The 72089-nt window shown below is 38.7% G+C and overlaps 1 protein-coding gene across 1 annotated transcript; it reads left to right on the top strand.

Moving 5' to 3' along the window:
* Positions 1-18019: 18019 nt before the first annotated feature.
* LOC100020912 (arylacetamide deacetylase) lies at positions 18020-40167 on the top strand. Its single transcript, XM_007502367.3, has 6 exons — positions 18020-18223; positions 18362-18650; positions 28764-28971; positions 36956-37025; positions 37896-38067; positions 39130-40167. Exons 2-6 carry the CDS (start codon positions 18513-18515, stop codon positions 39736-39738), a joined length of 1197 nt encoding a protein of 398 aa, XP_007502429.1. The 5' UTR covers positions 18020-18223; positions 18362-18512; the 3' UTR covers positions 39739-40167.
* Positions 40168-72089: the final 31922 nt, after the last annotated feature.

Raw genomic sequence — 72089 nt, forward strand, 5'->3', positions numbered from 1 at the left:
CCCTTCTCTCTTCTCCAAAGCTCTCATCTCCTCCCCAGATTTCTCCTTTTCTCATCTTATTTCCTGTCATTTCTTCTGTGCATTCCATGACTTCACAACTTCAAAATGCTCTGGTTGATATCAAAGACTGCTGAAATACATTGGTCACCCCAAGACTCATTTCCCAAGAAAAATTAACAGCACTTCCTATGTTCCAGTCACCACCATGAATATAAAACACTGCCCTCCTCAGAGTAGATGATTTCTGCTTTGGCACAAAAGCACAGACTGGAAATCATTGAACAGGAAATCTGGCACTGTGCCATTTTCATCAGAGGTTGATGGTACTTAAAGGGCTTCCATGAATACAAACTGATTATAATGCAGTATTTCCAAAAGTAATGCCTATCATCCAGTAAACACAATGTAAAGTACTGTTATAAACTTCATGTCTGTGCAGGAATCTGCATCCCTATAATGTGTTATGCTTTATCCACTGAGGTACCAATGTACCCCCACAGATCATCAACAATAGGTTGTATCATAGAACTTTCATGTATTCATAGGGCTTCAGATACTTTCTCTCATCTGGCCCTCACAATGATTCTGGGTGGTGGGTGCTATTATGGCTCACCATTTAATATATAAAGAAACTGAGACTCATTGAAGTTCTGTGACCAACCTGGGGGATACACAGTAGGACTTTAGCTAGACAGTTGGATTTGCCTTTGAGGCCCCAGAGAGGTTATACTTATTTCAGACAAATGATTTGCCAAAATAGAACCAAAGACAGGCATGATGACACCAGGGCTGCTTGATATTCAGGCGACCAGCATCAACTAATTGCAATAATTTTTTGACCAGAATAAAAAATGATGGAAGCTCATCTGGGTCCTTAGACATCTTCTACTGTGAGATTCTCTCCCATATATCGATTTGTATGTATCTCTTCTGTATCTAGTGGCTTACCTCTAGTCCCCATCATTGGAATGGAGGAAATCATAAGGATAGGAACTTTTTAAACCTGTCCTTATATCCTCAGGACTTAGCAAAACACCTGGAACATAGTATGTACTTCATTAATGAAAATTTATGGATGATTTATTATCTGACGTTGACCTTCTGGAAGTGCCATGATTGAACTTATATTTGTCTTGTAGTTTCTAGGACTAACAAGGTCCTTGGGATTGTTTGCCTCAATTCTCTACCTGAGCTTAGTATTGATCCCCAAACCTAAAATAATTATAGAGTTTGTACTGCACACACACACACACACACACACATACACACAAACACATATATATATAGCTCATCCCACGATAGAATTCCCACTGAATGTAAGAATTTCCTTTTAGCCTCTGTGGAATTTCCATGACCAAAATTCAACTTCCATCCACCTATTTCCACTTTTCTCCAGCTAATTAAATCACTTCACCTACAGGTCATGTCTAACCATGCTCAAGAACTATTTCATCCTTTGAAAAGAAGTAGAGATACAGAAATAGACCATTGCCTTTGGCTTGTTCCTATGTTCTGTATACTGGTCCTCTAAGTGAGTCCAACCTGATGACATAGCTTACAATTCAATTCAAGAAATAATTATTTTATTTTATGTTTTTATAATTAATTAATTAATTTAGAATATTTTCCCATGGTTACATGATTCCTGATTTTTCCCACCCCTCCCAGAGCTGACAAGCAATTCCACTGGATATTCATGTATCATTGTTCAAAACCTATTTCTATGTTATTCATATTTGCAGTAGTGATCTTTTAACACCAAAATCCTAATCATATCATCATCAAACCACATGAATTAATCCAACTATTATGGAGGGCAATTTGGAATTATGCCCAAATGGTTTTAAAAGACTGCCTGCCCTTTGATCCAGCCATGCCATTGCTGAATTTGTACCAAAGAGATAATAAGAAAAAATACTTGTAAAAAATATTCGTAACCATGCTCTTTGTGATGGCAAAAATTCGGAAAATAAGGGGATATCCCTAGATTGGGGATTGGCTGAACAAACTGTGGTATCTCGTGGTAATGGAATACTCTTGTGCTGAAAGGAATGATGAACTGGAGGAATTCCATGTGAACTGGAAAGATCTCCAAGAACTGATGCAGAGCAAAAGGAGCAGGACCAGGAGAACATCATATAAAAAGACTGATACTTTGTAGCACAATCAAATGTAACTGACTTTGCTACTAGCAGCAATGCAATGACCCAGGACAACACCAAGGAACTTATGAGAAAGAATGTCTACATCCAGAGAAAGAACTGTGGGAGCAGAAATGCTTTAGAAAAATATATGCTCAATTACATAGTGCAATAGGGGTGTGATTGGGGTTTTGATGTTAAAGGATCACTCTACTGCACATATGAATAACATGGAAATAGGTTTTGAACAATGACATGTGGATAACCCAGTAGAACTACTTGTCAGCTTTAGGAGGGGGGAGGAGAAAGCAAGGGGTGGGGTATGAGTGGGATCATGAATCATGGAACCATGGAAAAAATATTCTAAAAAAAAAAAGAATTGCTCAATTACCCTAAGGCTATCCTGCCCACTCTCTTCCATCTAAATTGGAGGCACAACTCATTTGCCTTTGCCCCATCTATCCCCACTCTGTAAAAAAGAAAAGGCAACACAGAATAGCATACATGTCAGACTTTTGGGAAGGGAAAGATTTAAAAACAAGCAAGACTTAGAAAGAGTCATCAAATGCAAAATAAATAATTTTGAATACATCAAATTAAAAAGGTTTTGTACAAACAAAACCAATATAACTAAAATCAGAAGGCAAGCAACAAATTGGGAAACAATCTTCATAAAAACCTCTGATAAAGGTTTTATTACTCAAATTTACAAAGAGCTAAATCAATTATTGTACATAAAATCAAGCCATTCTCCAGTTGATAAATGGGCAAAGGACATGAACAGGCAGTTCTCAGCCAAAGAAATCAAAACTATTAATAAGCACATGAAAAAGTGTTCTATATCTCTTATAATCAGAGAGATGCAAATCAAAACAACTCTGAGGTATCACCTCATACCTAGCAGATTGGCTAACATGACAGCTATGGAAAGTAATGAATGCTGGAGGGGATGTGGCAAAGTAGGGACACTAATTCATTGCTTGTGGAGTTGTGAATTGATCCAACCATTCTGGAGGGCAATTTGGAACTATGCCCAAAGGGCGATAAAAGACTGTCTGCCCTTTGATCCAGCCATAGCACTGCTGGGTTCGTACCCCAAAGAGATAATAAGGAAAAAACATGTACAAGAATATTCATAGCTGTGCTCTTTGTGGTGGCCGAAAATTGGAAAATGAGGGGATGCCCTTCAATTGGGGAATGGCTGAACAAATTGTGGTATATGTTGGTGATGCAATACTATTGTGCTAAAAGGAATAATGAACTGGAGGAATTCCATGGAGACTGGAACAACCTCCAGGAAGTGATGCAGAGCGAGAGGAGCAGAACCAGGAGAACATTGTACACAGAGACGGATACATTGTAGCACGATCAAATGTAATGAACGTCTCCATTAGTGTCAATGCAATGTCCCTGAACAATCTGCAGGGATCTAAAAAACACTATCCACAAGCAGAAGATAAACTGTGGGAGTAAAAACAACGAGGGAAAGCAACTGCTTGAGTACAGGGGTGGAGGGGACATGACTGAGGAGAGACTCTAAATGAACACTCTAATGCAAGTACCAACAACATGGAAATGGGTTCGAATCAAGAACACATGTGATAACCAGTGGAATCGTGCATTGGCTATGGGAGAGGTGGGGGGGGGAAGGAAAAGAAAATGATCTTTGTTTCCAATGAACAATGTTTGGAAATGACCAAATAAAATAACGTTTAATAATAAAAAAAAAAAGAAAAGGCTTTGTACACGTTCAAATAATCTGTCAGTATGAGTTCTTATTCCAACATGACAAGAAAAAGAGGAATTCTGGGCAATTCATCTTTTATGTTTATTTGTACATGCATGGCACTCTTACCAAGAATGACATTAACAATAAAACAGATTTTTAGTGGAAAAAAAAAGTATTCCCTACAGGATTGAATTGAACACCTATTCTGGGAGCATTCAAAGTAAGTCTATATTAAGCAAATTTGGTTTACAATTATTTTTGTGCAATCTGGTTGGAATGAAACACAAAACTGATGGATGATTTTGTTGAAGACAGATATGTATAATGAAGACAGAAGAGTGTCCTTCCACTAAAAAAAAATTTCAAAGTATCTCAGATCTATGACTTTATTTGCTCCAAACAAAAACATTGAGAAGACATGGCACTATTATGATCCTCATTTTACAAATGAAGAAAACAGAAGCAAATAGAGCTACAGTGACTTGCCCAGGACCACGCAGCTAGGAAGTGTCTGAGGCCAAGTTTGAAGTCAGGCCTTCTTGACTCCAGAAATATGTTCTGTAAAAACGATAATAATAGGGTAACTAGGTAGTGCAGAGTGTTTAGCACTGGTATGGGACCCTGGTTTCCTTGGACACCTCAAAAGCCAGCAGTTTTTCAGGTTAAATGGAAAACAGGAAATTTCTTTCCTTCCTTGCATTGTTAATGCTGAAGAAAAGGTGACTCTGGACATTAAAGACTCATGATAAGGCAAGACCCCTGAGAGAGATATTCTCCTTGGACACTCCCCTAGATTTTGAGGTGGACACAGATATACATCATCTGGTTATGCCCTGATATCTGGTTATAATCTAGAACATCTACTTCTCCCTAAACTATGACCAGCCAAACCCTGTGTCTTGGGGACACAAAATACCACTCTAGTGATGAAAACACCATTCAGGTGACCAATACCTCCCCCCTTTTTGCCTAAACTCATACCATCACAGTCTCTTCTCTAGTCACGTAGCCAAAGGGCATAAGAAGGCCAGAAAGAATCCCCCCAGGAGGCAGTATCCCATCATGCTGTCCTTCCCGCCACTTCAACATGAGTTCCAAATGAATACATTTTTGGAATCTTACACTCTTCAAAGGGTACCTGTCCCAAACCCAGAGGTTCACCTTAAGCCCCCCACAACAGCACCACACTTGGAATCAGGAAGACTCATCTTCCTTATTTCAAATCCAGCCTCAACACTTCATAGGAGGAGGACCCTGGGCAAGACAGTCATTTACCACTGTTCACCTCCAGTTTTGATCTGTAAAATAAACTGTAAGATAAGACAAAAAATCCAGGGACTTCTCCATAAAAACTCCAAAAGGGGCTGAGAAGAGTCAGACATGATTGAAATGACTGAACAACAAAAAACTATAATTTCACATGAATAGATTATGTAAATATAAACATATATGTAAATTATATGTTGTATTTAAATGACATTCATAAAGTATTTTTTGATTTGTAAAATCCAAATCAAACATTTACCTCATTTGATCCTTTCTATTGAGTGAGGTGATGCATGCATTATGAGCTCCATTTTCCAGTAGCGATGAGAATCAGAGACAATAAATCTTTTACTCATGGTCATATATGGAGTAGGTATTATGGGAAGGGTTCAAGCACAGGCTGTTCCTCAGTCCTACCCCATCAGGTAGTAGTAGTCTCTCGGTAACCGAGGATGACGATTGTCTTTGTGCATTTTCATCTATGATAGATGAGTGTGTACAAAGACACTTGTGCGTGAAGGAGATTTAAGTGGAAAAGTCGATGCACAGAGACAGTCCCACACTCTCAGCATTGGAAGCCTGGGTCCAGTGGCATGAAAAGTCGTTACACCTGGAGACTTCCTCAGCTGCATTGGATGGCCGTGTTGTCCTTTGTGCTCCAACACGCCCTAAGCACTCATCAGTGCTTTGCTGCATCACCATCTCAGCTGTTGAACCTTCTTGTTGGTTTCTTCCGCCTGTTCCGCCGAAGCAGTCTTCACATGCTGGGTGAGCAAAGCCCTGGTTCACCAGGGGTCCACGATGACCTGATGGCTACCCTCACAAGGTTTGGCTGGCCTGTGGAAGCCATTGCCCGGGGTGTGGCCACTGCCGAATGCTAGCAGCTACTGGGAGCCACAAGTGAGAGCTGGGTGTCAGGTGAGGGTCAGAGGCTGGAGAGCTGCCCTAGGAGGGCACGACAAGCCCTCCATACCAGAGATACTACCCCTCCCGGAGCACCCCATACACCCCAACCCCATCAGGTATTTCATTTATAAAAATCAGCCTTTGCAATGCCTTTCCCAAGTCAGGCTAAAACACTGTTTCAAAATCTTTGGGTGATCTTCCATTTCATCCATGTGGGCACTTGCCCGATTGGATTCTGTTGCAATCTAGTCTAGGTTTGTCATTCCTTGGAACCTTGACATCTAACCTCTGTGTATGTCATTGGGTGACTGACTTGGATTCCAGTCATGAACCACAGAGGACAAAGCTTGGCTGTTCAAGGGACTATTAGTGTTTTTAAGTCAAAAGCTAGACCCCTAAGGAAGAAGAACTCTGTGAGCCAGTCACTGAATGTCCTAAGAAGAGGGGCCAAGAGATGATAGCAACAAGGAACAAGCCAGGGTTAGATAGATTGCAACAGTGAGACTCAAAGGACAGAAGGCTGAAGAGTGTGGGATGCAGGGAGAGGATCTGCAGATGTCAGTGGGGAGCAAAGGGCACCCAACACCCAATTTTGACTCAATGTGTGAAGGAGCAACCCACGCTAAAGAGAGGAGCCAGGGACAAAGCATATCTATGATCCAGAGAGAGCAAGGTGATACAAACAAAAGGCCACAGGAGCTCCAAGGAAGAATTCTTGACTGGGAATCTGGGAAGACCTAAAGGTGGAGTAGAGGAAACACTGACCTGATTCTTTCTAAAGAGGAGACTCTCAGGGCTTCCAAGAGAGATGGGAGGAATGGAGGCTTCCAAGGATCACAGACAGTGGGAGAGGATCAGTTGAGTTTGGGATGAAGGAAGTAGCAGAGTTTGTCTGGAATCCATGCAAGGGATTCAGACAGGACTGGAAAAGTGGTTAGTTCTGGTCAAATATCAGAAGGCCTTGAATGTTAGGTTCAGGACCTGAGGTTTGATTCATTAGGAAACAGGAAGCTAGCTAAAGGTTTTTGAACAGGAGTGAATTGGCCAAGGCAATTAGAAGCACTTCTCTAGCAGCTATGGAGAATGGATTGAGAGGTCAGAAAAGGGCACTGAGTTAGAAGAACCTGTCATAATCCTGGCAAGAAAATATGCATTTAGGGGCAGATAGGTAGCACAGTGGATAGAGTTCCAGACCTGGTGTCATGAGGACCTGGGTTCAAATGAAGCTGCAGAAACATTCTAGCTGTATGACCCTGGGTAAGTCACTTCACCTCAATTGCCTAGACCTTGCCCCAATGCTGTCTTATAACTGATACTTAGAGTAAAGGTATGCTTTTAAAAAAATAAAATAAACATTTCTACAGCATCTACTTTGTGCCAGGCATTATGTTAAGAACTTCTTAATTTCATGAATCCTCACAACAGCCTTGGGCCATAGGTGCTATTGTTACTCCCATCTGACAATTGAGGATTCTCTGGAAGAGTCAGGTTAAGCAACTTACCCAGGGTCACACAGCTGCTAAGTATCTGGGGTTGGATTTAAACCCAAATCTTTCTGAGTGCTAAAAACTTAGTGTTCTATCCCCTCAGAGCCACCAACTACTCACCAAAAGGATTTGAATTAAAGATTATTTCTCATTCTATTGCAGGCTTCCATGGATAGATTTCAAGATGTCCATGGACTTGTTCTGGATAAATAAGTTGATCCTCAGATCCTGTTATCAATGGCTTCCTTTGTAATCCCATGTATGATATTTTAAGCATTAAGTAAAAGAGGAGCATAGCTTTCCCCAGATTTCCTGATAAAAGAGTCCACCAAAAAAGGAGGAAAATTCCTGAACCAGAGACAAGTGGTATAGCAGAGCACTGAACTGGAACTTATAAAACTTGGGTTCAAATTCTGGTTCCCAACCTCATGTGAGACACTCAGTTCCTCTAAGTTTCACTACCAAGAAGGAACTGGTGTCTTAGTGGATGGGTCTCTAACCTGGAGTCAGGAAGTTCTGAGTTCCAATGTAATCTCAGACACTTAACCAGCTATGTGACACTGAGCAAGTCACTTAACTTCTGTTTTGCTCAGTTTCCTCAATTGTTAAATTTAGATAACAAAAGCACCTACTTCCCTGGGTTGTTTTAAGGATCTACTGAGATCACATATGTAAAGTAGATTGTAGGTACTTTATCAATGTTTTTCTCCTTTTCTTCCTATATCATCTCTAATCTTCCTTTCATCTCCAAATTCTTCTAGCATTATGGCAAATGAGCTGGTCTATAAAGCTCCCTTTGATAACCTAGACCAGTGATGGTGAACCTTTTAGAGACTAAGTGCCCCAACTGTAACCCTCATGCCATATGTGCTCCCCACTGCCTTACCCTGAACAGAGGAGGGAGGAAGAGCTCCCATTGAGCAGAGGGGCAAGTAATCTGAAAAATGTCTTTAGGGGTGCACGAAGAGGGGGAAGGGAGTATCCCCCTCAGGCACACATGACATAGTTTTTCCAACATGGGCCTAGAGTCTATATCAATCAGAATAGTAGGAATTTTCATAAACTTGGCACCATTCTAGCTCAAATACCAACTCAGACTCCAGTGTCTCAGCTCTGGAGAGGACTCCCCTGGTCAGTCCAATACATATCCTTTTAAAAATTAATTTTTTATATGTCATATTCAAATTGCTAGATACTTCCCTCCCTCCCTCCCATTGTTCTTCCCCATACTTGAGAAAGTATCACGTGACCAAAAGAATTGTGTGATATCTGTAACATTACATCTTGCTCATTTCTATTTATCAGTTCTCTCTCTGGATGTAGACATATACAAATCATTTTTCAAATATTTCTGTTACTATACCTAATGTTCCCCTTTCATTCATGCTGTTCTTCATAATTTCCTGTAAGTCTTTACATGTTTTTCCAAAATTTAACCTGTTCATCATTTCTTGTAACACAGTCATATTCCATCACAATCATATGCCACAACTTGGTTAGCCATTCTCCAATTGTTGGACATCTCCTTAGTTTCCAGTTCTTTGCCACCAGAAAGAGAGCTGTTATAAATATATTAGAACATTTATGTTCTTTACCTTTTTTCCTGAAATCTCAGAAATAAACCTAATAATGGTATTTCTAGGTCTAAGGTCATACACAGTTTTATAACTTTTTGTGCATAATTCTAGATTGCTCTTTAGAATGGTTGGATCAGCTCATAGCTATTGTTGTTCAGTTGTGCCTAATTCTTCTTGGCCCCATTGTAGTTTTCTTGACAAAGATACCAGAATGATTTGACAGTTCTTTCCTCAGCTCATTTTACAGAGGAGGAAACTGTGTCAAACAGGGTTAAGTGACTTGCCCAGTGACATACAGCTGGTAAGTATCTGAGGCTGGGTTTGAACTCAGGTGTTCCTTCCTAGAGGCCCAATGCTCTACCCACCTGCATTGCCACAAACATTTTCTCCCACAATAGAGACATGATTTCATCAGGTGCTAAATAGCTGGCCCACTTCAAATGGTTAGTTTGCAACAAGAATACTGGAACTGAGGTCAACCAGACTCCAAGGTCATCCTTCTATCTGCTCCATCATTCTTATCATCATTCCAACCCTCTTTGCACGATGGTGTTATGATCATTACAATTATAGAAAAATGATACACAAATGTCAGTGTGACTCCTTCCCTAAGGGTACTGGACTAAGTTCCAGGGTCCCCTACTGCTGTTGCCTGCCTGTGTGATTCTAAGGAATTCCTTCTCTGTGGCCCTGGTCACACAAACTATTAGAACTTCAACCTATAGTCCTTCCTCTTTATTGATGGAAGGGTGAGATTAAAGAAGGAAGTGAGAAAGGTGAGTGAAAGAAAGTTGTCTTGAAAAGGACAAGCCTGGAATTCCAGCCTCCATAAGCAGGAACATTTCCCATTTCCATGGAGAGTGACAGTGACCACTTGCTCTTTAAATGAGGCCTAGAAGCTCTTAGAGAAACTTTCCTTCAAAGGCTCAAGTGCCAAGCTCTAGAGATTTGAAGCACACCCCATTGCCTGGAATGAGGCAGCTCTTGTTCCTATCCCTCCCAAAGGCCTTGCCTCTTCCAAGTATGGTTCTTCCAAGTCCTTTGCAACAATATACCAGAGGCTTGAAGAGCTAGCTTGGGGGGGGGGGTGTTGTGTTCATTAACTCAGAGCCCCCAGATACAATCCAGTCAAGACAAAGCCAATGTATTTCATTCCTACCATGGGTCAGGCCTTGTGATAAGAAAATACAAAAAAAGGCAAATCAGTCCTGATCCTTAAGGAGTCTCTGTCCTAATGAGGAAGACAATGTGTCAGCTCTGTGTACAAACAAGCTATATAAAGGATCGATTGGAGATAATGTCTGAAGGGAGGCACCAGCAAGCATTAGAAGACATGTATAATGAAAAAGGATATCTACCATCATAGAAGGATCAAAGTCCACATGCCATTGGTTGAAACATGCCATTCTTCACTCCATTTCTTCTATGACTTTATCTTTAGTATAAGCAATATGTGTCACATTGGGATGTCACAAATAGGGAAACAAGTATGATATAATAATATATGTATAGCCTGTATCGCATTACCTGCCTTCTTGGGAAGAGAGGAAGGATGGAACAATTGTTTCTACATGCAATTAAAAAGATAAAAATTGGTTTAAAGAAAGTTTGGGAATGATCCCTTGCCAGTGGGATATTAATTGACATTTGAAGGAAGGAAGGGAAGTCAGAGAAGCCTGGCGTGTCATTGCAAACCTTGTGCTTAAGGTTGTTGTACATTAATTTTAATTTTTACACAGGGAAGTCAGGAAGTAAAGTCAAGGAGGGAGAATATTCCAGGTACCAAAGAGGGCCAATGAAACTACATGGAAATGGAGATGAAATGGCATGGGCGAGAAATAGCAAGGAATCTCACATTGTGGAGACTGATGGTGCTAGGTCACAGAGTACATGGAGAAAGATATATTGTAACAAAATTGGAATGCTGGGAAGGATTTATATTATGCATTGCTTTAAAGGTTAAAAAAAGGATTCTCTATTTGGAGAATGGAAAAGATAGGGAGTCATTAGAGTTTATTGAACAAAAGAGTAAAAAGGGTAAGCCATTTTTTCCCCATTGCAAAGTAGTTTCCCAGAGATACGAATACTCAGCCACAGTTTCTAGAAACATACACAGTGGCCACAGCTATACTCTCAATCCTCTCTTCATGTTGCCTGGCCCTGCCTCAAAGCATGTAAACTTTCATGCAATGGTGGCTATGACTGCTCATTAGAAGTCAGCATGGATTAAAAACAACTAACCCAAGTTTACTCATTTCCTTCTTAGACAGGGATACCGGATTGGCAGAAGAGAAAATGTATTGGAACCATGGCCAGCATTCTTCACTCGTCTTGTTTTGTTTTCTCGTTAGATGATCCTGGTAAAGCCACTGGACCCCTTCTCAGAATCATGTTTCATTGCCCACATTCACAATTGGAGGAGAGACTAAATTTCACCTAGAGGTTATTAGAAATAAAGATGCCTCTGGACCCACGTAAGGGCATTGTCCCTCTGAACTAGGACACTGTTAGTTAGTAAATACACTTGGCAAAGAATTCCTCCAATAGGCATTTGGAGATACAGTAGTGTAAGTCAGGAGAGAGAAGGATGGCTATATGTACCGGACTATATAGTTACCTGCAGAGAGATGACAATTAAACCTATGGGAATAGATAAGAACAGAGAGGCAAGAGTACTGAGGACATAATCTGAAAGGGGTAGAAAATAGATGATGATTTAGAATTCAGCAGGAAAGGGATATGGGTAGTATTCAAAGCTGTGGAGAATTCAACAACAATGAAGCCTAGAAGAAAGTCAACACATTTAAATATCTGAGGTTCTTGGTAGCCTTTGAGAGTGTACCTTAAGTAGATTGGTGAGGCTGAACACCCGTCTGAAAGGGACTGATATATAACAAGCACAAGAGGAAATGACTGAGGAAATATAGGTCTGATTTTCATTTCAATTTATTAAGCAATGCAAGCCAATTGTCTAACTAATTGAAATCAGGACCTTCCTCAACTTAGAGCCGGACCCCATATGAAGGGTGAAAGGGATTCATATGTTAAAAACAATCAAATAAGACCAATGAATTAAAAGGAAATAACAGAACATCAAGCAATCTTATTTCTAATTGGAGGAAAGATGGGGAACTTTCCATATTGGAAGGGAGAGAGTCAATGTGTACAATGCCCTGAATTTGGGAAAGGAAGGGTCCCATTTCTCTCCAAGTAACTCTAAACCATCACAGGAACATGAAAATGATAACTGATTAATCAGTATGTAGCCAATTTTCAGATAAGGCATATAAGTTGCTTGAGATGTACAATTATGGCATAATTTCTCACATCAGCATTAGGCTCTGACTGCATTTCTGGTCAACATAACCGAAGTCCTTTATTAAAGATCACTAATAGCAGATACGGGGTTCCATCTTCCAGCCAAACAAGGTTAGTTCAAACAATGCAAGAAAGTTTTTACCCAGTTCCTACAATTGAATGACTTTTCTCACAAGGAGGAATTTGGGCTAGACATATAATTGAATAGAAAGGGAACTAAGCTTGTTCCAGAATTGAGTCATAAGATGGAGTCAGTATGATTAAGACAATTCCCACAATTAACTACTTGCTATTATAATTCCCTTGATTTCTCCTCTTGATTTTGGGGATATTTACTCCCTTCATGGATAATTTATCTGCAAGCTTTTTTTTCATATTCTTATATGTCAGGTTGCAGATCAAACTACTTATAGGTCTCACAATGGAATAATAAAACCCCCCACAACTTTCCAATATTTTTGCCAAAAAAATTCTAAATGTGATCACCAAGAGTCAGACATAAGCAGTGTAGAGTAAGGAGGAGAGACTCTAAGTTTGAGAAGTCAGGCTGATTGACAGATTCAGCCTGAAGAGCAGTGGAGGAGGGGTGAAGAGAATGCTGACCGTCCTGAGGGGTGTATAGAACTTTTGAAGCCAACTGACAGGTCTACTTCCAGCCTGGGAAGTGAAGGAGGAAGGTGGATTTTCTGGAAGCTGAGAAAGAGCCCATCCAATTGGGACCTGTCTTTTTTCTGGGACCCGAAAATATGTCCACTAAGACTCTTCAACAACAGTTACCCGAATTCTCAAGAAGGATTTAGTTTGGATTCTCTCTGGCCAAAGCCAACCAGATCCTTCCCTGAGATCTCTCTCTCCACAACCTGTTCCTTGATATGTACCTTAGGATTTTAGTTAGCTTTAAGAGTAGGATCAAGAAGCAGTTGGCAAAAAGAGAGGCCAGGGCCCTGGAGCCTTCTGTCCTCCAGACTCTGAAGGCAAATCTCCAGGAGGGGTAACACTTAGGGCTTCCCTTCACCCACTTCTCTTTTTCCTCACACCTCACTTAACCCCAAGGAAATCATTTAGACATTTTTGGACTTTGGGTGTAGGCCTGTCTTGGATAATCAAACAAGGGAACTGAGTTAAAATAGTTTGAGAGAGGGTTTCCAACTGAAATCTTGTCCTTATCTCTGACAACCAAAAATTAGGGCTTGTCATATTTCTCACAAGGAGGAGGTTGATTCCAAACCCCTGTGACTCAGTATCTCTGACCAAGGAAACTGCCATTCTTTCCTCAACAGTTGGCCATACCTAAAACCCTGGGGGCTGACAGTTGATGTCCCCTGGGAAGGTGGAAATTACAAGGGATCATCTTGCCTCACAGAGACAGATTTGAGCTCAGGGACCCCAAGCTTCTCTGAGGGAGGCATAGTGCCACCTCATTAAATAAATCCTTCTCCAGTCTCCTGTCCTCCATTTCTCAGGACAACATCTCATTGGAATTACATTCTTTCCAAGAAGACAGTACTTGGCTTACCTCTCCCCATAAGTAATGGAGGAGAGAAACAAATCCCTTTACTCTCTCTCCCCCTCTTTCCCTCCTTCCTTTATCTTCTCCATTACCCCAGAATGGAACAACAAAGATGGCAACTGTGAACAAATCCAGCCATTCTGGAGAGCAATCTAGATTTATGCCCAAAGAGTTATCAAATTGTGTATACTTTTGGACCCAGAAATGTCACCATTAGGTTTGTTTCCTAAACTGATCAGAGAAAAAGGAAAAGCATGCATTTTAGAGTTATGGTTAGGTATTTTAAAATACTTATAAGAGCTCTCTTTGTGGTGACTAAGAATTAGAAATTGAAGGGATGCCCATCAATGGGCATATCGAATAGCCAATAGAAAATGGCTGAATAACTTGTGGTATATGAATGTGATGGAATACTAAGAAATGAGGAGCAGACTAATTTTGGACAAACATGAAATTATGAGAACAGAAACAAGAAAACATTGTATACAGCAACAGAAATATTGTTTGAAGAATGTCTTGTGTCTGTCCACCTCCAGAGAAAGACATTCTAAAGAGTAATTGTATAGCTACATATATCTTTTTGTCAAATGATGCCTTCTCCAGTGCATGGAGGAAGGAAGAGAGGACATTAATTGAGTATTTAAATGTAGCCAAAAAATAATTATTTTAAAAAGGAAACATGTTTGGCTGACCAGGGCACTCTCAGAGGTGAGTCCTTGGAGAGTGGGTTGGTGTTTGAACACCTAGAGTGGTATCAAGTTTGTGAAAATCCCCACTATCCTGATTGATGCAGACTCCAGACCAGGGAGCTTTATCACCCCAGCTCATTGTCATAATGCTAGAAGAATTTGGAGATGAACGGGAGTTCAGAGATCATATAAGAAGAAAGGAAACAAGCATTTAATAAGCATCTATTGTGTACTTTACAAATATGATCTCAATGACACTGAGAAGATAGGTGATTTTGATATAGACATTTTACAGTTGAGGAACTGAGATAACAGTGGTGTAATGACTTGCTCAGGTTCACACAGCCAGTCAGTATCTGAGATTAGATTGGAACTGTAAGAGAGAACTTCCTGACTCCAGGTTAGAAACCCATCCACTAAGACTCCAGCCTCTTCTTGGCAGTGAAACTTAGAGGAGCTGAGTGTCTCACATGAGGTTGGGAACCAGAATTTGAACCCAAGTTGTCTAACTTCTAGTCCAATGTTCTCCTACACCACTTGTTTCTGGTTCAGGAACTTTTCAGCTTTTTTGGTGGACTCTTTTATCAGGAAATCTGGGAAAAGCTATGCTCCTCTTTTACTTAATGCTTAAAATATCATACATGGGATTACAAAGGAAGCCATTGATAACAGGATCTGAGGATCAACTTATTTATCCAGAACAAGTCCATGGACATCTTGAAATCTATCCATGGAAACCTGCAATGGAACAAGGAGGAATCTCTAATTCAAAGACTTTTGTGAGTAGCTGCTGGCTCTGAGGGGATAGAGCACTAAGTTTTTAGGACTCAAAGATTTGAGTTTAAATCCAACCCCAGATACTTAGCAGCTGTGTGACCCTGGGTAAGTTGCTTAACCTGACTCTTCCAGAGAATCCTCAATTGTCAGATGGGAGTAACAATAGCACCTATGGCCCAAGGCTGTTGTGTGGATCCATGAGATAAAGCACTTCTAAGAATTTCTTAACATAATGCCTGGCACAAAGTAGATGCTGTAGAAATGTTTATTTTATTTTATAAAACTGTACCTTTACTCTAAGTATCAGTTATAAGACAGAATTGGGGCAAGGTCTAGGCAATTGAGGTGAAGTGACTTACACAGGGCTATACAGCTAGGAAGTTTCCATAGATAGATTTGAACCCAGGTCCTCCTGATGCCAGGTCTGGAACTCTATCCACTGTGCTACCTATCTGCCCCTAAATGCATATTTTCTTGCCAGGATTTTGACAGTGTTCTTCTAACTCAGTGCTCTTTTCTGACCTCTCAATCCATTCTACATAGCTGCTAGAGAAGTGCTTCTAATTGCCTTGGCCAATTCACTCCTGTTCAAAAACCTTTAGCTAGCTTCCTGTTTCCTAATGAATCAAACCTCAGGTCCTGAACCTAACATTCAAGGCCTTCTGATATTTGACCAGAACTAACCACTTTTTCAGTCCTGTCTGAATCCCTTGCATGGATTCCAGACAAACTCTGCTACTTCCTTCACCCCAAACTCAACTGATCCTCTCCCACTGTCTGTGATCCTTGGAAGCCTCCATTCCTCCCATCTCTCTTGGAAGCCCTGAGAGTCTCCTCTCCAGAAAGAATCAGGTCAGTGTTTCCTCTACTCCACCTTTAGGTCTTCCCAGATTCCCAGTTAAGGATTCTTCCTTGGAGCTCCTGTGGCCTTTTGTTTGTATCACCTTGCTCTCTCTGGATCATAGATATGCTTTGTCCCTGGCTCCTCTCTTTAGCGTGGGTTGCTCCTTCACACATTGAGTCAAAATTGGGTGTTGGGTGCCCTTTGCTCCCCACTGACATCTGCAGATCCTCTCCCTGCATCCCACACTCTTCAGCCTTCTGTCCTTTGAGTCTCACTGTTGCAATCTATCTAACCCTGGCTCGTTCCTTGTTGCCATCATCTCTTGGCCCCTCTTCTTAGGACATTCAGTGACTGGCTCACAGAGTTCTTCTCCCTTAGGTGTCTAAATCTTGACTTAAAAACACTCATGTCTCCTTGACCACCCAGGCTTTGGCCTCTGCAGCTTATGATCTCAGAGTTCAAGGTGGTCTCCTAGGGCCATAAGGAAAACTTAGGTCTCAATGTCACAAAGAATCATAAATTACAGAATGGTTCCTCCAGCAAAAAGATGTGTGTGTTGTAAGACAGTAATTTGGACCAGATGTGGTTAGTTGAGCCTTGAATCTGTTTAGCTGCTCCTCCCTGGTCTCAGGGCAAGAAGGATACTGTAGCATCCCAAGCGTATTCACATCTATGAAATATAAATGACTGTATGGCTACTGTGTCTCCAAGCATAAGGTTATACCAATGAGGTTTGTGAATGTAACCTTGAACTGGCCATGTGGCCCTTGGCTAAGACAAACTCATTAGCATGCTCGGACTCAATTCCCAGGGAAAGCGCGGTTATTTCCTACACGCCCAAAAGGTGTTCCCTCCACTGTACCACCCAATCACGATTGTCTAAGATATGTGATGTAATTGTTACGTGATTAGAGGCATCTCTCTGCCTCCTCATCAATAAAAGCAAGGCAACCCCTGGAATTTTCTCTTTTTTAGGAAGGTTCTTTACCTAGCTAGGATCACCATTTCTCTCTCTCTTTCTCCTCCAAGTCCTTTCCTTCCCCGAGGCTGTGACCATCTCGGCCTGCATTCTCTATCTTAATCTCCTCCACCACCTTGTATTCCATTATCCTCATTTTCCGCCTTAAGGAAAATCATAGGGGTTGCCTGCCCTATCCAATCACTGATTTGTCGGTGTCTTTCATTTCCACCCTGGTTCTCGGGTTCCTACCTCTACTCGGGTCCCATCACAAAGGTGAGCCCCTTCCCTTGTGGGACCCTGCTGGTCAGGGAGATCCATTAAGAAAAACCCCACAGATACCCTCAGCCTGGAGTTCACTGACAAAGGAGATCTGACTTTCTTCTTCAATAAAACTTGACAATTTGAAGTTTGGGAAGGCTGGTGGGCTAGAAAGATCCGTAATCTTTTCCCAGTTTCTCTGTCAGAGTTCCCTCTGATCCTCGAGGATCTCTTCAGTGTCCAACACTGTTGGGCCTACTAACATTTATATACTTTCTAAGATTTGCAAAGCAGAAGAATGAAATGAATAGAACCAAAAGAACATGCTATACAGCTACAGATTAAATGTTTGAAGAATAATCTGTGAGTGTTCACCTTCAGAGAATGAAAAGAGAAGTGGAACCATGAAAGGTATTATACTCACACATACACACTGAAAGGAACTTGGGCAAAATGTGAAGGGCCAGAGATGAGGACACAAGAGTGTGCTGGATGCAGAAAATAGGATGGAAGAGGCAGCTTGGAATTCTCAGTGAGAGGGTTCTGAGAGCCTAGATTGGCAGTTGGGGAGAGTGAGGAGTTTGTGGAGAAGGACACAGCTCTTTAACTTAATTCTCTCTAAATTGAGTGGGAAAATCTACCTGAATTTCTTACTTTGGTTCCATTTGGTCCTGACTGATCCCAGACATCCCATTGACATCTATTGACTCCCAAGAAGACATGAACAGTGAAACTGACTTGGCTGTTTATTGGTCTACAGGTAGCCGGGGGATCAGTATTAGTGCCATTTGAATTCTGGTTAGCTGTGCTTTCAAAAGGAATTCTCTGCTGGGTGTCTAGATTGATACTTGATTTCTCTTTTTGTTCATCTTACTCTGAACCCTGGACTCCGATTTAGGGGAACTCAGGCTTGGAGCCAGTGGTGCTTTGTTGGGAGACTCCCAGGTGCTGGTGGTGGCAACAGCAACAGAAATAGCAGCAGCAGCAGGAGCAGGAGCAGCAGCAGCAGCAGCAGCAGCAGCAGCAGCAGCAACAACAACAACAACAACATGTGGAAGAAATCTCTTTGTCTCCTGATTCCTTGTGTCCTTATTGCCTACTATTGCTACGCTCCTATTCCACATGAAATTGAACAACATTGGGAACTGATGATGATCTGGAGTTTCATGAGGATCCAGATGCATATAGTAAGTGGAGAGTTTGGTTGACTGTGTGGGGTGTTAAAATGAGATGCTGCCAAGAGGGAAGATGGACACTCTTTTGTGGGGTTCTGGGGCTACTGTGTTGGCCAATGAGATCGTATTTTCTGTTTTCTAAAAGAAGATTTCAGAGTGATCTTACTTTTGATTCCAATGTGAGACAGACAGTTTAGATAGGTGTTTGTGTGTGAGGGGAGTTCTTCCTTTTCTTGGTTTTCTTCTCTTGTCCAGAATGAAGCCTCCACCTCTCTACCTGGCTACCAACTCCCATCATGCTGCCAAGCATACATACTTCTCTCTTCTTTCTAGCTTTCCTTTTTTTCAGCTACCATTTTTATGTTTTCTTTCCTCATTAGAATGGTAAGTTCCTTGAGGGCAAGAATGGTCTCCATTGCTTTTATCTGTATTTCTAGTGCTTAGCACAAGCCCTAGCACATAGTAAGCTTTAAATAAATTATCTGTCTTTCCACCTAATGCACTGCCCCCAAGTGATTTATCTTCATTTCTTCCTTTTATCTTTCATCTGTCTTTCTGTTTATCTGATGGTCTATTTGCCTGATAGCTTGTCTGTCTAGCGATCTATCTTCCTTCTGTCTGTCTGCAAGCTTGTATATCCATCTTCCTATCTATCTTTCTATCTGTAGGCTAGCTTGCCTAGATATGTATGTATCTATCTTTATATTAATGTATCTCTCTCTTTATCTCTCCCCGTCCATTTGTCTGTCCATCTGTTCATTTCTCTCTCTCTCTCTCTCTCTCTCTCTCTCTCTCTCTCTCTCTCTCTCTCTCTCTCTCTCTCTCTCTGCAATCTGTCTATCCAACTGTCAGTCATTCAGTCTCTGTATTTTAGCTTATTTATCTCTCCTCTAACTGGAGGAGAAGTTTCATGGTTTTCTCAATTGCTTGAGCTCTTTCCCTCCTCACACTATCATGTATAGACTTCCCTCTGTATATACTGTATCCTCCTGAATAATTCTGATGGACTGCCATGAGAAACAATGATATCAGCAAAGCTGGATTAGAGATTGTGTGAAGGGAAGTAACATGCAAGGAGACTGGAGAGGATGTAGGAGCCAGGTTGCAAAGAGTTATACATGTCTAAGACCTTTCTATTTTATCCTGGAGTTAGGGAAAATTGTTGAACAGGAGAGATGACATGGTCAGGAAATTATGTACTTGGGAAGTCTGTTTAATTATGAAAATTTGGGAACTGAATATATGATAGATTGAATACAGGAGAGAGACTGGAGGCAGAACAGAGAAGGAGATGTTTGCTAGAGGGTTTCTGAGTGTAGAAACAAGATTTGGCAATGACTTGTACATGTAGAGTGAGTGAGAATGTGGAAATGAGGATGCTGTTGAATTTGCCAGTTTGAGTGACTGGCAGGATGATGGCTGTATAATAGGGAAGTTAAGAAGTGGGTAATTGTTTGGGGTTTTTTTGAGGGGGGATAATGATTTCTGTATTGGATGTCATGTTTGAGATGCCTATGGATATCTAGTTTGAGATAACCAATAGGAAATTGGTAACAAGTTATTGCAGCTCTACTGAGAAACTAGAGACCAGGGAATTATTTGCCCAGAGATATAATTAAACCCATTGGGACTGATAAGATCACCAAACGAAACAGTAGCCAGTGAAATGAGAAAAGAGAAGAGGAGAGAACCTTGAAAAAAACCAAGAAGTATAAGACTTGACATGCATGAAGAAGCAACCAAGAAGACTGAGGACAGTTGGACCGGTAAAAACAACCAGGATACTAGTATAGAAAACCTCTAAAAGTTATAGTACCCAGGGGTAAACTATCACCAGTATCATATACTGAAAAGATGTCAAGAAGAATGAGACTTTAGAAAAGGCCAGAAAGATGTGACAGATCAGAGGTCATTGGTAAGTTTGGTTAGGGCCATCTCATTTGAATGAAGAGAGTAGAAGACAACTTGCAGAAGGTTTGAATAGGGGTACATATAGGGAGGGAAGGAGGGAGGGAAGGAGGGAGGGAGGAGGAAGAGAGAGGGGGGAAGAGAGAATTTGAGAGAGGAGAGATTGATATAGGGGATGGGAGAGGGAGACAGAAGGAAGAAAGAAAGAAGAGAAATTGTCTTTTTTTTAAACAAAACACCACCAAATAAAATATGCATTTCCATATACTATAAGAGAATAGAAATGAAGGGCCATACTTGAAACTGCAAATATATATTATATGCCTCAGTCTTTTCTTTTTAATATGCAGCTCTCCCTAGTCTTCTCCTTCCTAAAAAACCTTATCTAGAAAAACAACAAAAAACAAAAACAACATATCAAATAGGAATAGTCAAATAAAACAAATTCCTCTAAGAGCTGTTTCTCTAACTGTATGTCATTCTACATCAGGGTTCCATCATCTCTTTTTCTCAGTGTATGTGTAGTATATTTAAACTCTGGTTCTCTGAAATCTGTGTTAAGTCTCTCTAGCTTGTTCCTCACAGAGACATTGTATTTGTATACACTGCTTTCCTGTGGTTCTGCTCAATTCACTGCACTTGTTCAAACAAATATTCTGAGCTTTCCTTAAAACCAACTCTATCATTTCTTGAAACCATCTCTCAATTGATGGATAGTCTCTAACCTTCTACTTCTTTTCTTTTCTTTTTTTTTTGCTCCTAATTCTCCCTTCATGATCAAGATGTTTAATTTGCTTCCAGCAGTTTCTAGCAAATAGGGAGTCTTTACCCCAATAGCTAGCTTATTTTTGGTTATCCAGCACCAGGTGACCAGTTTCCTGTGCTTCTCTATGTTTCTACATAATATGTTCCATTGATCAACCAACTTCATCCCTCTCTCCACCTCTCTCTCCTTCCCTTCCACCTTTTTTCCCTCCTCCCTCCCTTTTTTCTCTTTCCCTTCCTTTTTTCTTCCCTCTCTCCCTACTCCCTTCCTTCCTTCCTTCCTTCCTTCCTTCCTTCCTTCCTTCCTTCCTTCCTTCCTTCCTTCCTTCCTTCCTTCCTTCCTTCCTTCCTTCCTTCCTTCCTTCCTTCCTTCTTTTCCTTAATATTATTGACCTCCAGATGAATTTTATTATTTTTTTTCTAGCTCTTTAAAATAATCCTTTGGTAGTTTGATTAGTATGATATTGAACCAGTAAACTAATTTAAGTAGCACTGTCAATTTTGTTCTATTCTTTCTTTTCTCATTCTTTGTGACCCTTTCCTTCTCCAGGTCATTCTACAGATGAGGAAAGTGAGGGAAATTGTATTAAGTGACTTTCTCAAGGTCACATAGTTATTAAGTATCTGAGGTAAGATTTAAACTCAGATCTTCTTGACTTCAAGCCCAATGCTCTATACACTGTACTACTTAGCTTCCCCTCATAATATTGGCCAAATATGTAAAATTAGTATCTCTTCAACTATTTAAGCCTTACTTTATTTTTGTGGAGTGTTTTATATTTATATTCAAATGGTTTCCATGTGTGTCTTGCTGATATACTTCCAAATACTTTCTCCACCCTGTAGTTATTAAACATGGAATTTCTTTTTTCTCTCTCTCCCTGCTAGTAATATAAACTGATACAAATGATGTAGGTGCAATTATTTTATATTCTGCAATTTTGCTAAAACAATCCTTTGAAATATTTTTATTTGACTCTCTAGGCTTCTCCAAATAGAACACCAAATCATCTACAAAGAGATAGTTTTTATTTTGGTTATGTTTGTTCTCTTAATTATTTTTTCTTGTCACATGGGTATAGCTAGAATTCCTTTAAAGAAACATTACCTTCTGTCTTAGAATCAATCTTAAGTGTTAGTCCCAAGCAGGAAGAGCAGTAAGGGCTAGGCAATTGGGATTAAGTGACTTGCCCAGAGTCATATGGTTAGGAAGACTCTGAGGTCAGATTTGAACCCAGGACCTCTCTGTCTAGCTCTCAATCCACTGAGCCTCTAACCCTAACCCTAAATACGTGCCGATTTGCTAAAATTACATTTACTAACAATGGCAATAAATATGCTTGCTTTATTCCTGATCTAAATGGAAAGATAATTCAGTTTTTCCTATTCCATAAATGCTGGCTCTTCATTTTCAGTAGATATACTGACCATATTAAAGAATGAAGCACACACACATACCCACATACCTATACTTTCTAGTACCTGAAACTGGTGTTAGATTTCGTCCAAAGCTTTCTTTTGAGCATACACACTTTCCCAAGGAACTTAGCTGAGGAGTCAGATGTGCAAACAGACACATCTAGTTCCTTGATTACTCTTGGCTCATAGACAACTCTAATGGCATCATTTTGGGGGAAACAAGATGGGCAATTCGAGTTTCTGAGGAAAGCATGCATGGCTTTCACTGTTAGAGCTGGCTTTGAAACTCCAATTTGTAATTTAGTTGCAGCAACGATCCCCATATATGATCATAACAAGTTGTTGGGCATTTTCCATCTATAAAATGGGGATAAAAAGGACTTATTGCTTCACTTGCTCCTATGATCAGAGGAAATTCCTCTGAAACTTATCTAATGTATTGAAACGCGGGCTATCATTTACACGAGAATTTAAATGACCACAAAAGCATCATTAAGAACAACAACAATAACTCTTCCAGCCTGTTTCTATCCTCTGCCTTTCCCTGCCATCCAAATACTTAGAGTGTGTGTTTTGTGCAACAGGTTTGTACAGAGAGAAGTTTGGGGTCCAGAAAGGCTGATTAGAAGCAAAAATTGACAAGCTCCATTTTGAGAATACATTTAAGATAAAAATGGAATGTTGGGGATGGGCACCACGTGGAGATGTGCAGCAGGGAAGGCAGGACAAGCATTCTTTTTGTACAATACGCTTGGGGATGAAGACCCCCTTTGTCTCTTTTAGCACCGTATCTAACTCTCAAGCCAGTGTATCATGCAAAAGGAATTTAGACAAAAGGAAGATATCAATTCAGTTGACTGTTTGCTTTAAAGGAGAAAAAGATTTTATGAAATTGAGAGATTTGGTTAGGATCAAGATCGAATTTTAGACATTTTAATTATCATTCAAGTAACCATTGCCACCATTTTGTTTTTCATCTTCCAAACAGATTTTGCTTGCTGTGAGGTGTCCAGAACCAGGTAAACCAGATAGAGTTTGGGGCATTCATGCCTCTAAGCAGAAGTTTATAAAAATCACAGTTAGAAGTCAGGACTTGAGATAACAGAAGGAAACAGAGCAAGGGGCAGTGCTGGCAACCTAGATTAGCCACAAGTCAGAGAATCAAGCCCATGGCTGGGGATTCTGTGATTATTAGTAGTTAGAAATACACCATAGGTCAAGAATCTAAGGATCCAATCAAGGTAGGAATGTAGGGACGTCCCAGAGGTCAGAACAGAAGGTGATTCCCGAATTTTATTTCTCACCCTAATCCCTCACTTGAACTCATCCCCCCTTCCCTGCTACACATCTCCATCTGGATGCCTATCGCTAATGTTCAATTTTTACCTCAAAAGTAGCATTCCCAGAGAGGAGTCCATCAGTTTTTGCTTTTAAACATGCTTTTCTGTCCCCCAACCTTCTCTCTTTCTGCCAAAGGCTCTTCCATACTTCTAATTTTTCAGATTTGTATCCTCAGAGACATCCTCAGTCCTTCCTCCTCCTTCAAGTCTGTAGCTAGATGGTTGCCATGCCTTTTTGATTATTATCGCATTAACAATTCAGCATCCATCCCTCTCTTCTCCACTCAGACCTTCGCAGCCCATATTCAGGTCTTCTCTACCTCCAGATGGTTGGAAGGGGCTCTTAGTTTGATTCTCTTCTCTCTCCCTTCATTGTAGACACTGAAATAGTCTTCCTGAGGCACTGGCCTAATCATGTCAGCCTTCTGCTCAAGAACTTTCTGTGGCTTCTTTGTGTCCATGTGTGCATGTGTGCATGTGTGTGTATGTGTGTACATGTGAATATCCAAATACTATAGTTAATTTAAGTTTGGTTACCAACACTGAGCTCAGCTCTAGAACTGAGGCAAACAACAATCGGGGCCATGGTAGTCCCAGAAGATACAAGACAAATACCACTAAAGCAATGGAATTCCAGAGGTCTAATGGCAGACAATCAGTTATTCATAGATCTTCATTTATTAAGTACCTACTATGTGGCAGGCATTATGCTAAGAACTGCGGGTTCACAGAAAGTCCTGTCCTCAAATGTTCCTCCATTCCAGTGTTGGGGACTACAGGTAAGCAACCAGATATAGAAACAATACACACCAACTAGATAGATGGGCCGCAATTCCATAGCAAAAGGTGTCAGAGGATCCAGCTGGGCTTCCTTTCTTTTCTTGCTAGATCCAAAAAATTAATGTCCTTGATTAATTCTGTTAGCCTGAATCTCAAGCAGCTCTGGTGTCACCATGCCAGTCTTTGGTCAAAATAACTGTAATTTCCCTGGAGCTTCAAAGGCATATTCAACCATTCAGGGAAAATCCAACTGGTGTAGATAGTTATCCATATAGTGCTGGCCTTTGCATCAGGAATACATAGCAAGAAATTCCAACCCTGAGACTTAATGACTTTGCGTCCCCCAAGCAAGTCACCTCTTCTGATTGAAATTATCTTGAGAAGTCGACTTTTCCTTCAGAATATAAGCCTATCAAGTATATCAGGTTTGCTGTTTAGGCAGGGATTGTAAGCAATAAAATGGCAGAAAGGTCAACAGCCCTCTCAAATGATCAGAGACCCAGAACCTGGGACAGGCAGCTTAAGAATTAGCTTTGGGAGCTCATTATTCAGACATTCTGTATGCAGGAAAATAACTCTTCTCCCCTTCATATATTGATAGAAATCTGTTAAAAAAGAAGCCAATCTTTGGGATCCCTAAGAATCCCCAAGGACAAAGCAAATGCAAAAAACAATAGACTGGATGGCCTCTCTGACCCAACCAGAGAAATACAGACCCTTATAGAGATGTTAATATAGTATGTTAAAGAAAATTCTCACATCCCTCCCTCTATCACTCGGGAAGGCTGGGCCTCAGTTTCCTGAATCAAGCCCCTCAGATATGATGACCAATCACTACATGGAGGTTCTATCTATGATGCTTAGGTGTTTCATAACAGGATGCTAAGTATGATTGAGAGCTGTGTTAACAGGTAGCCATTAAAGGAGCCTGCCCTATCTGTACAAGGGTGTTACAACAAACAAAATAATGATTAATGAAAGAAATACAAAAGGGATAAGTGACCCAATCCTCACTGTCCAGTCTATTATTCCTAAGGACGTAAGAGTCTCATGACTCAGCAGTCTGATCCCTCGGGTCATTTTCTATTGCTGCCATTTTCTTTGGTTGTCTGGAGTCATGCTAGTCCTCAGAGCAGTTTCTTTGGCAGATCTGCACCCTCCTGGTCCAGGTCACAGATAGCATCTTTCCCTAAAACTGCCTGAAAATAGACCTTTATATAATTCATTGAAGTAACTAAAATTTACAGTGCCAATAGTTAGATCAGAAAATGAGAGCTAACTGAAATCTTAGGATTCCGCTTTTATTAAAATAAAGACTGTCCATTTGTGAACTTCTGCACTGAAGAATTTATATTTCCTATACTTTTTGTGTTGTGGTTTTTTACATCTGGCTAAACCATATGCTTGCTTTATAAAAAATAAGAGACTGAAAGGAAATTCAAAAGAATATCTATAGATTCAACCTTTCGAGCTAGCTTTTCTAATAAAAAATATGATATACTGGAAGTCCTTGGTTCAAATCTAGCCTCAGACACTTCCTAGCTGTGTGATCCTGGGCAAGTCACAGGACCCCCATTGCCTAGCCCTTACCACTCTTCTGCCTTAGTACCAATACACAGCATTGATTCTAAAATGGAATGTAAGGGTTTTATAAAAAAAAAATTATATATACCCAATTTATCTAACTTGGTATTAAAATATGCTTAATGCCTTAGAAACAATTAGAAACATTTGACACACACATACATATACACATGTATAATCATCTCATTGTTTCTACTTTCTTCAAAAAATTTCACTTTAATTATCATCTTCCAGTATTTGTTATTATGTGTTATATATTATTTATTCACTTGAATCTCAAATTTTAATTTTCTCGATTCCCCCTCAGGAGGATGGGATTCTTCTAAGTCTCTTATTCCTTACAAAAATCATTGATAACAGGTGGCTTTTGTGCCTAAGCTAGATGGTAACAAATATGGAATCACCCAAAAGAATGTTTCACCCTTTTGTTATAACAACAGACAGGATGGAATTCTTAAATCTCTAATTTCTGCATTGTATCAAAGAAGTTATCTATACTCAAATAAAATATACTTAAATATTACATGTAAATAGAGTAGTGTTCTTAGCTCTTCTCCCTATCCTTTTGTAATCTGCTTGCTTTATAGAATATATCCCAGACCTAAATGTTAGTATTACAACTAATAACAATTCAGGATATCACTTAGAAATGACAAAAGATCAAACATCAATCCTAAATGATTGCACAGTTTTTCTAACTCAAAGTAGAAAAAAATCTGATATAAACTTGTGAAACCATGAAATTATATCCTGATTTAGATGTTCCCTGATTATTGCCTCCTTGTCCCACTCTGAGATATTGGGGGGATTTTAAATAATTAATAGCAGATAACAAGGTGAAATTCTCAACTGTTTGTTAGTGTCCAGAGGTATCTAAAGACATTACCATTCAGACTGAATCTTACGCACCAACACCTTAGTTATACCAGCTTTAAACTAATAAAGACTTAATACAGTGCTCATATATTTCACTGATCTAATGCCCTGGTTGAGAGGAGCAGGCAGGAGCAAAAAGCACACGGCATCCAAACAGATCTTTAGAGCACAGAAGCTTCACTTGGCTTCAGGTAAAAGCCACAGCCAAGTCCTACAGCAGTTCTCACTTCCATTTCTAAGGTGCCAAAGCCAGACTCGGGATTTAAATATCCTGTTCCCAGTGGAAATCAAGGAACTTCTACTTTCACCTTAGCAAGGTTGTTTCCTCCAGTCCCAGTGACGGTCAGACTGCAGGAGCTCATGGCATTTCCCTTTCAGGAAGGAGTGATGACACTGATGGAGGGTCAGAATATTATATCAGAAAACTTAGATCAGAAGCATATTAAACTTTTCCTCTGAACCAAAAACATCCTCCTTTGCAGCTTAGGGTTCAATTCTTGCTATTTTCATCATGCTTCAGTATTGATCAGGGGTATATTACTGATCTGTCAGAAGAATAATTACAATGTGAACTTACAGAATAAATAGTATATTCAAGAATGTAGCTTCCTTATAATCCAAATAATCTTAAATGATCTAAATTCTAGAAAAATATTGGCCAATTGCTGAAAACCCCACAATACACACACACACACACACACACATCTCCACACATCTCCAGATATGCCTCTATAGGTATAACTTCATAATTCACAAGAAAAGATTTCCATAAAATAAAGAAACCCTTAATTACCTCTCCCCATATTTGCTTTCCCTAATGGAGACAGGGTTAAGAATTTTAACTGCTTTTATGTATTTTAAGCAAATAAAGATGTTTAATCAGATCTTTACAATTGTCTCTAATGAAAATACTTAATTCATAAAATAGCCAAATAAATTCAGAATAAACTAAATGTGTCAAAACTACCATTTATAACAAGAATTAAATTAAAAATCAGAATAATCCATTAGAAAACATCATGACTTTTACAAATATTCACACAAACATATGATTTCTTTAAGAATTTAATTCATAAATTAACAATGTCCATATTAAAAAGAAATACATTTTAATATCATGTCTTTACAGTGTTTTAACACATTGTATATTACCATAAACAGTATTTTAGAATTTAAAATATTAAAAAAATTAACAAATTTTCAAATGATCTTATACAGAAATGCTTTATCACATTTAAATCATGTGCAAATGATCTAATATGAAGAAATTAAAATCCATCAAAGAAACAATAAATAGATTTCATTAAAGAAGTGATAATAATAGCAAGCAATTTATTCATCATTACTTTCATTGAATCCCAATTCAATAAAGTAATTGATTTTACTCAATAAGAAAACACACTTCACTGTCAATGTCACAACAGTACTATTTATTGTGTTTCTTGGATATTAGGCACCACTTTTGGAAATGCTGGGATTTGGACCTTTTCCGTTGTTGGAAATCCTTGTGGTACCACCAATCTCGGATGAAAATGTCACAGTGACAGATAACCTGTTCAACAATGTTTCAGTCCGTGTCTTTGTGCCAAAGCAGAAGTCATCTACACCGAGGAGGGCTGTGTTTTATATTCATGGTGGTGGCTGGGTCACAGGAAGTGCTGGTAAGTATTTTTCTTAGGGAAGTGACTCTTGGTGCATCTTAATAAGTCAGTGTATCTTAATAGTCTTTGACATCAGTCAAAGTGATAATCAAGTGAAGCATGGAGTAAGAAAGGAGAGAGAAAGAGAAGACAAGGGAAGACAGAGAGGAGAAGAGAAGAGAAGGAAGCATAGGAAGGAAAGGAGAGAGACAGGGACAAGAAGGATGAGAGCAGAAAACAGGACCCAGGTAGCCCCTGAAAGCTTCTACGGTTTCAAAGAGGCTAACCAAGATGCCATTTGATTAATTTACCAAAGTTAAGATAGCCACTTGTGACAGAGGCTGACACATAAAGAAAAGGTGCCAGGCTGAAGAGTGTGTGGAACTGATCACTTTGATGGGGGAGGGGCCCCAGGGGATTGGAATCTTGAGGAGCAGAAGATTCTGGATGGAAGAGCAGTTGGTTTCTCAGTCTGGAGAAGCCGAAAAGAGAAGGCTCATTAAGACTGAGGGTTCTACTGAGGGCTGCCAAAGCCTGAGCTCCCCCCAAACTCAAGGAGGGAGGAAAAGTGTTTTAGAGACAGGGACCCCCCTTCCCCACTTTCCCATTCCTTCCCCTGCCAGTTATTCCTTTGTATTAACCTGATTTAATTGATATTAAAGTAGTTATCTTTTCCACAAGCTGTGAATCAAGTGTAAGTGAACAGATCAAGGGGAGAGACATCTTCCTAGGAAGAGAGGGAACAAGAAGGACAAGAGCAAATCTGGGAGAGCAGCTGTAGCTAAGGAGGGAAGGCAGAAGGGGGAAAATCTTCAAACTCCCTCTCCTCTCTCTGAGCCATCCCTAAACATCAGCTGTTCTCTCCTAGATCCTGTTCTCTTTACCGTCCCAAACCTTTTCTCTATTACATCTGCTGTCTCCCCTGAAACCTGCTTTGAGAAAGCAGGTCTCCACTCTTTATATATATATATGTGTGTGTGTATATATATATATATATATATATATATATAGGTTTGGTCTTTAAAGTATATATAGTATATAAATATGTGTATATATATATATATATATACTTTAAAGACCAAACCTCTTCTCAATTGCAACTGGTATCCCAGGATTTAACAGAACCCTCATTTAAAGAAAAGCTTTAGTGACCAACTGTCACCAACTATCATCAACTATCAGTTGGAACTCCTCAGGCTAGCAGCCATTGTCACTGGCTCTGCCTAGGAGTTTCCACACAGAACAAAGACATCTTGATTCCTGGTGGGGGGAGTATAAGCCAGTCAGCAACTATCACTCTGGTCAGTTGGAAAACTGAGGAAGTGAAGGTATTCTAAAAGGGAGGCTGTGTCAGGGCTGTCAGCTTATAGGATCTAGCTGTCTTGGATCTTATCTAGCTAGAAGCAAAGCTTGTGAGGATAACAACCATTTTCTAACTGTTAGCTCCTGGCAGTTAGAGTCTAGGGAAGATCAGACAACTATAAACAAGATCTACATCTCTGAAAGAACTATAGAAGGGGGAAAGACACTAATGGGAAACATCTTTCAGTTAGTTATGTGGTCTGCTGTGGTGGGAGTAATTGCCATCTTTTGGGTTTACTGCATAATTTACAATACTGTGGCAGGGATGATATATAATGTTCTGGGGATATTAACCAATATGACTATGGGGTGGACATAGATACCAATGAATTATCTAGATGTGAATTACCTCTGGCAAATCATACCCCAAGTCTATGTTGTGTTTGTGGCAGTGACTAACATCTTAAAGAATATCAAAGCTGGTGCCAACATGATCTTCCCAAAGAAAATTGTACATGCTCTAGTCACTGATAATAGAGTAGAGGCATTGTTTGGTCAGATCCCTATTATAACTGAGATATGCCAGGATTACATGCAGAGAAAACAAGGCATGGGGAAGGGAAATTGGGAAAAGGGGGTCCCTGTCTCTATCTAAAACCCTTTCCTCTTCCTCCTTGAGTTTGGGGGGAATTCAGGCTTTGGCAGCCTGAGCCCCCGAGAGAAAGTCAGGTTGACTCACCCTGGGTTTGGCTCCTTGGCCACAGTTCAGACTCAGGGCAAAAGGAGCTGAGGTAAAATCTGACAGATTTAAAATGCCTTTTCTCAGGTTTCTCTTCTCTGAGTACCTTCAATTTGGAAGTGCTGGGGGGAAAGATTTTCAGTCACCAGCAGGAGAAGGTGGGTAACCCTCAGTAGAAAGTCTTAGTCAACCTTCTCTTTCCAGCTTTTCCAGACTGAGAGAACACCTGCTCTTCCAGCCAGAACCTTCTGCTCCTCACGATTCCAATCTCCTGGGGCCCCTCCCCCATCAAGGTGATCAGTTCCACACTCTTCAGCTTGGCACTTTTTCTTTATGTGCTAGCCTCTGTCACAGGGTGAGGGTCATTTCTAGAGGATACTAGTTTCTAAGAAGTGGGCACACTGAGGATACCAAATCACCAATATTGTTTCTCTGCTAATGCACAATTAGAACAAAGTTGGGTGGTCTTTAGATGTTTAGACATTGCTGGTGATTCAATGGATAGAATACTGGGTCTTCTGTCAGAAAGATCTGAAATCCAAAGAGAGAAAACCCACCAACCAGAGCAGCCCATTCTAATGAAGGCAGAATTAGGATTTTCTTCCTGACTGATCCTCAATTAATGTCTTTCAGTCTTTCATCCATTGCTTTTGGCTCTGCCTTTTGGGAGGGGATAGAACAAGATCATTCATAATATCCATTCAGATATTTGAAAGAAAATACAATGATCCCTTAGAAATCTTTGCTTTTGAGGGTCTTACTTTTCTTACCTAAACAATGGGAGGAATGGACTCAAGGACCTGTTATATTGAGTCTAAGATCCTAAGGAGAAGTCCTATACTTGTATTCAGGAGATGTGAGTTGAAATGCCAGCTCAATCATTAGAAACTATATCATTACAATCAAATTATTTAACCTCTCCTAGTACAAATTTTCTGACTGTAAAATAGGGACAAAAAATATCAGCACAATCACCACACATATCTATAGACATATTTATGTCTTGGCATTTTCATTCTATACATTTTGTCCCTGTTTGCTCTAAGTGTAGTTTTTCTAGCTGCCGAGGTGATAATAATAATTTTTTAAAATTAGCAATGACTTTTTTTCTTATAGGGATACATATCATTTCAACTTATTTGGTCTCTTAAAATAAAGTTTTTTGTTTTTTGTTTGTTTGTTTTGTTTTGTTTTTCTTTTTCCCTCTTTTAAAATTACCTTTTGATGATTCTCTTGAGTTCTGTGCTTGGGCATCAAATTTTCTGTTCAGGTCTGGTCTTTTCTTGACAAATTCTTGGAATTCTTCTATTTTGTTAAATGACCTTACTTTCCCCTGTAAGAATATAGTCAGTTTTGCTGGGTAGTTGATTCTTGGTTGTAGACCTAGTTCCCTTGCTTTACGGAATATCATATTCCATGCCTTTTGGTCCTTCAGTGTAGATGCAGCCAGATCCTGTATTATCTTCACTGTGGTTCCATGGTATCTGAATGATTTCTTCTTAGCAGCTTATAATATTTTTTCCTTGGTCTGATAGTTCTTGAATTTGGCAATAACATTCCTGGGTGTTGTCAATTGGGGATTAAGTACAGGAGGTGATCTGTGGATTCTTTCAATCTCCACTTTTCCCTCGTTATTCTTAAATATCGGGGCAGTTTTCTTGTGCAAGGTCAGATTCAAACTCAGGATCTCCCATCTCTGAGCCTGGCTCTCAATCCACTGAGCCACCTAACTGGCACTTTTTCCATTAAAAAACTGCTTGTCATTTCTTTCTTTCTTTTATTTTAAATTAATTTATTCTCATAAGTCCCTCAGGATTGTCCTGGGTCATTGCATTGCTGCTAGTAGAGAAGTCCATTACATTTGATTGTGCCACAGTGTATCCATCTCTCTGTGTGACATCCTCCTGGTTCTGCTCCTTTCACTCTGCATCAGTTCCTGGAGGTTTTTCCAGTTAACAGTTCACCATCAGATACTACAATTTCTTCGGCCATTTCCCAATCGATGGACAGCTCCCCATTTTCCAGTTTTTTGCTACTATAAACTGCTTGCCATTTATTACAACACTGTAGTATTCCATCACAATCATATGCCATTACTCATTAAGTCAGTCCCCATTTGACAAATATCTATTCGGTTTCCAGTTCTTTGCCACCACAATGAGAACTGCTGTAAATACTTTAGAATATAAAGATTCTTTTCCTTTTTTCCCTGATCACCATAGGAAATGTAATAGTTTTGTTTCTGAGTCAAAAAGTATTTGCAATTTTATAACTCTTTGGGCATAATCCCAGATTACTCTCCAAAATGGTTGGAACAGTTCACAGTTGCACCAAGAGTATATTAATTAATGTCCCCATTTTCCCATATCACCTCCAAAATATGTAATTTTGTTACTGATAGATGAGGTGATATCTCAGATTTGTTCTGATTTGCATTTCTCTATAATGATTTAAAATAATTTTTCATATAATTATATATAGCTTTGATTTCTTCATCTAAAAACTGTTAATATTTTTTGACCATTTATCAACTGAGGAATGGTTCATATTCTTATAAATTTGACAGTGTTCTGGATATAGTTTAGATATAAGACGTCTATCTAAGAAACTATCTAAGAATTTCCCCCACCAATTAATTTATTGCTTTTTTTCATCTTGGCTACATTAGTTTTATTTGCACAAACCCCTTTTTAATGTCAAGTATTCAAAATTACTCATTTAACATATCACAATGCTTTCTATCACTTTTTGATTAATAAATTAATCACCCATCCACAAATCTGATAGGTAACACATATCCAGTTTTCTTATGTACTTGTATCTCATTTTATTCCTATGTCAAATATGCAGTTTGATCTGATAAATGATTTAGATAAATGATGTAGGATAATGAGCTGTGTCTAGTTTCTGACAGACTGCTTTTCAGTTTTTCCACCTTTTTTTAAACAAATTATGAATTTTTATTCCAAAAGTTTGAATATTTACTTTTTTAAACACAAAGTTATTATAATCTTTTATAATTATTTGTTGTATATTTGCCTTATTCTACCGATCTACTTTTCTTTTTCTTAGCCAGTATGAGATAGTTTTTTAGTAATTACTGTTTCACAATAGTTCAAAATCTAATACTGTTAGTCCTCCTTCATTTATACTTTTTCATTAATTCCTGTGATTTTTTGTTATTATGTTGGATTAGTTTATAATATTAATTGGATTATGAATGTAATATATAGATTATTATGATACATGGATATGTTATGTATTATATATAATATGAATATAAATGGATTAGATTAGGTAAAATTGCTGTTTTAATTATATTGGCTCTTCCCCCTATAGACAATAATATTTCTCCAGTTATTTAGATATGATTTTATTTGTATATAAAGTGTTCTGTAATTAATTATGTTTGCATAATTCTTGAGTTTCATTTGGCAGGTATACTTTTAGGTATTTTATTCTATCAATGGTCATTTTAAATGAGTTATCTTTTACTATCCCTATAGAACTTAATTGGTGTTATATAGAATTGATGGTGACTAATTGAGTTAATTTTATATCTTGCAACTTTCCTAGAATTGATAATTTGAACTCATTTTTAGTTGACTCTCTAGGATTTTCTATCTATATGATCATATAATTAGTGAAAAGAGATGGTTTTATTATCTCTTTGATCATCAAATTCCTTGTGTTTATTTTTCTTCTATTGCTATTGCTGGCATTTCTAACACAATATTAAAGGATAATTGGTAATAATGTTTCACTCCTGATCTTCTGGGAAGACTTCTAACATTACCATTACAGATAATGTTTGTTCATGATTTTAGGTATATGATTCTCATGTTAAGGGAAAGCTATTTATACCTATGTTTTCAAGCATTTTAAATAGGAATTAGTGTTGTATTTTGTCAAAAGCTGTTCCTGCATCTATTGATATGTTCATATGATTTTTATTATTGATGGAATCAAATATGTTAATAGTTTTCCTTATATTATACCATCCCTGAATAACTGGTGTAGATCCTGGCTGGTCATAATGTATAATCTTTAACTTTATATTATATATACAAATAATTGTTATAGACTTCTGGTTAATATATATATATATATATATATATTTAGCAGTTTTGCTTCTATATTCATGAATGAAATTGGGGCACAATTTTTCTTTTTCTATTTTTCCTCTTCCTGGTTTAGGTGTCAGCATAATATTTATTTTATAAAAAAAGAGTTTGGTAGAATTACTTTTTTCCAATTGTTCTAAGTAATTTAATACACTTAATAAATCTAAAATTATTTAATATTTTAATTAGATGGTGTTTAAATATTTGGTAAAATTTACTTGTAAATCTATCTGGTCCTGATGATTTTTTCTTAGGGAGTTCATTCATGACATATTTAATTTCATTTCCTTAAATAGGTTTATTTCCATTTTCTATTTCCTTTTCTCTTAGTCTAAGCAATTTATATTTGTATAAGTATTCTTCCTTTTTATTTAAATTGTTAAATTTGTTGTCATACAATTAGGCATAATAACTCTTAATAAATTACTTTGATTTCATCTTTGTTAGTGATAATTTCAGCCCTTTAATTTTTGATGTCAGTAATTTGGTTCTCTTTCTTTTAAAAAATTATATTACCCAATAGTTTATTTATTTAGTTTTTTCTTCATAAAACTAACTCTTCATTTTATTGATGAATTGAATGGTTTTCATTCATTAATCTTTGTTAATCTTAACTTAAATTTTTGGGATTTCCAATTTGGTATTTAATTTGGGGGGTTAATTTTTTTTCATTTTCTAGTTTTTTTAATTGTATGCCAGGTTTTTAGCAATTTAATTGATATAAACATTTAGAAATATACACCTTTTCCCCTATGATTATTGCTTTTGCCACATTTCCTGGGTTTTGGTTTCTTTTCTCATTATTATGATTTTAGTTAAAACAATTTTTATGACTTTATAACCCATTCATTCTTTAAGATTTGGTTAGTTTAATTTGTATTCTGCATTTTCATAGCTTCTTATTAAAAATACATTTTGTTGCATTATGATCTGAAAAAGACGCATTTAACACTTATAACAATCTGTCTTGCAGTTGTTATATAATTTTTACCTGTGGGTTAAAACTTGAGAAGGAGAAGGGAGACTAAGGAAATAGGTGAATATTAAAGACTCAGAAACAATCAGTTAAAAGATATGGGGAGAGGCGCTATCTCATTAATGTTTTCCCTTGGATAATTAATTAAAGGCAAACATGAGAAATAATAAAACACGTGGGGAGTAAGAACTCCTTGATGTCTCCTATAGACAAGAGAGTCTGAGCATTAATAGGAAGCATGGGGGTGACAGCGGCATGAGGAAAGATAAAGATCAGCAGGAAAAGGTTAAGACAGAGAGACTCCAAAGATCCAGGGAAGTAAGAGAGAGAGATTAATGCTTCTTCCCCAGTATTTATTAGAGGTTTTAGGAATGAGGATTGGGAGGTGATCAATGAATACATGACATGGCATAGGTCTTAAGATTGGTTGAACTGACAATGACAAGATCAAAGAGGTGGAGATTAACCTGTAATGCGCCTTCAAAGGAATGTGGTTTGACAAGGCTGTGGCGGCTCACGAATTCTTTTGCCCTTCGGACTGTCTATACAATGATCATTAACTGATCTGACCATGTATCTGGTAAATGAATATATATGATATAATATCAATACATCAATCATACTTCCCAGATGCCAACATGCCTGGTATGCTACAACACTAATGTTTTTCTTAATTAAATATAAAATTTCCATGTCTTAATATATGGTCAATTTTTGAAAAGGTACCTTGTACCATTGAGAAAATGATATATTTATTTGTATTCACAATCTATTCTCTCCAGATCTCTATCATATCTAACTTAGCTAAGATTTTATTTTGACTTGTCAGTTCTAATTAGTTTAATCTGATTCCATACATTTTAGCTTGGGGTCCTTATGATGAATTGGGAAGATGGATGGTGGAAAGGCTCGATGCTGTGGTTGTATCGACTGAGTAAGAATGATTTACTTTATACCCTTTCTGCCATACTATGGCAGAAATCATTAAATCATACTACGGCAGGTCTTCTGACTCCCAATTGGACTCTGTTGCCTTTCAGAAATCTTTGATAAGGATATGCCAGGCTGTAATTACTTTGTAAACAAACATTCCTCATTCAGTGAATCATCAAACATTATATTAAAGGACTTTGTGTGGTGCTAGCATAATAGATGGAAATACTGAATCAGAACACAGAATGACTCTCACATGGTGAGATGAAAATAATTCACTCAAGAGCCAATAAAGAGATTCAAAGTAATCGAGTTTTCAGGTGTGGAGCCCAGAACCCCAGAAGCCCAAGAACCATTTCCTGTCTGCTATATTTTAAAGAAAAATGTCCAATCACCATCCCACCCATTAATTAGCCATCACTCCTAATCCTTCAGGCTTCATGCTCTAAAATCTTATAATGGGGAATGATGACAAAAACTCAGCTTTTAATGATCATATTTCAATGTACACTATGAAAGGAAAGTTTTCTCCTTAGAGGAATGATTTGAAGAAAGACACAGAGGAGACATATAAGTGGGTAGTTCAGAGATGAGAGGTCCTGGGTTCAAATGTGGTCTCTGAAACTTCCTGGCTGTGTGACCTTTGGCAAGTCACTTAATCCCTATTGCCTAGTCCTTAGCATTCTTCTTCCTTGGAGCCAATACATAGTCTTTATTTTCAAGGAGAACATAAAGGCTTAAAAAAAAGAAAGAACGCCCATATTTAGTGGACTTTTAAGCAAAAAGTCCGACAGAGTATATATTGCCTTTGGTATTCATCCAGAATGCATTATTCTTCAATAACATTCAATAAATGTTTTCTCCCCCAAAGCTACAGACTCTTACCCAAGTATCACTTCCCAACTCAGTTTGAAGACGTATATGATGTTTTGAGGTGGTTCTTAAGGAAGAAAGTCCTTGCTGAGTATGGTGTGGATCCCACCCGCATCTGTATTGCAGGAGACAGTGCTGGGGGGAATTTAGTCGCAGCTGTGAACCAGAAGGTACCAGGAGAGATTTATGTTTCTTTTTATTGAATGTCCTTTTCAATGTCATGTTCATGCCACCAATTTTAAGAACTGAAACTGTAAGTAGTGATTATTTCTTTTGAGAATGTTATAGGAATGATGGAATCTATTGTTATTTAAAAATGTTTCCCTTCCTTTTTCCTGATAGATAGTTACTTTTTTAGTTACTAAAATGATAAGGCAAGGGCAGATAGGTAGCTCAGTGGGTTGAGAGTGAGGCCTGGAGATGGGAGGAATTGGGTTCAAGTCTGACCTCAGACACTTCCTAACTGTGTGACCCTGGGCAAGTCACTTAACCCTCATCACCTACCTCTCAGCAGTCTTCTGCCTTAAAGCCTTCTGCTTTGATTCTAAGACAGAAATAAGGGCTTCATATTTTTTTTTAAGCTATGGCAATGCCATGTAATTGCCTTTAGAATGCTCCATCCATGCTCCATAATAAGAATGAACTTTTATCCAGAGCCACAACTAACTTCATAATAAAAAGTATTCCTCATAGTGGCAGTAGGGGAATGTAAGTGTCCTTGGCACCCCAAACCCTCACCTTTCCATACCCAAAGACCTGAACCCTGATAGAACCAGTTCCTTTGTATTTGTCTTGCCCCTAGAGGCCCTCATAAGAATGTGCTAAAATGAAAACTGACTATCCGGTATAATAAGCTTATAGAAATGTTGCTTCTCCAGACCTTACTAGAAGTGATGAGTTCTGACATACAATGGGGAGGGGGAATATCCAAGAAGAACTCAGAAAGCAAATTATTCTAAAGGCAGGGTAGACCAAGGGGCACTTCATCTGTGACTTAAAGGCATTTCATGTGTCCAAGGGCTGGAAGTTAAGAAGGAGTGACTGCCAGACAGAGAGGAGAACCTGTGTCAAGGCTTGGCAGTGGGAGATGGGATACTGTGGCACTGAGCAAGCCTTTATTCATCTTTCGATTTTAATGTCTCTATCTGTTAAATTAGATCATCTCTGTGCTCCCTGCCTTATCTAACAAGCCATGAATTCTAACTGACCGCCATATTTTGGGTTTGTTCCAGCTCCTCAATGACCCAGAAATCAAGATCAAAATCAAGATTCAATCTTTAATTTATGCTCCTCTTCAGGCCCTTGATATGGACTTACCATCTTATCAAGAAAACTCCCATATAGTCGTTGCGGGAAAAGAGCACTTGGTTGAGTTTTGGAGCAGGTATTTCACCTCAGACAAGGCATTATATGAGGCCATGGTGGCCAACCAACACACACCTGTGGAATCTAGCCATCTCTTCAAGTTTGTTAACTGGAGTACCCTGCTGCCTGAGAGGTTCAAAAAAGGACATGTGTATACCACCCCAATTCATGGACCCTCTGAGCTTGCAAAAAAGTACCCGGGATTTCTGGATGTCCGAGCATCCCCACTATTAGCTGATGATTCTACATTACGGCGTTTACCCTTGACTCATATCCTCACCTGTCAGTATGATGTCATAAGAGACGATGGCCTCATGTACGTCTCCCGCCTCAGGGCTGCAGATGTCCAGGTAGCCCATGAACATGTGGAAGATGGGTTCCATGGGATCCTGTCATTTGGTAGCAGTCTAATAAATTTTAGGGCAGGTAAAAGGGAAGTGAACAAGTATCTGAAGTGGCTAAAGGAGAATCTCTAGTGATGCTTCATCTGTTCCATTCAGCCAAGAGCCAGTCCTTCCTTTATTCAAGTCAAAGTGTTGGCCGCTGGCAGGATTTGAGTGGGTTAGGAGGGGATACCAATAGGACTAGGACATGGTTGTGGGTGCCCTGGAGATAAGCTTTGTATACAAAGAAGAAGAAGATGTGTGCTGGCATATTACTAAATCAATCATCCTAAGTGCTTTGGGGAAGGTCAAAGGATAAGAGGGTTAAATGATATGGGGATCCAGGAATGATCAGCTGAATTCCTCTCTCTACCTTGAGCATTCAGCCTTCTGCACATGCCAACCTGAGTTATGAAGAAGAAAATGGAAAATGACCTTGCCAACCTTCAAACACTGTATTGTAAGATTTCAATCCACATCAATAAGTCCAAGTATTAGCTTAATAAAGTTTATTAATAATCATTTGAAGTAGAAGGAATAAAAAGGAAATAGAAGTAGCAAAACCTAAGTATCTAACTTATCTAAAAATAAGATCACATGAGTACGTTCTCCTGCCTGGCCCAGAAGCCAGCTTCCACAGCCTTCCACAGGAAGAGAGATTGAGAGAGCAGAGCTACAGAAACCTTACATCCTCCCTATAGTCGCATGAAACATGAGAGAGAACATGGGAAGCTGGGATTTAGAGTTCTGGGGAGCAAATCCTAATTACACAATATAAGCATCAGTGGTTATTGTTGTAGTGGTGGTTTTATGATTATTATTTACAACTTTTACTTTCTGTCTTAGAAACAACTCTAAGCCAGAAGGGCAAGGACTAGACAAACAACGTTACTGACTTGTCTTGGGTCACATAGCTAGGAAGTGTTTGAATCCCAATTGAACCCAGGTCCCCCTGAATCCAGGTATGGGGCTCCATCCACTGTGCAACCTAGAGGCCCCTTTGGTTTTTATTATTACCAGCCCCTCCAATTAAGCAAGTCCAAAATCATTATCATTGTCCTTTGCTTTATTATTAGCCTGCTTGAACTTGCATCCTACCTGTTTTTGTGAATGCCCATAAGATTTGAAACTTCCAAATTTAATTTTGGTCTTCCTTCTCCCATTCCTTACCACCATCCAAACAATTGCCCAGAGCTGCTGATTCCATCTCTTCCCCCAGCCCCTCCTCTTAATTTACTACCACTGCTCTAGCCAATCCTTCATTGACTTCCTACTGGATTATTGTTCTATCTTCCCCTCTACTTTTTTCTGCTTCCTATCTCTCTTCTCTCTAATCTATCCTTCATGTGCTACCCAGCTTATTATTTTTTAAAGTTCCCAAATAATGATGTACTTCTCTTTATCAAAGAGGATAACATTTTCCCATTAAGAGGAGGAAACATTTTTTGTAAATATAAAAAAAAATTGCAAATTTATATAGGCTTTCCAAAACAGGTTTGTATCAGTTGAGTGTCAGAACTGTGGACTGGAGAAATGTGCTAATTAAAGTGTAATCTCTGCCCTTTGGTTATAACTAGATTTGAACCTCCTTACTTTTCGATCACTCCTCAGTTGGCTTTCTAATTCTTCATCCATTTTGCTGCCTTCTAATCAGGCTTGTGCTAGGAAATGTTCAATAACTAACTCTTTAAATATAGCTGGCATGCTTTTAAGTTAAATCTATATATTAACATCTGTCTGGATTTTCTTAAATCTAGCAATAAAAAACAACACATCACACCCTGATTTGTAATGTTTGCTCATTTTTGAGGTGGAAATGCTTATACTGAAAAATTTAATAATTATCTCTGGAATTTTGAGCTGGCATATTCCTCCTTCTATTCATGGTTGACTATACTTTCCCCTCCTCTGTCCTTATTCTTTCTTCACATCTTTTCTCTTTTGTTTGTTCAGTATTGCTGCTACGCAATGGCACCCAAATCTTTAGTCCAGTATAAATTTATCTCTAGAATTCCAGATCTATTATTTCTTTCTGCCTGCTAGAAATTTCCATTTGGGTGTGCTCTGGGCACTTCAAAGTCAATGTGTCCAAAGCTGAATTCTCATTCCTCCCCCCCACCAAAAACAGTTCCATTCTATAACTGAATCACCTTTGGCTCTTGGGACACGTTGATCTTTTACAATTAGTCACTAATAAGTGTTGCCAATTTTACTTCCAAAGCAGATCTCACATATATATCCTATTTTCTTCACTCATATGGCCACCACACTTGCTCAGATACTAATTACTTCTCACCCAAGACATTGTACTACTCTCCTAATGTTACCTTCATTTCAGTAGCCTCCCCTATGTAATCCATATTTTACAGAACTGATGAAATTATCTACTGAAGATACACCTCTCAGAGTATCACTCCTCTGCTCAAAATCCTTCATTGGTTCCCTAGTAATTTGGGACAAAATAGCTCATTCTGGCCTTTAATGCTTTCCATCATTCAGCCCTGACCTATCTTTTCTGCATTCTGCTTCGATCTTCAACATCTGGGCTCTTTGTTCTCCTTGAGCTCCCGTTTCCATGCAGTGACCCAGGTAATCCCCAGGATGTAGAATATAATCTCTCCTCATCTTTCACTGCCCACTTCCTTGTTTTTCTTCTTTGCTCAGTTTCAGTTTCAAAAATTCCACAAAACCTTCTCTAATCCCCATATTTATTAGAGTACTTTTGCTGCCGAAATCACTTTGTAGTTAACTTAGATAAAACATTGTTGTATCCTGTCTTCCTCATCTAAGGAAAATGTGGGCTTGCTAAGGGCAGAGAAGTTACTTAAATACAAATTATTTTTCTTCCCATTCAATGGTTGTCACATTGGGAAAATCACTTCATTTTCTGAGCTCTGTTTCCCTCCGTCTATTAAAAGAAGAGATTGGATGTGCAGAAACCTCAAATCTCTTTCAGCTCTAAAGTTATGATATTATCATTAACTCATCCCTGAAATCCCTTCTAGTTATATATCAGGTACTCAAATTCAGGACCTCTCACTCCAAGTCTAGGACCATCTTCACTGTACTCTACTATTATTTTATGAGAAGATTTATTTCTGATATTTGTGCTTCTTTGCACTCTGCAGTGGCTCATTAGCAATCCCTTCTTCTATAATCATACACAAATATCAGTTAAAGTCCTATAATATTTAACAACCAATTGCTGGTTTCCATAGTTTAAAGCTTTGAGTATGTAATTTTATTAGAACTAATAGGTACTGTAATCTTATCCTTCAAAATCAAAATATTAATTCCATATACACAACTTTAAAAAGGTAGGAAAAATCAAATTCTAATTAGGAAGAAAGAAAAGAAAAGAAAAAAGAAAATAATATTACACATTCCATTAAACAATGAGTCAGCCAAAACATAGGCATAACAAAAGGATATATTACTCAAAAGTGAAAGCTATTTCTTATATAACTTGATCATGATCTATAGTGTTAGTGCATGTAATTTTTTTCACCTGGTAAAAGCTGTCTTGAGTGGGAACTTCCTTTAGGGAAAAAATGTCTGTACTGGAGTTGTCTATGGTGTCTGGTGCTTGCTTTGTTGTCTGAGTGGAGATAGAGCACAAGACTGTGGTTTGTTGGGGGAGGGAAGGGGGAGAAAGTTAGAGATGAACTGGAAAGGGGGGGGAGACTGAACAGAGGGAGAGATAGATGGTGGGAGGGTAAAGAGATGGGAGAGGAGGGGAGGAGATGGGCAGGATGGAAGTAAAGTGGCAGAGAAAGAGGTGGGCAGGAGGAAAAAATAGCTCCTTCCCCCTTCCCTAGCATCAACAATCTGGCATCCCCTGAATATAGCCTAAATATCTGGTTTCAGCATAGGTTACGCATCTGACTTCAGCCTAAATGTCCCTAGTGTTCCCAAAGTTCCCTGGTGTCAGCTGGAATGTCAACATGCAACATTGCTATGGAGGGAGTAGCTAGTTGAATTTAGAAAGGGGAATGTGGAAAGGGAAGCTTCTTGGGTTTCTGGAATGGAGATGGTCAGCAAAATGGAATCTCTATATTAATCTTTACTTTGAAGCAATCTACCTCTATTCTCTCTCTCTCTCTCTCTCTCTCTCTCTCTCTCTCTCTCTCTCTCTCTCTCTCTCTCTCTCTCTCATATTTTCCCCTTCTTTCTGATTAATAAAATAGTGAAAATCAATGGGCAGTCTCTCCATTTTTTAATCTTTACACTGATCAGATGAAATCCAGAGGGTTTTGTTCATTTCTGGGTACCATATTGTATCAAGGACACAGATAAAGAGAACAGTATCCCAAGAATGATGACCAGAACATGGATGGGCAATTGACCCTTTGTTATATGGGAATCACTTGGAAGAAATGGGAATGCCTATCCTGGAGAAGAGAAGATTTAGTGAACATGAATAAAACATGATAGCTTTATTTAGGCATTTGAAGGATTGTTCCCATGGTGAGAAAATTTGTTCATAACATTTGGCCTCAGGGGAGAGAACTAGAAGCAATAAATGGAAGCTTTAGAGGCCAATTTAGATGACAAAAAATTCCTATTAATTGAAACTATCCAAAAGTTGTATGGACTCCAAGAGCCTTCCAGCAGGGGCAGCTAGGTAGAACAGTGGATAGAGTGCTAAGTCTGGAGTCAGGAGAACCTGGGTTTGAATCTGGCCTCAGAAACTTCTGAGCTGTGCAGCCCTGAGGAAGCCATTTAATCCCTTTTGCCTAGAGGGTTTTTTTAAGTCTTCCAACAAAGACTGGAGTACCACATGGTTGAAAGGATTTTTGTCCTAGTATAGATTGGGCTGGATAAGATTTTGTGACTATGTGTACCCTTTACCCTGATTAGTTCTAAAAGTTTACTGTCTTGGTTTATAACATCTTGGCACCTAAAAATATTAGGCAAACAATTTTCTGATTAAGATAAAGTCAGAAGACTCAGAAACAAATCCTTTATTCTAGAGCCTTGATAGAGCCTAATCTCTGTGACTCTGGGCAAGTCTTTCAACCAATCTAAACCATACTCCTTCATTGGTAAAATGATGGTGCTAGACATACAACCAATCCCTTCCAGATTGAAAATTTATGTTCCATTGGTTTTATGAAGTGGGAAATTATAATCATAGATCCAAAGCTAGATGGGTCCCCCAAGTCTCCAATTTTACATATTTGGAAATAGGGAAGAGAGGTTCAGTCATTTTGTCTATAGTTAACCAGATTATAAATATCTGACATGAGACATGATCTTCCAAATTCAGTGGTATCTCCTCCCACTTTCTATATACTGCCTCTAGTGATTCTTAGTTGTGTCATCTGTGAAATATGGTCCTTATCTCAGAGTCATTGTGAAGATCAAATAAAGTAGTTTATTTAATTCACTGTGTCAACCTTGAAGAGCTATATAAATGTTATTATGATTAGCATTATATCTGGAGGAAAATTGGTGTAGTAGAAATTTTATAGCTCTAAAATTAGTTATATGGGTTCAAATCCTTCCTTGGATATTTACTACCCATATGGATTCAGGCTTTGGAAGAACTCAAGACAATGAAAAAAGAAATTAATAGAGGTTGAAGACAATTGGGAAAAGAACTTAAAAATACATCATCTGGAAACAGATGCACATGAACTAAAACAAGAAAATAGTGTCTTGAAAGCCAGAATTGACCAGCATGAAAATGAAGCAGAGAAAGTGACAGATGACATCGAACTAAAACAGACCAGAAGGAGAAGGATGGTAAAAGATCCAGGGATGAAATTCAGTATTTAAAAATTGGAATCCAAAAACTAGAAGCAATGACTTAACAAGGCAGCAAGAGTCTATAAAACAAAATCAAAAGAATGAAAAAAAATGAGGAAAATATGAAACACCTCATTGACAAAACTACAGATGTGGAAAATAGATCCAGAAGAGGCAATTTAAGAATTATTGGATTACCAAAAAAATCATGACAAAAGCTAAAGCCTGAATATCATTTTACAGGAAATTATCCAAGAAAATTACCCCTAACATTCTTGAACAAGAGGAAGAAGTGGAGATTGAAAAAAGTCACAGATCACCTCCTACATTTGATCCACAATTGACAGAGCCTAGGAATATTATAGCCAAATTCAAGAACTGCCAGACAAAGGATAAAAATATTACAAACTGCTAAGAAGAAGTCATTCAGACACCATGGAACCACTGTTAGGATAACACAGGATCTAGCTGCATCTACACTGAAGGACCAAAAGGCAAGGATTATGATATTCCAGAAAGCAAGGGAACTGGGTCTACAACCAAGAATCAACTACCCAGAAAAAGTGACTATATTCTTGCAGGGGAAAGTATGGCCATTTAATAAAATAGAAGACTTCCAAGCATTCATAAAGAAAAGACCAGACTTAAAAACAGAAAATTTGATGTCCAAACACAGAACTCAATAGAATCACCAAAAGGTAATGAAGAAAGGTAAAAAACAAACAAAAAACATTTTAAGGGACCCAATAAGTTCAAATGATTTGTATTCCTATAATAAAAGATGATATTGGTAACTCTTAAACATTCTCATTATCATCATGATAGCTAGAAGAAGTATACTCAGAGGGAACAGTGACAAACTGTTTAGTATGAAATGTCAAAATATACACATATATATATAAACTACAGGTAAAAAAGGAGGATAATACTAAGAGAAATGGGAATAGAAATAAAATGAGGGCAATTATATTTTTCATAAAGATGTGCTAGGGGGAAGTAGAGGAGAAGACCAATAAAATGGAAGGGTGAAAATGGTTGTATACAGTCTTCAAGAAAAATTTTATCATTACAATGGGTTCAAATGGAAGGAAAACCTTCAACTCCAAATTCAATCATCATCGTCATCATCATCAACAACATCATCATCATCATCATCATCAACAACAACAACATAATCAAGAACAACATCATCAACATCAACATCAATATCACCAACACCAAACATCATCATCAACAACATCATCAATGTCAACATCTTCTTCATCAATAACAACAGCAGCAGCAGCGGCATCAACATCATCATCAATAACATCATCAACAACAACCAAATCATTATCAATAGCATGAACAACATCATCATCATCAATGTCATCATCATCAACATCAGTTTCAACAACATCGTCATCAACATCAACATCATCCTCAGCATTATAATCAACATGAACATTTTCATCATCAACAACATCATAATGAACACGAACATCTAACTATCCATATTTTCCTGGCCCAGGAAAGATTTTTGCTGGGTGGTCTAACCTAAGAGCATACAATGCAGAGTACTGAATGAGAGCCAAAGGACCTAAACCCTAGGCTTTGTACTAGTGGGGGATCAGGAACCAAAGCTTGACAGGTCTCAAAGAGGGAAGGAACAGGTAAAGAATAGCACTACTTCTCCCAGGCAGAGATGCCCCAGAGAAAGTGAAGTTGGGTCAATGTCCAGAGCTGAAAGGTAAAGAGGAAATCCCTTCAGTTTCTGTTTTCTTCCCTGGATGGATATTATTTTGATCCCTTTAGTACATTTGAAGAATGAAATGTTTAGTTCTGTAATTTATAAGATATATTTATTGTTTGGAGATTCATGATTGGTAGGTTTAGGGAAGAGGGGAAATAGGAAGTCCCTATTTCTATTTCAACCTAAATTCTTTTCAGGGGTTGAGGGTTCAGGTCTGGGGACATGAGTCCCTGAGGACATTGTGGAGTCAGGCTGGTGTAATTTCCTAATATAGAGAGATACAGGACTACTCTGAGATCCTCCACAAATTTCCATGAAAATGACCCATCAGAATTTTGTTTGTTCTTCTTGATGGCTAAGATTGGGCTGTTAAATTCTGCTACTGTTAGTGTTAATATGCCCTGCTCCAATAAACTATTGATTATAGGAGTCATGCCTAGAATTGCTTCTTTACTGAGCTTAAACTGAGATATCTTAGGAGGTACACCATCTCTGACTTCTATTTTTACTGGTGCTGCTGATTTAATTCTACTCACATCATTCTGGTGTTTAGCAAATACTCCTCGTGGTATATCATTAGGAATTTCTTACATCGATGTTAATTCTTGCTGCTCTTCAGTTGTTTCATCTAGTTATTCCAGAAATAATAAAGGATAATGTTTAAGGGACAGCTTTGGTAGATGTAAATATATGTTCCCAGATTGTTCATACTGCAAAGTCACTCCTATTTTACCTAAAAAATCTTGTCCCAAAAGGTTGTCTGAACATCCAGGAATTAAGAGAAATGTATGGTCAATGGACAGAGGACCTACTTTTACCATTGTGCTTTTGAGCTCTGGGACCTGTTGTATTTCCCCAGTAGCTCCTGCCACTGAAACCATACCCTCAATGGTACTATATCCTGGGAATGACTTCAACACAGACTTGGAAGCACCAGCATCAATGAGAGCTTTGTATTCCTTCTTTCCCACTTTAATCCATACATATGGTTCAGGTATGTCAGTTGTTGTTGAGCCATTTTTCATGTTGTTAATGTGCACTGCCCCTACATTGTGTGGTTGGACTAATTGAAATTTCATGGCATGAAGTACTTTCTGTCTATTTCCTGCCAACTGCATCTTCCCCATGCATTCCCATATTAAGTGACCTTGGTTCAGGACATTGGATAACTCCCAGTTTTTTTTTTCCAGTATAAGGGGAGACACAGGTCCTACATTTAGAATGTTGGAGAATATTAAGCTGTTTGAAGACTGAGTATCTGTGAAAGGTGTTTCTTGTTCTATTCTACCTGTGCTTTCAGTTGTTGTTGTACCCTCTGGTAATAGGGCTAACACATCTCAGTTGTATGATTGTGTAGTTATGTCAACCCCTTCCCCAAGTTCACTATCAAAATGTTTTGAATCTTCTCCTTTATAATGCAGTGGATAAAATATTGCTGCTTCTGCATCCATACTAGTCTTCTTTTTCTCTTGAGTTGTCCTTAAATGTTTTTTTGGTTGTTTCAATTAGCACCTGTGTGGATTGGTTTGATTCTGTAAGGCTATCAGCTATGTAGTTTGTTTCTTAGTTGTAGGTTTCATTATATCTGTTTTCTTTGCTACTATTGTATTAGGATTGCCTAGAGAATTATGATGTTGCTTTTTCTCTACTGATGTAACATATTTTTTTGATGTAAGTTTTTGTAACTTTTCCTTCTCTGTTCAATCTCTAAACCAAATCTACATGCAAAGAAATTTTCTAGATAAACTCTAATCTGTTCTTTGTTTTTCTCTTTTCCTGTTAGTATGCTCTCTTTATTTGAATCATCAATATCTTGTATCTCTGCTATAACATTTTGAATCTCTTTCTCCATCTCCATAACTCCTTTCTGCTTTTTACTAATGTTTTGTTCCAACCCTTCTTGCAAAATGCTTACAAAACCCCCAAACACATTTGTTGATACCTCCCTTTTGTAATTTATGCATAGTCCCTCATATTTCTTCCTCTTAACTATTTTCCAATCATTGCCACCATATAGATCTTTTTATTTTAATGAAGTGGGGTCCTAACTTCATGCTGTGTATCTCTGTCCTTTTGCTATGACATCTGAGTAGCAAGGTTTCTCCCCCTTATTGATAGCTGCCTGCATTGTTTCTAAATCAGGAGTTTCAACTTCTTTTAATCTGCAGTGATCACAACAACTCTTAGTGTTCCTATCATAGTTCCTATAATATCCTTTGTTCTGGGTATTGGTCTGATATCTATCTCTTCTATTATGTCCTTGTTCATATTTCTGTTTTGATGAACAATTTCTTACTATGTGACTGATTTTGTTACATGGGAAATATCTTAAAGTATCTCTCTGACACCTCTGTTATGATTGATAGTTCTGCCTATTATAAGTTCTAACAGTATTTAGATTTTTAACTTTTATCTCCTTCTTCAGAGACTCTGTTTTTTCTTGTAACTTTTGCTTTAATTCATTTTTCTCCCTTTTTTGTTATTTCTAATTCTCATACAGATAGATTTCAGTGTCTCTCCGGTCAGCAATGGTTATTGAGTCAAACTTAGGGAAGAAGTTTCTGAAAAAATGCTTCATTTGGTGGTTGCACCCTTTTAGAAATTTTCTACGGACATGAGCTACTGACTCTTGGGAATCCTGACTAATTCCCAAGATTGACTTCACATTCTCCATTAGATGTTCAATAAAACTAGCAGGGTGTTCCTTTAGGTTTGTGTCTTTCTGTCAAATTTTCTCCAAGCACTAGGTCGGTCACAAAATGACTTTATAGCTTGGAGATCTACTCTGCATTTTTGAAGGTAGGAAAAACTTGCAGGGCTTGCAGAATCAAAATCTTCCCTCTCATGTACCCTAGGCAAGTCTGTCAGATGTTCATCTTGCCTAGTCTTATCTACAAATTGTCTCTGTTCATGAGGACTGAAAACTTCCCCCATAATTAATTCAACATCTTTGAAATCAGGCTTATAAACTTTGAATGCTCTTTTTAATTCTTTTTACACATCTGTGGGGTTATGAAATAAATTTTGGAAATTTCTTCTTCAGAGATTCCAGGTCTTGGGTTGTAAAAGACTTCTGAATTTTTGTATGAATGACCCCAGAACTGTTAGCCTAGCTATGTCACAAAGAGGTATAATTTTGTGTGCTCCTGTGACTTCAGTGTTAAGTTGTTATCTGGTTTGCTATCTGACTTGGTATTGTTATCAACTCCATTAGCTTCAGTTGTTAAATCTTTTGCCTTGTCTGAATCACTGCCCATCTTGTCTTTATCTGTGACATCTTCATTCTTTGTCTCTTCAGTTCCCACATCACTCCCCTTATCCTTGTTCTTCTTGGATAAATAGTCATTTCAGATCTCAGTCAGGATAGATATTTGTTTGAATAAATATTCTATATTATCAATTAGGAAAACTTGAGCCTGTTTCTTTGGCAAGATCATTCTCACAACAGTTTTTACAAAAGTCAGGGTCTGGATAGTTGCCATCAGGATTACATAAACTTGGGTTACTGTCTGCCACATAAATGAATTGTTGAATGGTATGATGTTCATGAACGATGCTAGACTAGAGATAAGTTCGATTGTGTCCATAATTACTGATGTCACTGTATTGTATATCAGACAATATGTCCAATATACTCCTAAAATCATGATTATTGATGCCCAGAACAATAACTGCCACATGTTGTCTTTTCTCTAATGATCTTCCACTTGTACCCCAAAGATAGCTACCCTGCTCCGGGGTTCCAATTGTCACCCCTTGCAGTTAATGAAAATGGATTCTTTTGAAACTGTGGTGCCAAAACTGTACCAGTGGGGGATCAGGAACCAAAGCTTGACAGGTCTCAGAGAGGAAAGCAACAGATAAAGAGAAACACTACATCCTCTCCCAGGCAGAGCTGCCCCAGAGAAGGTGAAGTTGGATCAATGTCCAGAGCTGAAAGGTAAAGAGGAAATCCCCTTCAGTCTCTGGTTTCTGTTTTCTTCCCTGGATGGATATTATCTCGATCCCTTTAGTACATTTTAAGAATGAGATGTTTAGTTCTGTAATTTATAAGATATATTTATTGTTCCTATTGATATTTCAACCTAAATTCATTTCAGGGGTTGAGGGCTCAGGTCAGGGGATCTGAGTCCCTGAGGACATTGTGGAGTCAGGCTGGTGTAATTTCCTAATATAGAGAAATACATCTTTTGAAGATATTAATGGCAAATCTTCTTGGGTGAATAGTCTCTTATCTTCCCCAAAGGGAAAAGGTCTCTATCCACCATTATTGAGGAAAAGGCTAATCTGATGTCTTCAGATCAATGAAGGATCACAGCAGACTAAGCTCAGTGAGGTTGCTCTTCCCCCCCTCAGTTCAAAAGGGAAAAGAACTCCTTTTCAACTGTCCATCTGCTTTTCTTGACTGGAGGTTCTAGCCTCATCCCCATTGCCAGCCAAAGTTCCATTTCCTTCCTGCATGAGGGTTCCTTGAAAATCAAGTCCTTGCAGTACATTCTGTATTTCACTCATCCACAGCTTGAGAGCCAATATGTCCTTTGGGGGTAAAAAGAGAGACTTCTTTTTTCCTCTACTCGGTTTCCTCATTTATGTATGAGTAAAGCTTACCTGGATTCTGTATTAAATTAATCAATTAAATAAAAGGATAAACCAGGTGTAAACAAGAAAAAAAAGATTATTTACTTATAAAAATAAATGATACAGAAATGTGTTTTGCATGATAATGCATGTATAGCCCAGATTGAATTGCTTGCCAGTCTTGGGAGGGGGAAGGAAGTAAGGTAGGGAGACAATCCAAGTGTTTCTCCTCTTGACACTTTCAGTCCTGAAACCATAACAGCAATCTCTTCCTGGAACCTATTCCTCTTGTAATGATCAGTGCAAGAGAGGATTTTGGAATCTTGGCATCAGGGATGAGTGGTAGAAAACATCTTGGAGAGTGAGGCATGCTGGAAAACGAAAATTTACTTGAGAAAGATCTATATGGAATTCCTGGCTTTTGAGCTGAGACCTGGACCAAGTGGGACATGTTTCCTAGCTGAGGGTCTCACCAAGAGCCATAAGAGAATATGTATCATATACAAGCTAGTCTGCAGAGCCATCATCTGTCTAATCCCTCCAACAACATCTCTACTAAAGAGAATATCCCTCAAACCCTGAAAGGGGGACTGTGGACTCACTGAGGAGAGAGTCCAGCTCTCTTTCCCCTCTGGCCCTCTTGCACCTATCTACTTACAGATTCTTAGGTTCGATAACTATTTTAAATAGTTTAAAACATTGAGCTGGGGTTTGGCATGAAGAAACCTAGATTTGCTAAATTAAGCTGTCTAGGTGAAAGACCATATTACGAACACCATTAGGGATACCGAGTCCCACTTTCCATCTCCCAACTTGCCTTAGACTTATCATTAAAACTTAGAAGCTGCAGTTAGATTTGTCAAGTTCCTTGCTTTATATTTGAGGAGGTGTCTGAACCAGGATCTATAGAGAGCCTTCCAAGACTATCCCCTGCTGAGGCAAAGCCTGCATGGAGGCTTGTCTCCAGATCCCCTCTGTTCTGAGCAATCTGAGGTTACCCTGAGTTTTATTTGGTGAGGGAAACATAATTTCAACTCTTTCCCTTCCATTCCCCTCAGGGAACCTCAATATACCTGTGCAGTAATTGTTCACAGCCTCTCTCAGGGGAGGTGAAGGGAGAGTAGGTGCTAACTCATTCAACCTCCTACTCCCTCTCTCGCATTCAGATCCTTCTCCAGACACTCATTGTGAATCCCACTGAAATACCATCTAAGACAGTGGCTAGAGCCTTTATTTTAATCCCTCAAGCCTCCCTATTACACTCTCTCTACAATTATGGTATCCTTTACATTGCTCAGTCAAAATTTTTCTTAGGTGAATTCAAGTTCAGCATATTAATCTCCTTGCTAAAGTATAGTGTTTCTAGCATCTGCCACGTAGGTTGATTAAGAGGTGGAAATGAGGTAACAAATGCAAAGGGCTCTCTAAAGAAAGCTTAAAGTTCTAAATAAATATCAGATCATCATCACCAAAAAAATTTCATATTTGTTATTGTTTTTATACATTTGCTGATTTCTCTCTATTCCCAATTTTTACAGAATTTGGATTTGGCTCACAGGTAATGTTATTAGCTTCAGAACAAAAAAGACTAGAGTATGATGCCAGTGTATCGTGCTTTAGCCATTGTAGCTATGAAGCTGGCTTTGAGAAAAGTGTCCACAGTCTTTCAGATATAGATCATCAAGTTGTCCACTTCAGTCCTCCAGCCCTTCCCCAGAATCATCCTATGGGCAGAATAGGGATAGTTGTCAGTCTTCCTTCTTCCTCTGTAGTATGGTTAACAATCTCTCAGCTTTAATTCTCATGTTTCTTTGTTTGCATTCATTTCTAAGGTTCTTTTCTGCTGATCCTCTCCATTGTAAGCCTGCCATTATTAGGTCAGTCAAATGTAATTCTAAACCAGGATCCCAAGATCCAAGCCTTTTGCAACCACCACCAAATTCCCAGTTAGGGGACAAAATTGTATTGACTGGTGCTCGCGTCAGGATCCTGTAACAACTTGCTCAGGTTTTGGACAGGTTTTCCTTTATGCTCCAGAAACTACCATTTCACAATGACTCTAGTTATTTTGTTGTCTTCATTTGTAACATGAAGATATTAGACTACATAGATTCTGAGGTCCCTCCCAACTGCAAAAATATTTGCCACTATCCATAAGTTTCTTCTAGTTCTCGAGCCATAATCAAATATACTGACATAACCTTTGGAAAGGACATATTAATTGATTTCCTGGTGGTTTCATTTACCACTATAGTAACTTCTTCTTTGTTTTTTTTTCTCTTTCTTTTTTCTCCAAGAAAGATGTAAATCATTTTCCCTTCCCCCCTCCATTACAAACATCAAAATAAAACACATTTCCATATTGGCCATGTGCAAAAAAAAGTTTCATTATGCACTGAGTCCTTCAATTCTCCATCAAATCTCCATCACCATTCATCATCAGAATCCTAGTTAGTTTTATGCTGAAATTTTAGAATAGTTGTATTCTTCATATTTATGTGTCATAACTTGTTTATCCCTTGCACAAATTACTGGCATCCTCTCAGATTTCTATCTTTTGCTATCTCAAAAAGAGTTATAAATAATTTTTGTACCTTCTTTAATATTGTTCCCTTAATGTTGTTGTTGGTTCCTGTCCAACTCTTTGTGGCCCCTTGGACCATAGCATGCCAATATTTTCCATGGAATTTTTTGGCAAGGATACTGGAGTAGTTTGCAATTTCCTTCTCCAATGAATTAAGGAAAACAGAAGTTAAGCAATCTGCCTAGTGTCACACTTCTGGTGAGTGTCTGGGGTCAGATTTGAACCCAAGTCTTCCTGCTTCCAGGTCCAGCACTCTATTCAATGAATCACTGAATTGCCTTAACCTATTATTGTTCAGTCATTTCAGTCAAGATTCTATTTGGGAGTTTCTTAGCAAATATCCTGGAGTGGTTTGCCATTTTCTTCTCCAGGACATTTTACAGATGAAACTGAGGCAAACAGGACTTCAGTGACTTGTCCAGATCTTATATAAGTCTATAGCTTAGAAGTATATGAAGCCAGATTTGAACTCAGGAAAACAAATCTCCAGGCATGGTAATCTTTCTATTGTATCATTAAGCTGCCTTTTAGGTAATTCCCCCTAACCATCTTTTCCCTTCTTTATTCCATTCTACTTTTCCTCTCTTTCTATTCTTTTCTTAAGATAATCTAAAGCATAACTACATCTAGGCCTAATCTAGTACAATTCCTTCTATTAACTGTGATGATGAAAGGGATTTGAGGGGAAACAGATATTATTTCCTCATATGTGAAGGTAATCAGCTTATCTTTGTTCAGTCATTTCTGAGTGCTTAGTTCTGTTTTTCTTCACTCATGTTTGAACTTCACAGTTTCTTTGTAGCTCTGGTCTTTTCATCAAGAACATTTAGAAGGTCTCTAGAACAAGAGCAGTCATTTCCCCCCATATAGCGTTGTACTCAGCCTATATAAGGCATTTTTGTTGAGTTTGAAGGCGATATCCTTTGCCTTCTGGAATATGACTTTCCAAGTTCTCTCTTTCCTATTGTAAGAATTAAAATTAAATGTGCAATAATAAAAATATTATATCTTGGAGATTTATTAGTGATCATTAAAAAAAGGAATAAAAGAGATACAAAATAAAAACCATGTGCCCATGGCTAATTAGCCAGTTCAAAATCTCACTTACCACCACCATGCTCCCCAACAGGAAGTAAAGGAGAAAGTAGGACCAACCACTCAATTTATTTCCTGTATACAGGAAGTACATAATGACAGGAAGTCAGTGGGCTCCCAGGAAATGTAGTTCTTTTTTAGGGCAAGAGATTTTCAATTATACATGCCCCCGATGATGATTGGGAGACTAGTCTCTCCAATTGATCATTCAACATAATCAACTTTTAAATTACAGTAATCTGGGGATAAAAGGTAAAAGAACAAACCCATGATGGATAGGCACATTGACAAAAAGCCAGTTAAGGGGCAGTCTCCTTCAGCATAAAAGTATACATAAACACAAATGCATTCAACCCCACAAGGTTTAAATCACCACATCCCAAAGTTTCCTCTTGATCTTCTGTTACAGTGTGAGGTCTGTGGAGGCATCTTTATTGTGCCTTTTCTAAACAGTTCACTTTCTGGATTCGGAGAGGTAGCATGTTTCTTAACCTAAAATGACTCTCAAAAGAATTTAAACTTTGCATTTTAGAATAATAATACATTTTGTGGTAAGCATGGAGGTTTTGAGCTGGCTGATCAGCCATAGGCACATGGTTTTTATTTTGTATTTATTTTATTCCTTTATTTCTAATGATTTCTCATAAAATATTATATTTTTATTATTTCACATTAATTTTAATTTTTAGACTAGAGCAGCAGCTGCTTAATCATGTGTGATCCTGACTGTGGCTATTCAGTACTTGAATCCTTTCTTTCTAGCCATTTGAAATATATTTTTCTATGACCTAGAACTTTGCATTTTGGTTGCCATTTCTCCGTGAGTTGTCATCTTGGAATCAGTTGTCATTTTGGGGTTTCTTTATGGAGGTGACCCTTCTTTATTTTTAGAAATGAGACTGCTTTGCTCATGGGCTCTGAGTCATGACTTCTATGATGGCTGGCTTCTGAACTTCCTCCTTTCTTCATCCATGGCCTAGGGTCTTCCTACCTGGGAGTGGCAGCTCCTGTGAGTATACCCAATTCTCACTCTTCCCTCAGCCTGCAACCTGGGAATGTAACAAAGTTGCCATTTCCCATCTGTCCTAGTTGCAATTCCCCAGTATGATACTGGGATTGGTTGGTCAGTGTCTAGATTCTCCTTTTGCCCTGGCACACAGCCTTACTCTGGGCATTGGAGTGATGGTAGGATTCTAATATAACTCCATCCCAGTGCCAATAGACCCCTCTTGCCTGTCTTTCTTATCTAATTTGGGATGACTCAGTGTGACTTGTATTGAATTTCATCATCAGGATTCAGACTGGAGCATTTTCCAGACCTCTATGGAGAAATTTGTGGAGCTGAGCTCACTACATTTCTTCTTTCTACCTTATCCTCTTGACTCTACCTCCACTGCAACTCTCTAAATAAATACCTCACATCATTCACCACACTTCTGTGTTGTCTTTTTTTTCTTTCAGATTGAAACATATTATTGGTCACTTTATTTCCTCCATGATTTTTTCATGGTATTAGTGTTTCATAGTGTTAGTGATTTGTGTCTTCTTTCCCAACATGACAAATATGAAAATAGGTTTTGCATAATAATACATATACAACCTATTTCATATTACCTGCAATCTAGAGGAGTGGGAAGGACTGGAAAAAAGAACATGAGTCACAAAATATCAGAAAACAATTTTTGAAAATTTTATCCACATATAATATGGAAAAATTAATTTAAAAAGAAAAGAATGAAGGGAGTATTTCCTAAGAAAACTCATACCCCTTTTGAGGAATGCTAATTGTTGCTTTTTAATTTTATATTGAATTTAGATTCCCCATATTATCTAATAATTTCTTCAATATTTGATTTGGGCTCTGAATTATTAATATTTTGGTTAATTTGTTAAACTACCTTCAAAATGAGCTTTTTAATTTTAATTTTATTCATTTTTAAAAGACTATTTGTGAGAGTACTGCCTATAATACCCTTCCTCTTCCTCTACCCTACATCACTTAGGATAGTTATTTTTATTTCTCACCTAAAAGATAACAATTTTTATTGTTACAGCTGTACCCAGAACTTAATTGGTCCAGGAGATGACTATAGCTTAAGCTGGGTCTCCCTTGATGCAGCTTCCTTATAGTCTCTAGCTACATTGATGCTACTTCCTAAACACTTACAGGCACAAAAAAAACCCCACCTACATAAAATCAGGACACCCAAGACCTTTTGAGTTTTCATATTATGTTGGAGTAGCCATGTTGAATACACTTTCTACACTATGGCTAAGTAAACCTCCTTTTGTTAATTGTTAAATGACTTACCTGTACCTCATTTTATTCCAGCATCAAACAGGGTACCATCAAACAAGTAGTCAGGCTCATCCCTAACACTAATAATATTCTAAACATTATTGAGTTTATATAAATGTATACTTTCCTGAAGCAGAATATGACTAGAATATAAAACTGTTATTTAAAAAATTGGAAACCAAATTGACATTCTATTTGGTTCCAGTACTTGGTTAAAAATTTCTAAGAAAGGCAATTCCAGAGTCTCCAATAGTCATTTTGCCTACCATTTTACAAGTCTGAAATGCAATGAATAATTTTGTATGCCCAACCTAAATCCCCACTGGTGCTATTTGAGCCCGTTTTCTCTTGTTCTTTCCTAAAGAAGAACCATACCTTAATCCCTCCTATATATGAAAATTGTCTCTTTTCAGAGAGATTAAATAACCCTGATTCCTTTAGCCTTTTTGCATAAGTCCACTTTTCTAACTCTGGCTTCCAATTTAACAGGGCTCTTGTGAAAATGTATTCATATGTCCTTTTTAATATTAATTTATTTATTTAGTCAGTTTAGAAGATTATTCCTTGGTTACAAGGATCATATTCCTTCCCTCCTTTCCCTCCCCCACCCTTCCTATAACTGACCTACAATTCCACTGGGTCCTTGTTGTTGTCCACTATTTCCATGTTGTTGATGTTTGCACTAGGATATTCATTTAGGGTCTCCATCCCCGATCATATCCCCTTGACCCATGCAATCAAGCAGTTGTTTTTCTTCAATGTTTCTACTCTCACAGTTTATCCTCTGGATGTGGATAGTGTTCTTTCTCGTAGATCCCTCCAAGTTGTTCAGGATCACTGCATTGCCACTAATGGAGATTGGCATATGAAAAGCAGCAGTACAAAATAAATGAAGGAGAAAAATACAGGCACTGACATATGATCAAATCAAATGTCATTAGTGCTAAAAAGAAGATTAAACCAAACGAGACAGGGATCCAGAAGATGGTCAGTGTAGATCCTCTCTCTGCCCTGAGTACCCCCCATACCCCTACCTTCCATTTGCACATGCCAAACTGGATGTTCAAAGAAGAAAATATAAAAGGATCTTGTCAACTTCAAAATACTATATAAATGTCAGTGGTTATTGCTGCAATAGTGGTTTTCAGTATTATCAGCCTGTCCAACCCAGAAAGTCCCCACCTGAGATCATTGTTCTTTCCTCCACTAAAAACTTGCCTGACCTTGTATTCTATGGATATCTGAAACTTTGAAGTCAAGTCTGATTCCTCCTTATCTTTTATTTCTCAAAGCCACTGCCAAGGTCTGTTGATTCTGCCTGCTCCTTATCTCTCTCATTGGCATATTTGGGTTCAAGACTGAGGTTAGAGCTGAGATTCAGGTTAGGGATTGATAAGTGGTGCATTGGGAAGCTAGTATGAACACAAATTTTATTATTGTGCAGCACAGTAAGTAGGCCATACAACTAAAAAGAATACACACAAGCTATATAACAATATAGTCAGAGCTTCAGCTCCTTAGATGCAAAGAAACATGCCTAGCTAGAAAAGGAAGAGATGTGTATGTAGGTAAACATCTTAGTGGGAGATCTTGTTTGGTGTGCAAGGTCTGAGTGTGGAAAGGAAACAAGACTGACAGTTGGTGGGGGAAGGGCAACTAGGAGTGGCAGTTGGGTCTTGTGACTAGCACTTCCTTCCTGCCAGGGCTTGACTTCCTTCCTGGTGTTGGAGGTAGGAGGAACTCATTCTGCCCAGTCTGGGGTGGAGTGCCTCTACTCTGTTCAGCTCGAAGACACAGGCTTCTGAAGGTTAGAACTACTCTTGTTTGCTTTCTGTCTACTGCTAAGATTCTGAATTAGACAAAGTGAGGAGTAGACAGGAGTAGGAGAAACCCGCCACTGACCTGTGAGGCCTGGCCTCAGCTCTGAAGCTGTGAAAAACTCCAACCTTATTTAGGGACATCCCTCATCCCTCTTTCCTGATACCTCTCCAATCCAAACTGGTTATTAAACTTTATCTTCTTTGAAGTTGCAGTCAGATAAGTGGATTATCTTTTCTGGGGCATAGAGGGAGCTGAACATCAGCTCAGTCATTCAACAATAAATGGTCCTTATAGGACTTCTGATGCTGCCTCTTGGCAGGGGGCATCTCTCTCCTTTGCCTCACCAAGCACTATTCTCTCTCTCCCTTAAACTCCTCTATACCCCGCTACAAACCTCCCTTTTTATCCCATTTTGTTCCTATCCTCTCCAGTTTTTTCCCAATAAATATCACCATTTTTGGCAGAGCCAGCTAGGTTTTCCAACCTATTTTGTCAAGAATTTGGGAAAAAGAAGGCAGTTGGAGGTGTCAGAATAGTTTCAGATAAGTTGGGCCTGCACACATTTCAAAAGCCTGTGTGACTGTGGAAAGCAGCCATTTTGAGAGCAGTGTTGAGTGCACCTAATTGGCCTAGTGATAACACACCCAAAAGAAACCACTCCTCCTGAAGGGAGGAGGTGACTCTTAAAGGGCCAGACATAAAAACATTTTTTCTGTTGCAAAAAGCTTTTCAAGATACAAGATGGCAAAGAAACTATTACTTGCCATGTGTTATCTAGCCTGCATTAGATATTTCTTTTATATATTTTACAGCTTATTTTTTGTCACGATTCCAGATTATATTTATTTTATGCTTAGCATCTATGAAACTTTGCAATGGCTGAATATAAACTCTATTTCATTCATTCCAACATATGCTGGAGCATTATTCTTCTTAATCCAATTATACTATGCCCGAAAAAAAGGTGTGCATCTAATTTATGGGAAAAAAGTACAAAGACAATTAAATAGCTGTGATGATTTTAGCCATGAGGGAGGAGATGATAAAACTAAAGCAAATGATTGAACAACTGACTGAGGAGAAACAATGTGGCAAAGGTATTAATACACAACATGACATACCTAAAAATAACAATGTAGTTAAGCAAGAAAATACAGATGGGGCTGAAGGTGGAATACCAATATTGCCACTAAGAGATCAAACAAGTCTACAACCAGATAGTGGCATAATTCATATTAAAACACATAAGCCATTTACAACAGCTGACCTTGAAAGTCTGAAAAAACAGATGCCTTCCTGGTTTTCAGAACCGATGAGATGTTTGAAAGAATTTAAAAGAGCAATTAGGTTTTATGATCCAAATTTCCAGGACACTGAAATTCTTCTCTCAGATTTATTTTCAAAAAGGGAAAAATAACAATTCATTGATGAAACAAGAAACAATCCAAATTTAACATCATGGACAGAGGAAGGAACAGACTTAGATAATAATAAAAATCTACATTACCTAAGAAAGGCCAGAGAAGATCTATTAGAGGCAATGAAAAGCTTTTTTCAAAAAGACCAGATACTTGGGGAAATTTTGAGAAATTGAAACAAGAAAGTGGGGAACATCCATCAAAGTTCCTCGATAGAGTGATTGAAGTAGCAGAGGTTGTGCTTGGATTTGAAAATTTAACTGAACAAAATCTCCAACACATAAGGTGAGAATTTGTGAAAGGCAGTAACACAGCTATTAGATCATATTTTAAACTTCAATGCCCAGATTGGGAAACACTAAGTTTACATCTTAAAATAATGGGCTTGAGACTTCTGGGTAAAAATGGCTGCAATCTAGACGCCACACGCTTCCTCTACCCGGCACCGAACAAAATAGACTACATCAAAGGAGCATAAAAATCACCTTTGGCGGAACAGGACTCCCCAGTACCCCAAAGAGGCGAAGGTACGTGGGGTTTGAACATTTCCACACTATAATAAGAAGGAGGAAAAGCTTGCACAGAAACGTGAACTGAGCTGCCCTTCCCCACACACACACCTCCCCCACCAAACCAGAGTGAGCTACCGGAGCGCTCACTGGGACAGTGAGTGAGTGGGGAATGTCTCTGTCTGGGGGGGGCACTCCAGGGTTCTTGGGATCTGGGGGCTGCCAGGAAACAACATCTCAGGGCAGTTTCACGGGAGAATCCTGCCCTGATCACAGGGGCCGCGGAGCTGTACTCGGGGTAGTTGTGCTCAGTATCTGGGCAGAGCTAAACACCAGGGGTGGACCATGTGCTGATTATCTGGGCAGAGCTGAACACCTGGGCAGTTTGGCTGTGATCAAGGCCCCATCTCTCTAAGAAACCTTGGAGGCTGGGAAGAACTAGTCTGAGGCAACCTAAGTTCACAGAAAACCTGCTCATATCACCCAGACCCCAGACCAAAAAAGAAAGTGGAATAAAACCACCAAAGGGATGGCTCACATGGCCCAAAATCAAGCCTCCAGGAAGAAAGGGAAAAAGGTGACTATTAAAAACTTATGGTGGGAATACCCAAGGAAAAGAAGAGAATGAGGATGAAATCCAAAAAAAAAATCAGAACATGCCTCCCAAAAAGGAAACTATCAACAAGCTCTGGAAGATCTCAAACTGGAGCTTACCCAAAAGATGGAAACCTGGAAAGAAAAATGGGAGAAAGAGATCAGCAGTCTGATAGATAAGACTGCACAATTGGAGAAAGAGCGGGAAGCATCCAATAGAAAGGCAGACAAAGCTGAAAAGCAAAACCAGTCCCTAATGACCAGAATTAAGCAACTCGAAGAAAGTGAGATCATAAAACAGCAAGAATCAATAAAGCAAAGCCAAAAAATTAATGAATTAGAAGAAAACATAAAATATCTCACTGAAAAGGTCACAGACTTGGAAAACAGAGGAAGAAGAGACAACCTTCGAATTATCGGTCTCCCAGAAAAACCAGAGATAAACAATAAACTCAATATTATTCTACAGGAGATTATAAAAGAAAATTTCCCCCATGTTCTGGAGCAAGGGGGCAAAATAGAAATAGAAAGGGTTCATAGAACACCCTCTATACTAAATCCCCAAAAGACAACCCCCAGGAATGTAATTGCCAAATTCAAGAGCTTCCAAGAAAAGGAGAAAATCCTACAAGAAGCCAAGAAGAGGAACTTCAGATATAGGGGGGCTCCCATAAGGATCACACAGGACTTAGCGGCTAACACACTAAGAGACCACAAAGCATGGAACATGATATTTAGAAAGGCAAGAGAGCTGGGTCTCCAACCAAGAATCAACAACCCAGCAAAACTAACTATATACTTCCAGGGGGAAGAATGGGCATTCAACAAAATAGAAGACTTCCAAGCATTTGCTAAGAAAAGACCAGAACATAGTGGAAAATTTGATATCCAAGCACAGAAAGCAAGAGAAACATGAAAAGGTAAATATGAAAGAAAGGGAAAAGGAGATAAATCTTATCTTTTTCTTTAAGTCAAACTCTCTTCTATAAGGACTACATTTACATCAAATTATATATATTAATATGTGGGGAAAATGTTTTGCGTAACTCTCAAAAATTGTATGCATCATAAGAGTAGTTAGAAGAAACATGCATAGGGAAAGATTGGAGCATTAAGAACATTTGGTGAAAGTGGGGGCAAAGAAAGGAAAAGGGAGGAGGGGAACCGTCGATAATACTAAGATTTACTTCAAGAAATAGGGGGGGACTTAATAGAATAATCTTTCCCATATAAAGATACACATGGGAAGGGGAGGGGAAGAACTCTCATATGAGAAGGAGAGGAAGAGAGCATGAAGTGGAATTACTTAAACCTTACTCTCAGTGAAATCAAATCTGAGAGGGAAGAACATCTAGATCCAGTGGGATCCTGAATTCTATCTTATCCAACAGGGCAAGAAAGAAAGGAAAATTAAGGAGGGGGAGGGGAAAGGGAGTACAAAAAGGGAGGGAAGGAGAGGGCAGAGGGGAAGGAAGCATAAAAAGGGAGGGGCTAGAAAGGGAAGCATATCAAGGGAGGGGACTAGGGGGACTGACCCAAAGTAAATCACTGGTTCAAAAGGATATAGCTAAAGAAGAAAAGTCAGAACTAGGGGAAGATATCAAAATGCCAGCGAATCCACAAGTGACAATCATAACTTTGAACGTGAATGGGATGAACTTACCCATAAAACGTAGACAAATAGCAGATTGGATTAGAACCCAAAACACTACCATCTGTTGTCTTCAAGAAACACATATGAGGCGGGTCGATACTCACAAGGTTAGAATTAAAGGTTTGAGTAAGACCTTTTGGGCCTCAATTGATAGAAAGAAGGCAGGAGTTGCAATCATGATATCTGAGAAAGCCAAAGCAAAAACAGACCTGATCAAAAGGGATAGGGAAGGTAAATATATTCTGTTAAAAGGGAGTATAGACAATGAAGAAATATCACTAATCAACATGTATGCACCAAATGGTATAGCATCCAAATTTTTAATGGAGAAACTAGGAGAATTGAAGGAGGAAATAGACAGTAAAACCATATTAGTGGGAGACTTGAACCAACCACTATCAAATTTAGATAAATCAAACCAAAAAATAAACAAGAAAGAGGTAAAAGAGGTGAATGAAATCTTGGAAAAATTAGAGTTAATAGACATATGGAGAAAAATAAATAGGGACAAAAAAGGAATACATCTTCTTTTCAGCACCACATGGGACATTCACAAAAATAGATCATACACTAGGTCACAGAAACATGGCACTCAAATGCAGAAAAGCAGAAATAATAAATACAGCCTTTTCAGATCACAGGCAATAAAAATATTAATCAGTAAGGGTACATGGAGAGCCAAATCAAAAACTAATTGGAAATTAAATAATATGATACTCCAAAATCGGTTAGTTAGAGAAGAAATCATAGAAACCATTAATAATTTTGTTGAGGAAAATGACAAGGCGAGACATCCTTTCAAACCTTATGGGATGCAGCCAAGGCAGTACTTAGAGAAAAATTCATATCTCTGAGTGCATATATTAACAAATTAGAGAGGACAGAGATCAAGGAATTGGAAATGCAAATCAAAAAACTTGAGAACGAACAAATTAAAAACCCCCAGAAGAAAACCAAACTAGAGATTCTAAAAATTAAGGGAGAAATTAATAAAATCGAAAGTGATAGAACAATTGAGCTAATAAACAAGACTAGAAGCTGGTACTTTGAAAAAACAGACAAAATAGACAAAGTACTGGTCAATCTAATTTAAAAAAGGAAAGAAGAAAGGCAAATTAACAGCATCAAGGATGAAAAGGGGGATCTCACCTCCAATGAAGAGGAAATTAAGGCAATCATTAAAAACTACTTTGCCCAACTATATGGCAATAAATATACCAACCCAGGTGATATGGATGAATATTTACAAAAATATAAATTGCCTAGACTAACAGAAGAAGAAATAGATTTCTTAAATAATCCCATATCAGAAAAAGAAATCCAACAGGCCATCAAAGAACTTCCTAAGAAAAAAATTCCCAGGGCCTGATGGATTCACCAGTGAATTCTATCAAACATTCAAAGAACAGCTAACTCCAATACTATACAAACTATTTGACATAATAAGCAAAGAGGGAGTTCTACCAAACTCCTTTTATGACACAAACATGGTACTAATTCCAAAGCCAGGCAGGCCAAAAACAAAGAAAGAAAATTATAGACCAATCTCCCTAATGAATATAGATGCAAAAATCTGAAATAGGATACTAGCAAAAAGACTCCAGCAAGTGATCAGAAGAATCATTCACCATGATCAAGTAGGATTCATACCAGGGATGCAGGGCTGGGTCAATATTAGGAAAACCATCCACATAATTGACCACATCAACAAGCAAACCAACAAAAATCACATGATTATTTCAATAGATGCATAAAAAGTATTTGATAAAATACAACACCCATTCCTATTAAAAACACTGGAAAGCATAGGAATAGAAGGGGCGTTCCTAAAAATAATAAACAGTATATATCTAAAACCATCAGCTAATATCATCTGCAATGGGGATAAACTAAATCCATTCCCATTAAGATCAGGAGTGAAACAAGGATGCCCATTATCACCTCTATTATTTGACATTGTATTAGAAACACTAGCAGTAGCAATTAGAGAAGAAATTGAAGGCATCAAAATAGGCAAGGAGGAGACCAAATTATCGCTCTTTGCAGATGACATGATGGTCTACTTAAAGAATCCTAGAGATTCAACCAAAAAGCTAATTGAAATAATCAACAACTTTAGCAAAGTTGCAGGATACAAAATAAACCCACATAAGTCATCAGCTTTTCTATATATCTCCAACACAGCTCAGCAGCAAGAACTAGAAAGAGAAATCCCATTCAAAATTACCTTAGACAAAATAAAATACCTAGGAATCTATCTCCTGAGACAAACACAGGAATTATATGAACACAACTACAAAACACTCTCCACACAACTAAAACTAGACTTGAACAATTGGAAAAAACATTAACTGCTCATGGGTAGGATGAGCCAATATAATAAAAATGACCATCCTACCCAAACTCATCTATCTATTTAGTGCGATACCCATGGAACTTCCAAAAATTTTTTTTACTGATTTAGAAAAAACCATAACAAAGTTCATTTGGAAGAACAAAAGATCAAGGATATCCAGGGAAATAATGAAAAAAAAATACAAAGGAAGGGGGTCTTGCAGTCCCAGATCTTAGACTATATTATAAAGCAGCGGTCACCAAAACAATCTGGTACTGGCTAAGAGACAGAAAGGAGGATCAGTGGAATAGACTCGGGATAAGTGACCTCAGCAAGACAGTATATGACAAACTCAAAGATCCCAGCTTTTGGGACAAAAATCCACTATTTCATAAACCTGCTGGGAAAATTGGAGGACAGTGGGGGAAAGATTAGGTTTAGATCAACACCTCACACCCTACACAAAGATAAATTCAAAATGGGTGAATGACTTGAACATAAAGAAGGAAACTATAAGAAAATTAGGCGAACACAGAATAGTACACATGTCAGACCTTTGGGAAGGGAAAGACTTCAAAACCAAGCAAGACTTAGAAAGAGTTAAAAAATGCAAAATAAATAATCTGGAATACATCAAATTAAAAAGGTTTTGTACAAACAAAACCAATGTAACTAAAATCAGAAGGGAAGCAACAAATTGGGAAACAATCTTCATAAAAACCTCTGACAAAGGTTTAATTACTCAAATATATAAAGAACTAAATCAATTGTACAAAAAATCAAGCCATTCTCCAATTGATAAATGGGCAAGGGACATGGATAGGCAGTTCTCAGCCAAAGAAATCAAAACTATTAATAAGCACATGAAAAAGTGCTCTACATCTCTTATAATCAGAGAGATGCAAATCAAAACATCTCTGAGGTATCACCTCATACCTAGCAGATTGGCTAACATGACAGCTATGGAAAGTAATGAATGCTGGAGGGGATGTGGCAAAGTAGGGACACTAATTCATTGCTGGTGGAGTTGTGAATTGATCCAACCATTCTGGAGGGCAATTTGGAACTATGCCCAAAAGGTGATAAAAGACTGTCTGCCCTTTGATCCAGCTATAGCACTGCTGGGTTTGTACCCCAAAGAGATAATAAGGAAAAAGACTTGTACAAGAATATTTATAGCTGTGCTCTTTGTAGTGGCCAAAAACTGGAAAATGAGGGGATGCCCTTCAATTGGGGAATGGCTGAACAAATTGTGGTATATGTTAGTGATGGAATACTATTGTGCTAAAAGGAATAATAAAGTAGAGGAATTCCATGGAGACTGGAACGACCTCCAGGAAGTGATGCAGAGCGAAAGGAGCAGAACCAGGAAAACATTGTACACAGAGACTGATACCCTGTGGTACAATCGAAGGTGATGGACTTCTCCATTAGTGGCGGTGTAATGTTCCTGAACAATCCGCAGGGATCTAAAAAATACTGTCCACAAGCAGAGGACAAACTGTGGGAGTAGAAACACAGAGGAAAAGCAACTGCTTGACTACACGGGTGGAGGGTATATGACTGAGGAGAGACTCTAAATGAACACTCTAATGCAAATACCAACAACATGGAAATGGGTTAGAAACAGGAACACATGTGATAACCAGTGGAATCGTGCGTAGGCTATGGGAGAGGGAAAGGTGGGGGGGGGGGTGAGGAAAAGAAAATGATCTTTGTTTCCAGTGAATAATGTTTGAAAATGACCAAATAAAATAATGTTATAAAAAATAATTGGCTTGAGTAAGAACAGGTAATCAATGCCAGATGTGAGAGCATTCCTAATCAGAGCCAGATGTGATGGGGAAATTCTCCAGGACATTTATGGACACCAGCCTTTGTGTGGGGAGTTTCAGAGGGCCCAGGAATTGGTGTAGCTCACAACTACCCCAACAGACTTGGAGTCTCATCCAGTCAGGAGGTGGGACAGTAACCTGTTTGACCCAGCATCTGAATAAATCAAGATATTAAAATTGTACTTTCTCTTTATCACTGCTTATGTAATTATGGACATTCTGATCACTTAGCCCAAGTGACTTCATATCATAATCCCAGCAGCAAAAAGTAGATGAAAAAAACCCAATTATTATACACATGAGGTACCTTACCCCCTCATTCATTACAACATTCTAGCCTAGTATTTCCACATAGAATGACATGATTATTTCACTAGATGCAAAAGTCATTGACAAAATACAAAAGTAATTTATGTTAGAAATTCTATGCAGTATAGACATTTAGGGATTTTTAATACCAAAGGATGGACCCAAAAGCAAAAGGAACCATTATATACCATAAGGATAAATTTGAACCTTTCTCAAAAAATATAGGAGTAAAGATGGCTACTCTCCTCATTCTTAAATGATCTTGTTCTAGAAACTCTGATGATAGCAATAAGATAAGATAAAGAAACTAAAGGTGTAAAGATAGGTCAAAAAGAGATAAAGTTATTTCTATTTGATGATGGTATTCTTATTTCATAAATTCTGGAGAATTTGTTTGAGGAATAGCCAGTATTCATGGCCTTACAAATATAATAAAATAATATTAGCAGAATTGATTTATGATTTTCTTGACTTACCAATCAAGACATCAAAGAGAAACTTTAAAGAACTTGATACAATTGTTACCAAACTCATTTGGAGAAGCAAAATATCTCTTATAGCCTCCTTTATTCTCCCCTCCTTTCCCCTTCTCCCATTTTTTCTTCTCTTCTTTGCTTCTCATTTCCTTCCTCATCCCCTCTTCTTTTCTCCTGTCTTTTTATATTTTTGCCTTCCCTTGCTTCTTCTTTCCTCTACTCTCCTTATCTGTTCTCTCCTTATGATCATCTCATCCACTCCTATGGATTCAGACATCACCACTAAGAGATGGTACTCAAATCTTTAGCCCAGGCTTAATCCCTAGAATTCTAGTTCTATGTTTTTACTGCCTGTCAGAAATTTTTACCTCGTTGTTCTCTTAGCCCTTTAAAACCAACATCCCAAAGCTCAATTCTCATTGTTCTCATCTAAATCTGTCTTTTTTCTTAAAGCTTTTTTCTTTCTGTTGATGGCAGCAATATTTTTTTCAGCAAGTTAAATTCCAAACTTGAGTCATCTTTGGCACTTTGTCCATGTTTACCTCTGTGAACAAGGAAATAGCCCAGAACAAGGGAAACCTGAAATTTGAAGGAGAGGTTTCTGGAGGGGCAAATGGAACATTCAGGACTTGCAGGGGAAGGGAGAGTTCCATGAAGATTCAAAAAGGAAACTGTTGGAGCCAGAGGTCCTTCTTCTTATCTAAGACTCTAAGAGAGCTGGATGAGAGAGATACTCTTCTCAAACCCTTTTGCTTGACTGAGCTAAATGAAGTTTCTTGCCTAAGATGAAGACAACCTTTGGACTACAAATTTCCCTTTGGGGAACTCAAAGCTATATTCTTTGAATAGGGTTTTTGATGAAAACCTAAAAAGTTGCCATAGGAAAGAGATAGCAGGGATCTCCTTCTTTCCCTATATCCTCTACCATCCTTTTCTATGTAATAGGAGGGAGGATTTTCAGTTCATTAAAAGAAGAAAAGCTGTGAGGGGTAGATTTACCCTCTGGTCTGGACTGACTGACTCCATTAAAGTTGCCCAGCTTAGTGGAGAAAGAGGAAGGTGTTACACAGAACTCAGTCCTCAAAATAGCTGGTCCCATTTCTGGTCCCATGATTTTTTAAGTCCCTCTCACTATTACACTTCTCACAATTGGTAGTAGTCTCTTGGAAGCTGAGAATGACTATTTTCTTTGTGCATTATCATCTATTGATGTACCCTCATGTGGCTTTGGAGTCCAAAGGCTGAGGCGCACAGTTTGTGGCACATGGGGCCTGGGACGCCAGATGTTACGGGAGGTGCCGTTGTGGCCTGGTGTCGGCATTCACACGCAGCGGCAAGACGTTGACGTCGCTCATCTTCAAAGGTGGCGGCGGCATGGTGAATGTGGGTTCGCCAGCTGCTTCTGTCAGAGGCAGCGAGTTCTAGTTGCTTTGGTGTCATGCCAGCCCACTTCAAGTTGGACTTTAGCTGATCCTTGAATCTTTTCTTTGGTCAGCCTTGTTTCCTGAGTCCAGCTGACAGTTCACCATAGAATACCTGTCTTGGTATTCTCTGTGGGTCCATGCGGATGACGTGTCCAGACCATTGTAGCTGGGTTTTGAGGACCATGACTTCTATGCTGGTGGAGTTGGCTCTGTCCAGGACTTCTTGGTTGGTGATACGGTACTGCCATCGGATCCTCATGATTGACCGGAGAGAGCGTTGATGGAATTGCTCCAACTGTTTCATGTGCTTCCGGTACAGTGTCCATGTCTCACAACCGTACAGGAGCGAGCTGAGGACCACTGTGTTATACACTTTGAGCTTCGTCGCAGTGCTTACACCTCTGTGTTGGAGGACTTTGGAGCGCAGCCGCCCGAGTGCTGGCCTTTTGGATCCTGGCATTAATCTCGTGGTCTAGGGACCCGTCGTTGGCAATGGTGCTGCCCAGGTACTTGAAAGTGTTGACATTAGAAAGCTGCATGCCGTTGATTGTAATGCACAGCTGGTTAGTTGGCCTCCTTGGTGTAGATCGGAACAGCACCTCTGTTTGGCTGAGGCTGATAGTCAGGCCAAACAGTTTTGTTGCGGTGGAGAACCTGTCCACAATGGTTTGGAGATGATTTTCTTGGTGGGCCATGAGAGCACAGTCATCTGCAAAGAGAGCTTCCAGGATGAGTCTCTCTGTTGTCTTTGTTTTTGCAGTCAGGCGGCGAAGGTTGAATAGTGAGCCATCCAGTCGGTATTTGATGTAGATGCCCAGGTCTAGATCCATCACAGCATGTCCTAATACTTGGGTGAAGGATAGGTTGAATAGTACCGGAGCGAGGACACAGCCTTGTTTCACGCCATTGGAGATGTTGAAGCGATCGGAAGTCTCTCCACCAGATAGGACTTCCCCTGACATGTCGACATGAAAGAGATGGATCAGTTTGATGAATTTTGTTGGGCAGCCGAGCTTGCTAAGGATCACCCACAATGCATCCCTGTTCACTGTGTCGAACACCTTCGTCAGGTCTATGAAGACAATGTAGAGACTCAGGTACTGCTCAAGGCATTTTTCCTGCATTTACCACACCGTAAAGACCATGTCGATGGTGCTGTGATCTGGTCGGAAGCCACATTGTGATTCAGGCAGGTTCTGCTCTGAAACAGATGACAGGAGTCTGTTGAGTATAACACGGGCGAGGATCTTTCCAGCAGTGGAGAGTAGTGAGATGCCTCTATAGTTGTCACAGGTTACTCGTGCACCTTTGTTCTTGTATAGGGCTACAATGGAGGCATCTCTGAGTTCTGGGGGCATGTCTTCCTCTTCCCATATGCTGGTCAGCACTATGTGGAATGCCTGGAGCGCCTTCCCCTTTAAGGCCTTGTACACCTTAGTTGGGATCCCATCTTTACTGGGTGCCTTGCCTGCACTCATTTGTTTAATGACTTTTTGGACTTCTTCTAATGAAAGAGGGACATCAAGTTGCTTGATGATGCGGTTTTGGGGGATCTGATCAAGGGCCCTTTGGTCAACTGAGGAGGGTAGGTTGAAGAGCTGGCTGAAGTGTTCTTTCCACCTGTTGCTGATGCCTTTTTTGTCTTTTATGAGAGTGTCACCCTCAGAGGATAGCAAGGGGGCGGTGGCAGATTTTAATGTCCCATAGACAGTCTTGAGGGCACTGAAAAATTGTTTATAGTTTTTCATGTCAGCAAAGTGCTAGATTTCTTCTGCCTTTTTTTCCCACAATTGGTCTTGCATTTTCCTGATCTCACACTGCGCCGTGGCTTGGAGAGACTTGAATCTGTCCTTTTTAGGAGCAGAGTTTGGGTTATTTTGCCAATCCATAAAGGCTTTGTGCTTCAACAGGTCTTCAATAGCAGTGTTGTTCTCGTCAAACCAGTCCTGGTGGTTGCATTGTTTGGGGCCTAGGACTGCCTTTGATGTTTCCGTCACTGCGTCTCTGAACTGGTTCCATTTCTTGGTTGG

The sequence above is a fragment of the Monodelphis domestica genome, chromosome 8 (assembly GCF_027887165.1).
Source record: "Monodelphis domestica isolate mMonDom1 chromosome 8, mMonDom1.pri, whole genome shotgun sequence".
Lineage (NCBI taxonomy): Eukaryota > Metazoa > Chordata > Mammalia > Didelphimorphia > Didelphidae > Monodelphis > Monodelphis domestica.

What these genes read in the sequence shown, in the direction of transcription:
- LOC100020912 (XM_007502367.3), top strand. Translation starts at nt 18,513, where the DNA reads ATGTGGAAGAAATCTCTTTGTCTCCTGATTCCTTGTGTCCTTATTGCC. An exon ending in CTGGGTCACAGGAAGTGCTG is followed by an intron (nt 28,972 to 36,955) that starts GTAAGTATTTTT and finishes CATACATTTTAG; the next exon opens with CTTGGGGTCCTTATGATGAA. An exon ending in TCGCAGCTGTGAACCAGAAG is followed by an intron (nt 38,068 to 39,129) that starts GTACCAGGAGAG and finishes GGTTTGTTCCAG; the next exon opens with CTCCTCAATGACCCAGAAAT.